The sequence below is a fragment of the Hyaena hyaena genome, unplaced genomic scaffold (genome assembly GCF_003009895.1).
Source record: "Hyaena hyaena isolate Hyena2069 unplaced genomic scaffold, ASM300989v1 scaffold_844, whole genome shotgun sequence".
NCBI lineage: Eukaryota > Metazoa > Chordata > Mammalia > Carnivora > Hyaenidae > Hyaena > Hyaena hyaena.
In genome coordinates this window covers 545,801-616,722 of record NW_024081476.1, presented here as the reverse complement: position 1 = coordinate 616,722, position 70,922 = coordinate 545,801, and the positions used below count along the sequence as shown (strand labels likewise).

The 70,922-nt window shown below is 46.8% G+C and overlaps 2 protein-coding genes across 4 annotated transcripts; one reads left to right on the top strand and one right to left on the bottom strand.

Moving 5' to 3' along the window:
• Nucleotides 1–10,347: 10,347 nt before the first annotated feature.
• NHSL2 (NHS like 2) lies at nt 10,348–57,432 on the top strand. 2 transcript variants are annotated; one of them, XM_039219854.1, is made up of 8 exons: nt 10,348–10,393; nt 44,917–45,072; nt 47,981–48,108; nt 48,414–48,609; nt 50,434–50,565; nt 51,699–54,023; nt 55,512–55,644; nt 56,506–57,432. In XM_039219854.1, the coding sequence occupies exons 1-8, from the start codon at nt 10,366–10,368 to the stop codon at nt 56,828–56,830; spliced, it is 3,423 nt and encodes a 1,140-aa protein (XP_039075785.1). In that variant the 5' UTR covers nt 10,348–10,365; the 3' UTR covers nt 56,831–57,432. The 2 variants fall into 2 exon arrangements, with proteins under 2 accessions (XP_039075785.1, XP_039075786.1); XM_039219855.1 differs by lacking the exon at nt 10,348–10,393 and having other exon boundaries at nt 45,010–45,072; nt 46,682–48,108.
• RTL5 (retrotransposon Gag like 5) lies at nt 40,381–44,753 on the bottom strand. Of its 2 annotated transcripts, none has more exons than XM_039219856.1 (2): nt 41,046–44,753; nt 40,381–40,607 (listed from the first exon to the last, which is right to left on the bottom strand). In XM_039219856.1, exon 1 carries the CDS (start codon nt 44,371–44,373, stop codon nt 42,694–42,696), a length of 1,680 nt encoding a protein of 559 aa, XP_039075787.1. In that variant the 5' UTR covers nt 44,374–44,753; the 3' UTR covers nt 40,381–40,607; nt 41,046–42,693. The 2 variants fall into 2 exon arrangements, with proteins under 2 accessions (XP_039075787.1, XP_039075788.1); XM_039219857.1 differs by having other exon boundaries at nt 40,381–40,558.
• Nucleotides 57,433–70,922: the final 13,490 nt, after the last annotated feature.

Sequence of the window (70,922 nt, the reverse complement as noted above, 5' to 3'; positions counted from 1 at the left end):
TCTAGTGACACCCAGGAATTACTCATGATCCACAAACCCACACAGTGCAGGTCCTCAACTGCCAAAGAGGTTCTTTGGTTTCTTGTCACCCTCTTCCAGCTTCACACAGAACCTCTTCTGGACTTCCTTATGTGCATCACCAGCCAGGACTGGGAAGCCTAGATGGTATTCTGCTGGAGACTGGGCCTCCAGCGAAATGTATTTTCACCCATTGTCCCCACATTCACACGCACACACCAAGAGGACTGAATGTAGAACTCAAGACCCAGGGTCAGAAATGCAAGCCCAGGACTTGTGATGAGCAACTCTTTTGTGGTCTGAGTTCCCAGAGACTGTAGGTTCCGTGGCCTCTTTCTGGCTGCAATACTAAGGAGGTGCTTAAGTTTCCTTGGGTAGCAGAGCATGAGTGTAAAGATTCATATGCAATTGAAAGAGAGGAAGTCATCTCTGGCAGCCACTACCCTTCACAACTGATGCCTCAAGAGTGCTGGACAAGACAAGCAAAGTGTCTGCCACTCTTTTTTTTTTTTTTAAGGTATATTTATTTTTGAGAGAGAGAGAGAGAGAGCTCATGAACTCATGGTAGCAGAGGAGAGGCAGAGAAAGGAAGACATAAGATCCACTGACAGTAGAGAGCCGGGTGTGGGGCTTGAACTCACAGGTTGTGAGATCATGACCTGAGCTAAAGTCAGACGCTTAACTGACTGAGCCACCCAGGCGCCCCATGTCTGCCACTTCTACCACTCAACTTCTCTCTGTCACAGCCTCTCCTGCTGCTCCCTATGGCCTTCCTTTGCCCATTCTCCATGGCTTCTGCCTACTGCTATCTCCCTACATATCTCCTGGTTTCTGGGCCACAGCACCACATGTGCTCCTCCATATGTAATATGTCACATCACGTTCCCCAGGAAAGGACCCTCATTGGGTCAATTGGTCACTCTGAAGTCTGGAACCATCCCTGTCAGTCTGGGCCCTCATAACAGAACATTCATAGGCCACTGGGCACTCTCAGACCCAGCTGAAGATGGCTACCATTGACTCAAGCACACGCCCCCTAGTCCATTCAGTTGAGATCAAAAGCACAGTGCCTGGCACAGAGTAGCCATTCACATAAAATTTACTGAATGAGTAAATAGTAATCCAGATTCAAGGAGTCCCTTGTGTTCACTTTGTTCATAAGGGGGCTGTGGGTGAGGCAGGCACACAGAGCACTGTAAGAGTCCTTTCTAACATATTGGGCTAAACACCAAGTTTAGCAAATTAATTATCTGGGTTTATGATATACTTCTGTCTCTAAATGTAAAGGGGCAACATGTTATATGGAGAAGACTGCAGGATTTGTCACCAGACAGACCTAAGTTCAAATGCGGACGGTCACTAACTATGCAGCTTTGGACAAGTTTCTTCCCCTCTCCATGTCCTTACCAGTGAAACAGGCCTTATAATATCTACCTAGTGATGTTGGGAAACAGAGTGTAGACAAAGACTGCAAAGTGCCCACTGCAGTGTCTAGTTCCATAAAGGTGTTCGAGAGGTAGTAACTACTGTGATTATTAAAGTCATTTTTTAAAACCTTTTGGCTTTATCCACTAAGCTCCCAGTAAACGAGAGTATGCTTGCATTTTTAGAGATGGATCTGAATTTCTCAAGTCAGATGCCACCAGTCACCTCAAACACTTCCTAATATTGATGTTCATTGCCAAAGGGAAAAAAGCCTTTTCTTGCTTTTCTTTCTATGGGTCATTTAGCTTTGAGACAAGGCAAGCTAGCTCATCAGTTTGCTGACACTTCTTTCAAATCCTTACAAATTCTGTTTCTCTCTGATAGCTCCCCAACCTGAGTTCTAATTTCTTCCCGGGACTATTTCCCTATTTTTATTGGAATAGATTGCTGGGAAAAGCACCCTCTCTGCAGATGTGGGACTCTGGCCAGGACCCCATGTGGCAATAGTGAGGGCATCTCCATGTAAAATACAAGCGGTTACAAGTCACTTCCCGGGGAAAGGCCTCCACTTAACACTGCTTCCTTCCAGAGCCTATGGTATTCTCTCGGGTGGGTGTTCCACAGGTTATTCAACTCTCCAGTGATAGGCGTTGAGATTTAGTTGTTAAAAGTTGTTCCTTCACTCAACAGATAAGTGTCCACTACCAGCCAGGCCTGGGGATAACGGAGGTGAGCAAAACAGACAAGGTTTCCAGCTTTACCCTATTATTAACAGTGTAGCAATGAGCATTCTTGTTTCATATGTCTGTGTGTATGTGTACAACTATTCCCCTAGTAAAGCTTTATGAAAGTGCAGTTACTGAGCAAATAGTGTATGAATAGTTACTTTGGATAAATACCAGAATATGGCCCTTGAAAAGGCTTAAAAATTTACACTTCCACTTTTGATCTCAACGATTATATTCCTAGGTACCTGTCTTAGAGAAACTCTCATACAGGTGAACAATGAATGTTCAGAGCACTAAAGGTGAGAAACAGCAGGAGAATAGATAAAATTATTGTACATCCGAACAATGGAATACTACGCAGCATGAAAATGCCTGAACCAGAGCTACCTGTATCTACGTGAATATTTCTCAGAAACTCAATGGTGAGCAAAGAAAGCACACCACAGAAGGATATGTACAGTTTTAAGGAATTTATACAAAGTTTAATAACATGCAAAATAGTTCTGTATATTGTATATTGCTTATGAGTATATACATAGTACATTTTAAAAATGCATGGGAGGGGCACCTGGGTGGCTCAGTCAGTTGAGCATCTGACTTTGGCTTGGGTCATGACCTTGCAGTTTGTGAATTCAAGCCCCACATTGGGCTCTGTGCTGACAGCTAGCTCAGAGCCTGGAGCCTGCTTCAGATTCTGTGTCTCCCTCTGTCTTTGCCCCTCTCTAGCTCGTGCTCTATCTCTCTGCCTCTCAAAAATAAATACACATTTAAAAATGTTTTTAAATAAAACATACATGGGAATCATAGATACCTGATTCAGGAGGATGGCTACCTCTGTAGGGGAGGAGAATATGACTGAGGAAGTACACGAGGGGCTTCAACTAAACCTGTAATATTTTATTTCTTTAAGAAAAACATTCTGGGACAAATGTAGGAAAATGTGTTCATGCCTAATACTTTTCTGTATGCTTGAAACAGTCCATCATTGAAAAAAAGAAGAAGAAAATCAGGGCAAAAGGTCCTGCTTCTCTTTTTTTGCAGATGAGGAAACTGAGGCTCAGACAGGGTTGCAGCCCAGCCCCTGTTGGAGCCCACCTTTTTGTCCAGGGGCACCCAGTACATCGGAGAGACATGTAACCTCTTTGGGAAGAGACCTTGCACCCTGATTTGCTGAGAATCAATCCCCTTCTTTCCCAGAGTCCAGTACAAATCCTTGAATTTATGATTCTTGGCTTCTGGGCCCAAGAAGACGATCACTTAATGTTTGCTGCCGTCACCCCAATGCTGGTGCTTGCCTGACTGTCTGGGGGTTCTGGGTATACTCAACCAAGTTTAATGCCTGTGTGGGGTACATTGTCAGCTCTAGTTCTGATTTGGCAACAGCCTTTATCATGAACCCACCATTGCAACACAAAGCAGCAGCATTGCAAAGCTTTTACTGGAACCACAGTGCCTCTGGCCATCAGCATTGCCCTGATTAGGTGACACAATGGGACCATCAGGCCCTATCAGCAGCTCTTGGTCTAAAACAGAAACTAGGAGGGGAGGGGTAGGAAGGGCTGTCCTCAGTGCTTGGCCCTGTTGCCATGGCCCCAGTTGCCATGGTCCCCAAGCACTTTTTTTTTTTTTTTTTAAAAAGAGAGAGCGTGAGCTGGGGAGGATCAGAGAGAGAGGGAGACACAGAATCCGAAGCAGGCTCCAGGCTCTGAGCTAACTGTCAACACAGAGCCTGACATGGGGCTCGAACCACAAACTGTGAGATCATGACCTGAGCCGAAGTCGGACGCTTTACCAACTGAGCCACCCAGGTGCCCCCCCAAGCACTTTTTGCTTATTATTATTTCTTTCGATCATTCATGTCAGCCATTAGCAAGCAGGATCCAGAAACTCTTTGAGGCAGGCCAGGAAGAAAGTGGTTAGCAGAAAAGATAAGCTAGACTAGGGAAGTCATTAAACAAACAAAAAGTATGGGTGGAAAGGATTTGGTGCACAGAAACAGGAGGCCCAGAAAATGGGTTTGTTTGTTTTTTAAAGAATCATGGGGCGCCTGGGTGGCTTAGTCGGTTAAGCGTCCGACTTTTGCTCAGGTCATGATCTCGCGGTTCGTGGGTTCGAGCCCCGCGTCGGGCTCTGTGCTGACTGCCAGCTCAGAGCCTGGAGCCTGTTTCAGTCTGTGACTCCCTCTCTCTCTGACCCTCCCCTGCTCACGCTGTCTCTCTCTCTCTCTCCCCTAGAAATAAATGAAAACATTTAAAAAAAATAAAAAAAATAAAGAATCTTAAGGTGTCATAGACTGAGGTGGCTGGGTCAGAATTAGCTAAGAAATACCCCTTATGTAGCTGCCATATGTTACAAGTACAGCAGCTCTGTGCACCAGATTTTTGAGAAAAGTCCTAGTTTCAAGTATTTGGTTGTGTCCGTCAGGCCAAGAGTCCTGTTCTTGTGTTAGTCAGACCAAGATTCATAAAATAAGGTCACTGTGGTTATAGTAGCTCTTGAAGTTATCCAGGAAAGGCTGCCTTAGAATTCACTCTGCCCTCACTAGTTGGCTGAGAATCCCCACAGGGCCTGCCCCTGGGTCACAAAGGCCTGAGCAAAGTGGCTCCTTAAACAGCCAAGAAACATCCAAGTGCCTCTTGGACTCTGTGCCCCCCCCCATGCCCCTATAGCTCTCCAGGGAGGGTGTATCAAAATATCCATAGGTTTTGGCCCTCACTGACCCGAGTTTCATCATGCTGTGCCTTAACTCTGTCAACTTGGGCAATGCTCTGGGCTTCAATTTCTTCATGTGTAAATTGAGAACAATAATACCCACGACACAGGGTTATTCCAAGCATCCAATGAGGGGTTTACCTTTAAAGCTCATACAAATATTAGTTGTTACAATTCGTTCCTTCCGAGCGCCTGGGTGGCTCAGTTGGCTGAGTATCCAACTCCTGATATCAGCTCAGGTTGTCGTCTCAAAGTCATGGGATTGAGCCCTGCCTTGGGCTCTGCACTGAGTGTGGAGTCTTCTTGGGATTCAATCTCTCCCTCTCTCTCAAAATAGATAAATATACTTTTTTTAAAAATTTTTTTAAAATGGGGCGCCTGAGTGGCTTAGTCGGTTAAGCATCTGACTTTCGCTTAGGTCATGATCTCGCGGTTCGTGGGTTCGAGCCCCACGTCGGGCTCTGTGCTGACTGCCGGCTCAGAGCCTGGAGCCTATTTCAGAGTCTGTGTCTCCCTCTCTCTCTGACCCTCCCCTGTTCACGCTGTCTCTCTCTCTCGCCTAGAAATAAAATAAAAAACATTAAAAAAATTTTTTAGAGACAGCGTGAACAGGGGAGGGTCAGAGAGAGAGGGAGACACAGACTCTGAAATAGGCTCCAGGCTCTGAGCCGGCAGTCAGCACAGAGCCCGACGCGGGGCTCGAACCCACGAACCGCGAGATCATGACCTAAGCGAAAGTCAGATGCTTAACCGACTAAGCCACTCAGGCGCCCCAGATAAATATACATTTTTAAATAAAGATAAAATACAATTCATCCCTTCATTCAAAAAATAGGTGTCCACTATATGCCAGGTGTGAGGTCAGGCTGGGGATACAGAAGTAAGCAAAACAGACAAGGTTCTTGCTAGCATATAGCTTTCAGCCCACGGGGCTCAGCAAACATTAGCCAAAGAATCACCAATCCAAGATCCATGCAGAGGAGGGAAGAGGTAGAGTTGCTCTTTTTATAAAATTGACTCTGGCTGCTGTGTAGAATGAGACACTGGCAGATGGAGGTGGACGCCCTTTAGGGGGCTTCTGCCAGAGATGGTAACCTGGCCTAGAGTGGTTGCAGTGTTGGTGAGAAATGGTCAGATTATGGACCTGTTTTGGAGGCAGAAGCAATGGAACATGATGACGGACCGATGTTTGGGAGCAAGGAGGAGGCAAGTATCTTAGCTGATTGTGTGCCCAGTGTTTAGGCCACTGGAGCCATAAAGACAGTTCCAAGGCTGCTGAAGGCTGCTGTGTGAAGGCTCTGCCCTTACTCAGCAATGCAACTGAGAATCACAAACATTGAGATTCTTCAATCTAGGTGATCTCCTCAGTATAAGTTCTTTAAGCTGTATTCGCTTCAAACCTCTGGCTCAGGATTTCTTGTTCTGAGAGGCTAGAAAAGAAAAGAGACGGAAAGGGGTGGGGAGTCAGGAAGGGCCAAAGACAAGGCTGGATTTTGTAACAATAGTTGACCACACTTTATAGTTTTCAAAGGAATTGCACACCAAGAATTTGTTGTCATATATTGCAAATTCAGGACCAGAGCCATGTCCTGACTCTCAGCCCAGTGTTTTGGCTACTTAGTGCATTGCCAGATCCTTCACATTTTTAGGGGGGTGGGGAGGAGCAGGAGTGAGTCTCTCAAAGGAAAAGAATTTCTAATAGACATTCCAGGCCATGCTTTATTGAAGCGATTTATTCCATTTGCATTGAGAACGATTGTTAAAAGAAAATTTGGTTCTTTTCCCACACTACTTGTCCCCTACACACATCAACAGGGCTTTCATTTCTCCATCCTAACAGGCCCACTCTTCAGCAGCTATTATCTGCTTGACAATCAAGTGAGACCTCTTGTCTTTTTCCTCTCTCAATTAAACTCTAAGGATTGAGGTTCCCATCTGCCTTGGAGCAAACCAATCTTTTGTTTGTTGTATTCGTTTCCCAGAAGCTGGAGAGCTTTTTTCCTCTCTCCAACCTCTATAGTTCTCTTTTCAAGCACTTGACCCTTTTAGTGATTTTTAACTGCATATGGCAAATTAAATTGGTTTCCCAAACTGGGATCAAACCTTCTCTCCAAAGCCCACTGCTTTGATCCTGCACCCATCCATCCCTGAACTAGGAAAGAAAAAAAATCACATGCACATTTTCCTAAGTGAGTACTTTGCTCTTTCTCAGCAGTCTTACCTTAACACGAATGCAGCAGACTTGCTAGGGAGAAACTGTAGAGTATATTTCTGCCTGGTCAGTTTTTCTCTCTGCAGTGGATAATGGTGTCTGTGGCTGGGTATCATCTAGCATAGCACCTTCTTCCTTTGTGGGAAGACAGAGGTAGCAGGAGATGCCAAAGCCTCAGATTAAAGCTGAACAAGGAGCCACCAGAAGTGGAATGGCTCTCCATTCACAGATTTTTGTGTCCTTTGCAGACGATAGAAAAGAGAAGGTAAGGATGGGAGAGGGCAGAAGAGAGGGGACTGAGAAAGAGGAAGGTGAGATGGGTGTTTGCAAGCAGAAATAAAAGAATGAGAAGAATAATATAAGCTCTGATATTTTATTGAAAACTATTCATTCTTTTAGAGGCGCCTGGGTGGCTTAAGCGTCTGACTTCAGCTCAGGTCATGATCTTACAGTTCCTGAGTTTGAGCCCCACATTGGGCCCTCTGCTGTTGGCATGGAACCTGCTTTGGATCCTCTGCCCCTTCTCTCTCCTCTGTCCTCCTCTTTCCCCCACTTCTTTCTGCCCCTTCTCTGCTCATTTTCTCTGTCTCAAAATAAATAAACTTAAAAAAAAAGAATAGAAAATGATTCATACTTTTATATTATTATATGAACCATTGTAATAAACTATATTCCAACATATAAAATATAAGTAAAACGGTGTCTGACTGGGTCAGTTGATGGAGCATGCGACTTTTGATCTCAGGGTTGTAGTTTCGAGCCCCACACTGGGCAGAGAGATTACTTAAAAGTAACATCTTTAGGGCCTCTCAGTCAGTTAAGCATCCAAGTTTTGGTTTTGTCTCAGGTCATGATCTCATGGTTTGTGGATTTGAGCCCCATGTGCTGTCAGCATGGACCCTGCCTGGGATTCTTTGTCTCTCTCTCTCTCTCTCTCTCTCTGCCCCTCCCCCACTCGTGCTGCCTATGTCTCTCTCAAAATAAATACATAAAGTTAAAAAAACATTAAAAATAAAATATTAAGATAAAATAAATTAATAAAGTTTTATTTTTGTAACAATAACACATTTGTGTTTTTTAATGTTTATTTTTGAGACAGAGAGACAGAACATGAGAGGGGGAGGGGCAGAGACAGAGGGAGACATAGAATCTGCAACAAACTCTGTTGCTGACAGCTCAGAGCCTGATGTGGGGCTTGAACCCACAGACTGTGAGATCATGACCAGAGCCGAAGTCAGACACTTAACTGACTGAGCCACCCTGAGACTCCAGTTGTTAAAACCTCAAATAGTACTGAAAGATTTAAAGTGAAAAGTACAGGCCAGAGTCTTTTCCTTTCCCTCTCAAAGCCCTCCTCATACCTCCAAGAGGCCATTGATGGTAATAGTTACCTGCATGTCTGTGCAGACTTGCTCTGTGCATATATAAAGACGTGTGCTTTCTTTTAAAATTTTATTGATTTTATTTTAAGTAGGCTCCACGCCCAACGTGAGACTTGATCTCACGACCTTGAGATCAATTGTTGCATGCTCTACTGACTGAGCCAGCCAGGCGCCCCATGTGTGATTTCTGTATGCACAAATGAGATCATACTATACACGCTGGTCATTCCTTGTCCCTTCTTTTTTTTTCTTAAACTTAACAATAACACTCTGAATTTTTCCCACTTCTTCTCATAGAGATCTACTTCATTCTTCTTAATGGCTCCACGGCAGCCCATTTGGTGCCCTGTGGTGTGTGAAACCAGTCCCCTGTTGATGGACATTTAAGTGAAATAGAAAGTCCAGCACAACATTATCCAATAGAAATAGAATGTGAACCACAAATGTGAGCCACCTATGAGGTTTTGAATTTTTTAGTAGTAGCCACATTTGCCCCTCCTGTTTTGAAATGCCACCTTTATTATACATTACACATGGATAAGACACCTACATTATACATTTAGAAATGCCCTTATAGAAGCAAAAATAATATAAAAACAGGGAGGGGACAAAAAACTTAAGAGACTCTTAAATACGGAGAACAAACAGAGGGTTGATGGAGGGGTTGTGAGAGGGGGGATGGGCTAAATGGGAAAGGGGCATTAAGGAATCTACTCTTGAAATCATTGTTGCACTATACGCTAACTAACTTAGAGGTAAATTTTTAAAAAATTAAGAACAATTAAAAAAAGAAATGCCCTTATATACATGAATTTGTTTGGGACAATTTTATTTCTTTCACCAATTTGCCAGTTTTGCCACCAGTATCCCCCTCTTCCAACAGTCACATGTAAAAAGTAAAAAGAAAGATGAAATTAATTTTAATAACATTGCATTTAATTCAATGTACCAAAAATTCTGTTTTGACATGAAATCAATATTAAAAATTATGAATGAGACATGTTACATTCTTTGTTTCATATTAAGTATTGAAAATCTGGTGTGCATTTTTTAAAATGTTTGTTTCCTGTTGAGAGAGAGAGAGAGAGAGAGAGGTGAGCATGGGAGATGCAGAGACAGAGGGAGACAGATGATCCAAAGCAGGCTCTGCACTGACAGCACAGAGCCTGATGCAGGGAGGGGCTCGAACTCATGAACCTTGAGCTGAAGTCAGACGATTAACCAACTGAACCACTCAGGTGCTGCTGGTATATGTTTTATAGTTAGAGCACATTTCAATTCAAAGTAGCCAATTTCCAGTGCTTAAGAGCCACATATGGCTGGTGGCTACTGTACTGGATAGTGGAGGTCTAGCAGGCAGAAGTCCAAAGTGTCACCATCTCTGTGAGGGGTGGGGATGGATTAGAAGGACAAAGCCTGAGGACAAAAACCTCAACTTCCCCACTCGGGACAACCACTGGGGCCTTTTGGGGCCTTGGTGCGTGGACCCCCATAAACTCACTTCACACGGGCCCAGTACATGGCAGAATAGCCGACACAGGTACAAAAGGCCCTACTGCTTTACCCGTCATAGGCTCCAGCTCTGCTGGCCGCAGAGATAAAGGGCCCTGAGTGCTGAGGAGGTGATTATCTGGAGCCTGTCGCAGGTCCCCCTTTCTCTGCCTCCAGTGGTGCCTCTATTCACAGCTTCTCAGTGTGCTAAAGACCCAATGCCCCATTTCCTTTTTTTCAAAAGCACAGTGGTGTGGCAATGACATTCTGAGGAAAGCCCTGGTGCTGGGGTTGGGGAGGGTGTGGTGGGAGGAACCCACATTGAGGCTTACTCAACTGTGAGATCTTAACCAGTGGCCCCAGAGCTGCTATGGTCTCCGGCGGCAGTAGTGGCAGCATGGCAGCGCAGCCTAGAGCATGGAATGGTAAGCATGGGCACGACTGCATACTGCGAGGGGGTTTGCATTGGGATTTGAGTGAGGTTGGGGGTTGGCGCCCGGATGGGTGCCGGCAGTGTGGGAGGAGGCAGGTGGCCTGAGAGCACTAGGGACATGGAAGCCATCTCTGGCCTGGCCTGAGCCAGGGCAGGGTTGGGAGGCATTTGGACTCCACAGCAGTCTTTAGGGCTCGCCCCTAGGTTGGCAGGAAGCTGAGAAACGTGATTATCCCCTGACGGGCAGCATGCTGTCCCTGGGCAAAGGCGGTGGCCCCATGCCCACCGCCTGACTGATTTCCTAACTAGCCCTACCCCAGCCTACCTTTCCCCCACCCGTGAACCCAAGAACCAAACCCATGGCAGTGGGCTGAACCAAGAGCTCAGAGTGGACTCAGGTGCAGAAGAAAGGAATTTCTTCCTATGGCAGCTTGGGAAGGAGCTTCTCTTTACCTGCCCACCCCCAGTTTCCCTTTGGTTGTGTAGGGGTGGAGTGGCTACATTTCCCTTTAATTCCTACCACTGCCTTCTCCAGCCCTGCAGCCTAGAAACCCTTAGCAGTATCAGACTCCTGAAACACCAGGCAAAACTCAGCTGCTTTCTGCCTGGTTGTGTAAGCTGGAGCCTCCCAGCAAGTGGAGCCTGGGCCAGAGGAAAAGAACTAGAAAGACAGAGAAGCTTTACAGCAAATCAACATCCCATATGCATATGGTGGCCTCACCCCAGCTTCCACTGCTCTACCCCTTTCCGCCAGCTGGCCAAAGGGTGGAAACCCTGCTGATTAGGAATGTTCCTTGAATGTTGGTAGCTCAGCACGTAGTGCAGAGCCTGGCACATATGTGGGATCTACCCAAAAGGGTTCTCTTGGATGGGTGGATGGATGGATGGGTGGCTGGCTGGCTGGCTGGATGGGCAGGTAGATGAGAGGATGGGTGGATGAATGGATCGACATGTTCTATCTATTGTCTTTGCTGTGCCATGTACTCCCAGTGCTCCAAAACTCCAATTTGTTATATCATCACTTCAGTGCCTTCTATTCCAGGCACCTAGACTCCCACTAATCTCCACTAACTAAGAAAAGGTGATGAGTGTAACCAGTTGGGGGATTCCTGAGCATAGGCTGGAAGAGTGGTCTCACAGCCTTGCCTCTCCTCACATTAAATCCATAGATCAAGAGCATGGGGGTTGGGTTCAAGTCTCAGAGTCCTACTATTTCCTATCTATGTCATTTCACCTATCCAAGATTTAGTAGTCTGTTCTGTAAAATGCAGCTAAAAATGTCATCTGAGATTGTGGTAAAGAATAAATGTAGAGCAAATGTATTAGGTTAAACACTATGAAATTGCCCTGAAACAACTGAATATCAGCAATTTTATATGGTTCAACCTAATACATAAAGTGCTTTATAAAGTATGAAGCACTGTAATAAGTAGCCCTATATAAGTACTCATTATTTTTAAGAGATATAATTTGCAAGTCAGAATATTATTTTAGCAATAAGTGACTAATCCCTTTCATCAGAATACAGGTCAAACTAATAGAAGCAGCCGGTTCTCCACCAGTCACAGCTGCAGATATTTTCTGGAGCAGTTTGGCCTGGGAAATGGGGACCAGGTATTTTTAAGAGACCAGACTTCGTGGAAAGCAAAGGAAGTGAGGAGCAGGGTGACTTGTGGCAGTTCCTAACTGGAAATGATTTACCCACAAGAAAAGAGCAGGAGTCAGCACCTTCTCCCAACCTGGATAGGGGTACCCACTCTCCGGCTCGAGTTCTAAGGCAGAGATGGCCTGGGACAAGTCTTCCTTCCCATGGACAGAGCCACCAGGCACTTAGTGGAAACTGAAAGCAGCTGCCTGTCAGCTGTCCTAATGGCAGCTGTTAAGCCCAACTCTTCTGAACCCAGCAAAGATCCAGATCTGACAAAGCTCCAATTTGGAACTGATAGCCACAGTAGCCCAGAGTGGGGGGGGGGGGGAACACCCCCTCTCACCATCCTATATATCTGCTACTCAATCCCAGCCCTAGTGCACAGGTCACCGAGATTGCAGGCCAGAGGGGGACGGGAGGGTTCAAGAGAAATGCCCATTGATGGGCCATGCCTCAGATGGTGTCACCCCAGGCCAACAAAGAACCCTGAAACACTAAGTAAACATTTATAGACTGCCTACTCAGTGTTTCCTACTGAGGGCATAATTGCCATTTTGTGCAGGACAATTCTTCTTTGTACCAGACCGTCCCACACATTGCAGGACGTTTAGCAGCAAGATAAGGGTAGGATGCATCCTGTAAGCTTGAGAGCTGAGTGAGTCCCAGCTGTTAAGGCTCCATAACTATGCGTTGGCTTGATAGCTGTGAGCTACCCCACGAGCCTGGTGCCTGGATAATCCTGGCTGGGTCAGCAGACTCATGTAGAGTTGCTTGGACAGGGTCTGGGACCCGAGAAAAGAAAAACCACAGAATGGCTTCTGCCCCTGGTGGGCAGTGAGTCACTCTGCTCAAGGCTGTAAGCCCTAGCCAGCCTGGGCCAGAGAGTCCACATGGAGAATGGGGCCAGCTCAGCCCAATGCTCAAATGTCAGTTTCCCAGTGTCAACCAGGATGCCTGAAATTTGTTCAGGGAAATGCAAATCTCCAAATTGAGTTACAGTGTAGTCTCCCCATAGCACAAAGGTGCTTGACCAGGAATCTGTGTGCTTGGATGGGGAAAAAATCACAACTGTGTCTTCCTTAATCTCACCTTTCTTTCCGTTATGAATGCAGGCAGCACACCACAGTAGTATTAGCAGTACCTGTGACTTTGTTCCCAATTGGAAACACAGAGGGTTTTGTATTTCATTACCATTGCTGCAGATATCTTAAGGTGTCATTACACTCATAACTACTTCAAAAGTATGGTAGTTACTGGACCCACCACTAGATCATGTTACTTAATGTGCTAATAATGAGACATATATTACAGTATTATCAGTTTTAAAACATACATTAATAACTGCCTTTAAATATAATTGACTTCCTACGTAACCCTATGCATCTGATTTTATGCTTACAAAAACTTTCCAAGGAGGGGTCCATAGGTCTCCTCAGACTCCCAAAGGAGTCCAAGCTATAAATATGTTAAGAACTCTTGGATTAGAGTTGGCATGAAATCTGTCTGATTGGGGTCAAGGGGGAAGGCTTGGAATGCAAAGAGAGGCAGCATGGACTTGTGCTCATAGGCACAAAGGGGATGCTAAAGGTCTCTAAGCAGGAGGCTCCCCAAGTGATGCTGACTGAGGTTTCCAGCCAGGGATTCTAGAGATGGCAGTGGCATTAAGAGAAATCAAGAAATTGGGAGGAAAGGCTGATTAGGTTAGTGGGAGAAGGTTCTGCTTTAAACATATGAAAATTAGGGGGCACCTGGGTGGCTCAGTTGGTTGAATGTCTGACTCTTCATTTCAGCTCAGGTCATGATCTCATGGTTTGTGGGTTTGAGCCCTGCATTGGACTCTGCCCTGGCAGCCTGTTTGGGATTCTCTCTCCCTCTCTGCTCCTCCCCCACTTGCACACTCCGTTTCTCTCTCAAAATAAACTTCAAAAAAATAAAAATAATAAACATTAAAATTAGGACTAAAAAAAGATGGACATCCCGCTGAGGTTGTCCACCGCCTCTGGGAAATGCAAGAGGGCAGACTGGGAGAGTGGCCATGGCAACAGGAAAAACGTGGGAATTATCCTTCAAAATGATCATGGAAGCATTTGGAGTGATTGCAGTCATCGAGGGAGAAAGGGCAGTGAGAGAAAAGAGGCCAAGGCAAGGGGCTGTCATAAGCTGACTTCTCTAGGACAGAATCTGAGACAGAGATTTGCATGCAGGTTTGTTGGGGATTGCCTTCTAGCACCTATGGGGGAGTAACAGAAACAGGGTTGGTCAAAGTCAGGAGTTGAACTGAAATACACTTGCACTGAAGACCTCAGCAGATGCCACGGGGAGCTCTGATTTGGGATGGTCCTTCAGATGGCCCCAGCTGAGTCTAGGCAGCTGGGCCTTTCTCCTCCCAACAGTCATCTCCCCCACCCCACCATCTATTGACTAGCCTTTGGTTGCAAGCTGCCTTCCAGGGAAAGGGTGTAACCTTAGAGGGGACCCAACTGTGAGCCATCAGGCAACACCTCTGGCCGCCGGGAATGAGTGCCTTGGTCCTGAATAAGGGTGTCAGGCAGCTCAAAGTCTGTTGTTCCAGCCCTGCAGAAAGTACATCTGGCTGCCCCCGCCCCATTGCAGGCCTCTGGGAAAGCCCACATCCTGTTATAGGAGTCCCAGGGACAGGGAGCCAGGGCCTAAAAGGAATTTGAGTTCTTGATGCCTGCAATTCAGAACCCTCAGTATCTCTTCCCCATTTTTCCATTTGAGGCTAAGCTGAATGGGATAGAGTGGGGGTGGGAGGTTGGAGGGAGCTGAGCCATTGCCATCCTCTGCAGTTTGTTTTTAAGAGGTTACCAAACTAAGCAAACCAAACACTACAGAAACAGGTTCTGTGGCCTCTCCATCCCTTCCTTCCTTCTGGGGCGACCCACATCTCAAGGAGGGGATGTCACCACAATTGAGTTTTGAGCACTGCTCACAGGGTCTGTGGGCTCCCCAGGAAATGATACTGCTAGAGCTGCCAAGTAAAAGGAGGTTTACATTACCAACAAGAAATGTAAAAATTGACTTTTGATTTTGACTTTCATGTCCTTATATCAAAAAAAGCAAACAAAATAAAGCTACTGAACTGGTCAGGCATAAACCTTTCCCAAACTGTGAAATTTAGTGAAGCTGTAGGAAACTTGAAGCTAGAAAAATTCTTTCCTTCCTTCCTTCATTCATGACACACACACACACACAAATAATAAAATAAATAACAAGCTATGGGTTTGCAAAAATGATAGCCCAAAAAGACCAAATGTGGCCTGAAGGCCAGTTGTTGTTATTATTCTAAACGTTCTTAAAAAATAATTTTAGTTCATTGCCAATTCACTTTTCAAAAAAAAATCTGAAGGTCTGACGACAATGGACATGGCAGCTAATACCGAGGAGTGCTGCCCCTTGTGGGTGGGCGTGGGGCTCCCCAGTTCACCTCAGGCCTCATTCAGCCTGCCTCTCTCTCTCCTTAGCCTGGGCCTTGTCATGTCAGAGTTCATGAGTACAAAACTCAGTGAAGCTGCATGCTGGGGCTGAGTTGGTGAACAATGTTATGGCTCTACTTACAGGGCTGTCTCCTCTGCCTTTCACTGCTCACCACCAAGTATGGGACTTGGACCTCCCCCGCCCCCCCCAAGCAAGACATCACAGACCCATGTGTACCAACAGACAAAAAAGAGAGCGTACTGTGATGCCTTGGGAGAAGGATCGACAAATATGGTCAAGAGAAGTTGGGAAAAGCACAGAGATTCTAGGAGGGCAGAGAGACTTCTGTTGGGTAGAAGAAGGCAGGGGTGGAGGAAGAGGCATGTCAGTGCAAAGGAATAGTAGGGGCCAAAGAATGGTGCTTCTAAAGGAAATGAGTGACATGTGTGAAGCAGAGAGGGGTGGAGGCCAGATTGAAGAGGACTTTTCAGCCAGGCCGAGGAAGTAGCGTTTTATCCTAGAGGTTTTGAGGCAGAGGCATGAGCTGATTTGACTTGTGGGACTACATGATGACTCTGGTGGCCCTGTAGAGAGCAAGATTTGAGGCAGGAAAGACAGGCAGGAGGTTCTGCCTCCTGTTTTTACTAAAACAGTAAAACTGTTTAGGTGAGAAATAATGGGGGTTTGATTTGGGGAGGTGCCAGTGAGTGGAGGAAGGGATGGATTCAAGAGGTATTTAGGAGGTCAGATAGACAGGTCCTGTGATTCTTCAAAATGGGTGGGAACAGCTGCACACCATGGCACACTGGTGAGCTCTGTGATCCTGACCACAGCAGTAGCTGCCCTTTGTTCAGGGTTCTGTGACATTTGCACTTGCCCATCCATTAGCACACTCTAATCTCCCAAAGACAGCCAACCTACTGTCTATCCACAAGGCAACTGGCTTCTTTTGGGGAGTGGGGGGAGCTCTCATAATTATTTTCCTTCTAAAATGTTATTTATTTATGTATTTGTTTTTAAAGTGTATTTATTTTGAAAGAGAGAGAGAGAGAGACAGATGCAGAAGAGAGAGGGAGAGAATCCCAAGCAGACTCTGTGCTGTCAGTGCTGAGCCCCATGTGGGGCTCAAACTCACAAACTGAAACTCATGAACTATGAAATTATGACCAGAGTCGAAATCAAGAGTCAGACACTTAGCCAACTGAGACACCCAAGAGCCCCATTCCAAGATTTTATTTAAATTCAAGTTAGTTAGCATATAGTGTAGTATCGGTTTCAGGAGTAGAATTTAGTGGTTCATCACTTACATACAATACCCAGTGCTCATCCCAACAATTGTACTCCTTAATACCCATCATCCATGTAACCCATCCCCCCACCCACCACCCCTCCAGCAACCTTCAGTTTGTTTTCTATAGTTAAGATTTTCTGATGGTTTGCCTCCTTCTCTGTTTTTATGTTATTTTACTTTTCCTTCCCTTCCCCTATGTTCGTCTGTTTTTCTTCTCAAATTCCATATATAAGTGAAATCATACGGTATTTGTTGTTCTCTGACTTACTTCACTTAGCATAATACCCTCTAGTTCCATCTACATAGTTGCAAAAGGCAAGATTCTTTGTGAGAGGTGAGTAATATTCCATTGTATGTATATACCACATCTTATTTCTCCAGTTGATAGACTGGATGAAATTTCTCCAAATTTCATCAGTTGATAGACATTTGAGCTTTTTCCATAATGTGACTATTGTTGATAATGCTGCTCTCAACATTGGGGTGCATGTGCCCCTTCAAATCAGTATTTTTATATCCTTTGGGTAAATACCTAGTAGTGCAATTGCTGGGTCATAGGGTAGTTCTATTTTTAACTTTTTGAGGAACCTCCATACTATTTTCCAGAGTGGCTGCTCCAACAGTACAAGAGGGTTCCCCTTTCTCTGCATCCTTGCCAACATCTGTTGTTTCCTGAGTTGTTATTTTTAGCTATTCTCGATAGATATGAGGTGGTATCTCATTGTGGTTTTGATTTGTATTTCCCTGATGATGAGTGATGTTGAGCATTTGTTCATGTGTATGGTTGGCCCTCTGTATGTCTTCTTTGGAGAAATGTCTGTTCATGTCTTCTGCCCATTTCTTCACTGGATTATTTATTTTGGGGTTGAGTTTGATAAGTTCTTTATAGATTTTGGATATTAGCCCTTTATCCAATATGTCATTTGCAAATTATTTTCTCCCATTCCATAGGTTAAAGCAACTGGCTTCTTGAAAAGCTCCCTAGCTTCCTTCCTGACACCCTGGCAGAGTACACCCATCCTACCTTTAGCTATAAGGACAGCAAGGCTTCAGATAGTACTCACTATGTGCCTGGTGGAAGGCTTTTCCCACAGAGCCACTCACTGGATTGTCAAACTGTCCTGAGAAATAGACACCACTCTTACACCTTTTTATAGATGAGGACACTGAGGCTCATCAAGGCAACATGACTCTCCCAGGGTCTCACAGCTAATAAGTGACAGAACAAGGATTTGGTGCCCTGCAGTCTGCTCCAGAGCCTCATTCTGCTGCTGGTGCAAGACAGAAGAGTGGAGGCCTAGCACACAGACCTAGTGCAGATTGGCATGAGCTGACCATGCCAGCCCCATAGCATGTGCCCTGGTGAAAACCCAGGTGTTAGCTAGGCCTTCGGATTCTGAGAACTTGGGGAGATGCAGGCCAGGTGGGGGAAGAGGTGAACACAGCCCAGGTTGGCCAGCATCGCAGGCAATGAAGGAGAGTAGTCAGGTCACATCACTTCCTGTCTCCACCCCAAACCATAAACCCTCCAATAGCTTTCTATTGTGCTGACAATCAAATCCAAATTCCTGACTGTGATCGTGAGACCCTGAAGTAATCTGGCTCCTGCCCACCTCTCTGACACCTTTCTTAGCACACTTCCCTATATTCCTTTCGGTCATTCTTTCCCACCTCAGGGTCTTAGCATTTGCCACTTCCTGGGCCAGGCATGCTCTCCCACTGCCCTTTGCATGGCTGATTCCTTCTCATCATTCCAGTCTCCTCTGTTTCAGGTGCAAAGTCCATGAAGGCAGGGACTGTGTCTGTTCTGGTCACCACCATATCCCTCAATGCGTATGCACCCAGTGCGCAGAAAGGACCCAATAAGTCTTCATTGAATGATGAACTAATTATTTTGACACCTACTGTGTGTCAGGTTCTTTGCTAATATCAATTCATTTACTTTTCAAAGGATCCAAGTGAGTTAGGTGTGATTATTAGCTCCATTTTGTAGATGAGGAAAATGAGGGACAGAGAGGTGAAGTGACTTGCCCAGGGCCACTGGGCTTAGGAAGGGACAGAGTTGGGATTTGACTTCTGATTTTTGCTGGCTCGCCTACAATACATTGCTCCAAAGGGTGCATTCAAACAGGATCTTATTGAGGTCTAGGGCTCTATCATTCCATGTACTCTTTCAGATGGCTGACTTGGGCTTCCCCAGAAAGGAGCTGAAGCCATTCGGATGGACTCTCAGCTGGGGTTAACTACCCAGCTCGCCCCACTTCTTCATTCGTATTTTTTTAAACCCCACAGAGGGCCACCTGGGTGGTTCTGTCGGTTAGGCGTCCGACTTGGGCTCAGGTCATGATCTCACAGCTTGTGAGTTCGGCCAGCCCCGCATCTGGCTCTGCGCGGCCAGCAGGGAGCCTGGAGCCTGCTTTGAAATCTGTGTCTCCCTTCTTCTCTGTCCCTTCCCCCCCTCTCAAAAATAAACATTAAAACTTTTTTTAATAAATAAAAACCCCACAGATTTAGAGAAGTACCTCAGAAAGCAAAGCGGAGTTTACTTTCCAGTGAGAAAGTCATGCCACCCCAGTGGTACATGCAGCTGAAACCCACAGGAGTGAACATGCCCTGGAGGATGCCAGGGAACGGAGAGGCAAAATGCGTCCCTCTGGCCCCAGTGTATTTTCTCTACCAACTCCTCAGCTATTGAGGGTGTGGCCTGAGAACCAGCAGTAACGGCAGCACCTGGAAGCTAGTTAGGAGTACAGAATCACAGCACACGTCGCTCTCCTCACCCACTGATTCAAACGTGCAGTTTAACAGGGGATTCATTGGCACAAAAAGTTTGAGAAGCGCTGGCTTTGAGGATAGCCTCTGAGACTGCCCTGGCTCCTCACCAGACTGGAACTCCCTGAGGGCACTCCCAGTGGGTACTCAGTAATGTCTGTTGAACAAGTAAATCTGTGAAGGAATCTAGTCACATCCAGCCGGCTTAGGCACAGATCGAATCATTTACGAGGCACACCGCACAGCTCTGCCACCTCCTGTCACCACTCGTGCAAGCTGCCCAACACAGAGGTCCAGCCCTGGGACTCCCTCCTGGCCTGTGGTCCCATGAAGGAGGCCCAGGAACAGGGACATTATATATGCCTTAGACTTTGGACAGGATGTGGAACAGTCCTATCCCTTCCTTAGGCCCTCAATCCTCTCACCCCTAAGGAGGAACTTCTGAGGTACTCATGCTCTGTTCGTTGTTCTCCTCACTGAGGGCACGGCCTCCTCAGCACACGTGGCCACCAAAATCCCTGTGCCACTTCTCAAATGGCCCCCTGGAAACCTAAGTCCCTTCCGAGGTGCAGAAGGGGCTGCCAGGTGCTGGCTACCAAGCCCTTACTGAGTGTGGAACCAAAATAAACCCGTGTTGATATGGAAACGGGTCGAATTATTTTAAGAAAAAATTGCTGCTTCATTAAGTCACGTTGTTATGGCAACCAGGATTAGGAAAGTAACTTGGCCGAGGAGGTTATGTGCAATGTTTGGGGACTGAGAGCTTTCAGAATAGTGGAAAACAATTTGTGAGCTTGCTCCCTGCCCTTGGGTCTGCCAAGGAGAAGGAGAGACGGGATGAGGGCCAGCTGAGGATCAGCTCATCCCACCTTGGTGGGCCTGTGCGGAGTGGCTGGGGACTGCCATCAGAGGAGCTGCCTGTGGCGATGCAGACCAAGGTCATGATTGGCTATGTGGGAAAGGAAGCTAACCGGGAAGAGGCTGTCCTGACCAGAGATCCAGCACTGAGTATGCAAGTGAGCCTCCCACTCAGCCGCAAGAGGAGTGCCCCAACTTCCCAGCAGTGGGGGAAGGTGGGAGAATTGAGGAAAAATAACAATAGCTGCTCTTGACTGGCATTGTATGCCAGGCACTGTGCCAAGTTCTTGACACACTCACATTCAATCCTCAAGGCAACCTTTCCGGCTGTTATTATCTGAATTTTACAAATAGGGAGACTGAGTCTTAGGTTAGCAGAGTGACCTGTCCAAGGTCACACAGTAAGTACGGACCTAGGATTGGAACCTCAGGCTCTACTTGCGGTCTCTACTGCAAAGTCAAGGGACCATTAAGCTGCATCACAAACCCAGGCTATTATCTTAGGCCCTCACTCATGCATTTATTTGTTCACTTAATTATAATTCCTTTACTGAGTTCCTACTCTGTGCCAGGCCCTGAGGAAAGAATGGCCATATTACACTTTTTTTGCTTTTTTTCCCCCTCTTTTTTTATGAGAGCAAGGGCCATGCCCTGTTTTATTCTGATTATCCGGTGATGATAGAAATCATTAATTTTTGAAACAGTTTTTCTAATTTTATTGAGGAGTGATTGACATACCTCACTATGTAAGTTGTTTGTTTGTTTCTGTGAGTTAGCATGAGTAGGGGAGAGGGGCAGAGGAAGAGAGAGAGACAGAGAGAGAGAGAGAATCCCAAGCAGGCTCCACTTAGCATGGAGCCCAATGGAGGGCTCAATCCCACAACCCTGGGATCATGACCTAAGCCAAATTCAGAGTCGGATGCTCAACCAACTGAGCCACCCCGACATTCCCTTCACTGTGTAAGTTTAAGGCATACAGCATGATGGTTTGAGTTACATATATTGTGAGATGGTTACCACAGTCTGTTGAGCTAACAACCATCTTCTCATATACACACAATAAAAAGAAAAAGAAAGAAGAAAGGGGGAAATATCTTCCTTGTGATGTGAACTCTTAGGATTTACTCTTAACAACCATCCTCTAGACCACACAGCAGCAGTAGCCATAGTCACCACGTGTACGTTCCATCCCTAGTACTGATTTATGTAAATAAGTTCCTGCCTTTTGAGCACCTTCCTCCAATTTCGACCCTCTATTCCCGCCTCTGGAAACAACTCTGATCTCTGTTTCTATGAGTTTATTTTTGTTTTTGTTTTTAGATTCCACATATAAGTGAGATCATATGGTATATGTCTCTCTGTCTCACATATTTCACTTAGCATAATACCCTTAAAATCCATCCATGTTGTCACAAATGATAGGATTTCATTGTTTTTTTTTTCCTACAGCTGAATAATATTCCATTATGTATGTATCTCACAACTTTCTTACCCATGCATCCACCGATGGACACTTAGGTTGTTTCCATGTCTCGGCTACTGTAAATAATGCTGCTATGAACGTGGGGGTGAAATTATCTCTTTGCTTAATGTTTTTGTTTCCCTTGGATATATTCCCAGAAGTGGAATTGCTGGATCATATGGTAATTCTATTTTTAATTTTTTGAGGATCCTCCATACTTGCTTTTTGCCTTCAAGGAGTCCAAGCAGGAGTGGGAGAGAAGCCTTGCAATAAGGTGCACACTGACCCAGGCAAGATGCCCAGCAGTGGAGGAGCCCAAGTGCCCCAGCTAGAATCAACAACAAATTCGCCTCTCCTCAAAGGGACTCTGCTCTCCTTTCCAGCTTCCCTCTTCCTTTCAGATATTCTGAAGGGCTACTCAAGCTCAGGAAATGCTGGCCCTTGGAGTAGGAACCAAAGAGGTTGAGGGGCTTAAAACAACAGAGGAAAGGGGCAAAAGCAGTGGATACTCCAAAAGTTAGGAAGGGAGAGCACTCAGATAAGCCAGCCTCAGCCAGGTTTTCTGCTTCCTATCCTACAAATCTGGGAAATGCATTGTGAACCTTGGAAGTTGCAGAGTTTAGAAGGCTGCTGTGAGGTGTCTTGGGCCTACTGGATAAAGCAGGCTATGTCCCGCGATGCCGGGCCGTTGTGCACCAAGTTCTTGCCTTTTCTTTTCTCTTCTTTTCATAATATTTATTTATTTATTTATTTATTTATTTATTGGGAGAGCACGAGTGGGGAGGGGCAGAGAGAAGGAGACAGGATCTGAAGTGGGCTCTGTGCTGACAGGCTAACAGCAGTGAGCCTGAATTGGGGCTCGAACTCACGAACTGCCAGGTCATGACCCGAGCCGAAGTTGGACATTCAACCAGCTGAGCCACCCAGGGACCCCTAAACTTTTCTTAGTACATCGCAAAATCTGTTGCTTATTTTGAAATTGCTAGTCAGTATTAAATAAATAGTGCTGAAGCCCTTTGCCCTCTTTCTAATCTAGACTCAAATAGGCTACTGTTGTGAGATTATTGCCACCCTGTTGTACCCCAGTTTGCTTTGTGTTAGGCAGCTGTCAGCATGGCCGAGGCCTAGCTAAATAACAAGGGCTAATAAACAGCCTTCACCCACCTGAAAGATCATCAACCCGGGACCCAGCAGGGTGCACCCTCACCCCAGCACACTCACCCAGGAACACAAATGGGATCCAGTCCATCTGCACTCAGGAGATCCGGTGAGGACTCTCCACGCTTCATACACATAGCAGGTCTTGTGCAGTTTTGAGTAAGGGAGTAAAATTTGCTGTCATTTAAACATCTCCATTCCCATTTAATCAACGATGTAAGGTAGATGCTATTTTTTTCCACTTTCTGAGAGATTAAAAAACAAACAAACAAACAGAGGAGTAGTGACATGCCCATCCATGGCCATATAACTGGGATGTGGTAGAGCTGAGATTAAGAACCACGGAGTTCTGTCACTTAATCGTCTAACTCTGATTTCGGGTCAGATCATGATCTCACAGTTCGTGAACTTGAGCCCTACATCTGCCAGTGCAGAGCCTGCTTAGGATTCTCTCTGCTCTCTCTCTGCCCCTACCCCACTCATTCACTCTCTCTCTCTCTCTCAAAATAATAAATAAATTTAAAAAAGAAAAGAAAAGAAAGGAACCACAGACTTTCTCAACCCTCACTGCTTCCTGGGCCAGAAGAAGCACCCAGAAAACAGCTGTATGAGTCTGTTGACTGCCTTGGCAGTCCAAGCACTATTTATATTCAGCCCAGTGTTAGCAATCCCACAGCCCACTGGAATCATTGAGGATATGTGATTAAAAAATCATATCTGTTTCTGCAGGCTGGGCTGAGAAATTAACTGCCAGAGAGAACAGAATTTAAGAGTAAGGCTATTGTTTACTAACTGTGTGGCCTGGACAGTTTCCAGAGCCTCTCAGTGTCATTTTTAAGATGAACGTTCGTTGTAGGAATTAGAGATGATGTGTGTACAGGGCTTACCTTATGTGTGACATAGTGGGAATTCAGTAGAGGATTTTTAGGAGAGGACCAGAGGCTACATCGTGGTAAGGACTTTGCATTTCAGTGTAGTGTGATGAGAAGCGATGGGGAATATGCTGGGGAACAATGGGACATGATATGCTCTCATCTTTAACAGCAGCTTTATTGAGATATAATTGCTGTACAATTCACTCATTTAAAGCATACAGTTCAATGGTTCTTAGTACTTCCCCAGATATGTGCAACCATCACCACTATCTAATTCCAGAACATTTGCATTATCCCTCCCAACCCACAGCCACTGGTAACCACTAATCTACTCTCTGTCTCTATGGATTTGCCTATTCTAGACATGTCATAGTGATGGAATCATATAATGTGTGATACTACATATTTGGTGTCTGGGTTCTTTTCACTGAGTATAATGTTTTCAAGGGTCTTCCACGTTGCAATATGCAGCAGAGCTTCATTCTCTTTTACTGCCAAATGATGTTCCATTGTGTGCATATACCATATTTTGTTTATCCATTCATCCATTGATGGACACTTAGGTGTTTCCATATCTTGGCTAGTATTGCCTAATACTGCTGTAAGTATTCATGTACAGAGTTTTTGTGTGACAAAGGTTTTCGGTTTTCTTGGGTATATAACCACAAGTGGAATTGCTGAGTCATGTAGTAAGTCTGTGTTTCATTAGTGGAGGAACTGCAGCCTATTTTTCACACTGGCTACATCATTTGACATTTGTTCCAGCAGAGTATGAGGGTTGCAGTTACTCCACATCCTCACCAACACTTGTTATTATCTGATTCTAGCCTTCCTAGTTGGGAGCAATGTGGGATCTCATTGTGGTTTTGGTTTGCATTTCCCTGATGACTAAAGATGGTAAGCATTTGGGGCACCTGGGTGGCTCAGTTGGTTAAGCATCCAACTCTTGATTTCGGTGCAGGTGGAGGTCTCATGGGTTCATGAAGTCGAGCCCCTCATCACCTCAGGCTCTATGCTAACAGTGAGGAGCCCGCTCGGGATTCTCTTTCTCTCTCTCTCTCTCTCTCTCTCTCTCTGCCCCTTCTCCCCCACTCTCTCTCTTTCAAAATAAATAAACATTTTGAAAAAGATGTCAAGCATCTTTTCATGTGTTCATTGGTGATTTGCATATGTTCTTTGAAGAAATGTCTATTTAGATCTTTCACCCATTTTTTAAAAATTGGGTTGTCTTTTTATTATTGAGCCATAAGACTTCTTTACATATTCTAGATACAAGTTCCATACAAGGTGTATGATGGGCAAATATTTTCTCCAGTTCCATGGGTTGTCTTTTCACTTTGTTGATGGTGTCTTTTGAAGCACAAAAGTTTTTAATTTAGGGGCGCTGGGGTGGCTCAGTCAGTTAAGCAACCAGCTCTTGGTTTCGGCTCAGGTCATGATCTTACTGTTCATGAGTTTGAGCCCTGCATCAGGCTCTACTGGCAGTATAGAGCCTGCTTAGGATTCTCTGTCCTTCTCTCTCTGCTCCTCCCCCACTTGAGTGCTCTCTCTCTCTCTCTCTCAAAATAAATAAATAAAATTAACAAAAAAAGTTTTTAATTAAATGAAGCCCAGTTTATCTATTTCTTCTGTTGTTTGTGCCTCTGAGAATCATATCTGAGAATCTGTTGCCTCATCCCTGACTTTTGAGAATGATTCCTCTGGCCAATGTTCTGGGAACGAATGGGAGGCAGGGCTGCAGAATACTGAGCCAGAGAAAGCAATGACAGTGGCAGCAAAGGGGTGCTCTGTGCACAGCTTGCTGAGTCCACCAAGAACCAAATGCAGAACCTCAGCCTCCTGATTGAGGGCTGGCCTCTGAACCTGCAAAGTAGCCCAGACACAGGCACAAATACTGACATGCTGTCGTTGTTTTCTTGCATTTCTTTTATGAAAATCCCACTTCCTGCTTTTCTCCTGGCTTGAACCTGGTGAGGCAACTCAGATACCTGGAAAGACAGGCTCAGAGCCAGGTCAGGAGGTGATCTGGATGGCCTTGGGTGACTGGGGAGGGGCCAGTGAGTGATAGACACTCACTCAGTGTGGGACCTAAGAAAAAGCTCTTTTTCTTTCTGGGCCTCGGTTTCCACATCTCTATTATCCGAGGGGCCTGGGTTAGGGTCCTTGGTTGCCTACAGGTTTCTGAGTGTTCACTTCCTCATTCTCAGAGAGTAACTTAACGTACCTGGCAGAAAATATTTGTTGTGGGACTGAGAGACAGTTTAAGCAAACCACAAAGCAATATTACAGTATGATCCCACATTTGTCTGGCATCAGAGAGTTTTCTGGAAAGATATATCCAAGGTAGCAGCACTGCTTGTCTCTGATGTGTAAGATTGTGTGTTATTTTCTTCTTTCAGTTTGTCTGTATGTTCTGGTTTTTCACTGTGATGCACATATTTTGGTTTTGTAATAAGAAAAAGAAAGCATAAGAGAAAGAAATTAAAGTTGGCTTTTTAAAGTTTACTTATTTATTTTGAGAGAGACAGAAACAGCACAAGTAGAGGAGGGGAAGATGGAGAAGGAGAGAGAGAGAATCCCAAGCAGGCTACACGCTGTCAGTGCAGAGCCCGATGCAGGGCTCGAACCCAGTGCACCGCGAGATCATGACCTGAGCTGAAACCAAGAGCTGGACACTTAACTGATGTAGTCACTCAGGCATCCCAAGTTGATTTTTTTTTTTTTTAAAGAGAGAGGTTGCCTGGAAGCCATCAGCAAGAAAAAGGAGCGAGAAGGGTAGCAGCCCACCACATCTGTGCTAGAGATGATGGGAATGTGAAGCAATCCACCTTCTAAACTGTAGAGCACCACCCCTGCCAAGGGAGGTTGGGTGTCCCAAAAAGTGGACTCTGAGATGGACATTAGTATGCAGGAAGGTTATTAGGGAGGCTCTTGGGATCAACAACTGTGGAAAGTGGGTAAGGAAGCAAAATGGTACAGAGGGGATACTGTAAGTTGTACCACAGTCCTGACCAAGGCTTCAGTCAGTCTAAGCGGGAGACTCTGGTGATGAGACAGTCCCTCAGAGTTGCCCTAAATTGGGATGAAGGAGCCACCCCAGGAAGGAGGTGTGATACTGGACAAGGCAATCACCAAAGAGGGCTAACAGCACAACGCTGCCTTAAGGCAGCTACGCCAACACTCAGGAGAGTAAGTTGTCCCTGAGGTATGATCTGGGTGGCCCCTCACAGCATCCACTATAAAGGAACTGCCTGGAACAGGTGACCTCCATGAAGGACAAGGTTATAGGCAGATATTAGGGGGATTTTCCAAGAAGAAAACCTCATTTCTGAACTCACAGGCCTGGCTCCCTCCATCATTGTAAGCTCTGATCTCCATTCCTGAGTTGTCTCCTTAGGCAGTGATCTTTGTGGGCCATAGATGGGCCAGCTTTTAGTTGAGATGTTTCCTAGGATCTAAAACATTGCTCCAGGCTTTGTCTCCTAGGATCTTTTTATTGCTCTGGAATGCAGAGAGGGTGGAAATATTATCTGTCCCATTTTATCAATAAGGAAACCCTGGGGGGGTGGGGGCGCCCAGGTGGCTCAGTCAGTTAAGCATCTGACTCCTGATTTCAGCTCAGGTCACGGGCTCAGGGTTAGTGAGACTGAGCCCTGCATCAGGCTCTGGATCAGAGTCTGCTTGGGATTTTCTCTCTCTTTCTCTCTGCCTCTCCCCCACTCATTCTCTCTCTCCTCGCCCCTCAAAATAAATAAACATTTTAAAAGATTTTAGTAAAGAAACCTAGGTTCAGAGAAGAGATATAGCTCAGTCGAGATGAGGCAGAGTCTCATAGCAAGCTCTGTCCAACTCCAGGTCCCCTTGCCCTCGTGCCACAGCTGCCCAAACTTTCAAGTGGTTTGTTTCATGATCAAGTGAACACATCCTTTCCTCTTCATTAGTGCTAGACCAGTTTGTTCCCCACACTCACCAATTTTCAAATGAACCAGTCTCAGTCCTACAAATCACAAAGCGAAATTTGATTCAGTTGATACCAGACTAAATGGCCCTGACTCTCCTGGAAAGCTTCTCTCTTTGTAGGGGAGCAGAACTTTCTTGCACCAAGGGAAGGCCTGAGTGTCCCCAGTTTTGGGGACCCATGAGGCTGTAGGCCATCTTTTCGAGTTACTCTTATCAACCTGTGAGATCAATTGGCTGCAGGCACCAGGCAAGTGACAGCACAGGCGTTAATTCAGCAGTGGCCGAGGCATCCTGACAGCTAGGTACTGATTTATCAGTCTTTTTAATGAATGGGATCGCATTTAGCTAATTGAGTCTGAGACTGACATGAATGAGACCTTTCTCAGGCACCCTTCCTGTGATGTGCTGCCTCTCAGTGGCTGCCCTGCCAGTGCAGAGGGAAGAGTGAGGGAAGGAGAAGAGGAGGCAGATGGCAAGGAATGCCCCCTTCCTGGCCACATTAAGGACTGGTTTGGGGATCCAGGTATTTCCAACCTGTCCGCCGCTGTCGGGAGGCAGTGCGGTATAGGGGCAGCAGTTCCCAGATGTGGTCCTCACACCAGCAGCAGTGGCGGCATCGCTTGGGAATTTGTGAGAAATGCGGAGTCTTGGGCTCTATCCCACATCTACTCGATTAGAAAGAAACTCTGGGAGCAGGGCCCAGCAATCTGTGTCATAACAAGCCCTCTGGGGAATTCTGATGCTCACTAAAGTTTGAGCCTCCCTGGAGAAGTTATGAGTGCAAACTCCGGTACCAGGCCACCTGGGTTACTAGCTGTATGACTTCGGACAAGCCACCTAACCTCTCAGTGTGTCAGTTTTTTGCATGTTAGATGAGGGAAATAATAGGACCTGCGTTTTAGGGTTGCTGTGAGGATTAAATCTGCCAAGTGCTTAGAGCAATCTCCAGGACATGGTAAGGGCCATATATATAAGTGTTAACAACTGTTATTATTGGAGCCTATAATAGAGCCTAGGACTTCTGTCTTCTCCCTTAGCATGGCAGTGGTTCTAAGTAACATGCTGGATCATAAAGTTCCTATGATGTTATAAATTAAAAAAAAAAAAACATGGTGCAAAATTGTATCTTTCCAGTGATTGTTCATATATAAAAATATGTCTGTAAATGGACAAGATAAAATTATGGATGATTTCTTTCTCTAATCACAAACTTGTGAAATGTGGCTAAATAGGATACATCCTGGGAATCAAAATGTTAAATACATTTAATTGGACAAAATAAATGTACTGATGGCAATGAGAAAGAATGAAATCTGGCCATTTGTAGCAACATGGATGGAACTTGAGGGTGTCATGCTGAGCAAAATAAGTCAGGCAGAGAAGGACAGATACCATATGTTTGCACATATAGGTGGACTAGGAGGAAGTTAACGGAGGATGATGCGGGAGAAGGGGAAAAATACTTGGGGAGAGGGAGGGAGGCAAACCATGAGAGCCTCTTGAATACTGAGAACGCACTGAGGGCTGATGGGGGTGGGGGAGAGGGGAAGGGGGGTGATGAGCATAGGGGAGGGCACTTGTTGGGATGACCACTGGGTGTTATATGGAAACCAACTTGACAATAAACTATTTAAGGAAAAGAAAAAAATAAAATAAAATAAAATCAGAGTTAAACGATTAAAAAAAAAAAAAAGAAATGTACTGAATCAGAGATAACCATGGGCAGAATTGAAGTAAACACTACTCCAGAGTACTCAAGATACAGGATTGCCATACCGGGTCTCCATCTCCACTCAGGAACAGGAGGGCTGTCCTTCTGAGCTCATCAGGTTACATCAGAGCAAAACATAAGGTCCTTCAGGGTTAGAAGGGATGAAATGCGAGCCAGAGTCTGGTCCAACTGAGGAACCTCAATAACTAATACCAAGGATGGTTGGCCCCAGGAAGGACACTGGGAGTTGGGCACGAAAGCTGAGCAATGGACTCATCCTCAGGAAAGGAGAAAGAATCCAGCTGAAAACCAGCAGGGTCTTGGAAGCTGGGAAATCTTGCTGACTGGTGTGGACAAGTCTCCAAATATGGTGAGAGCTGTAAAAGAGTGAAGTACAGCTAGCCAGCAGGGTCTGTATCTCCATCTTGCCACCTACATATCTCCTGGTACCAGAAGACTTCTGAATGGGCTATAAAATCCTGGCATAGGTCCAGGATAGCTGACTTCAAAATCAAGATCCAGGTCAGATTATTGGGGTGGGCGTGTGGTAAGCTTGCAGCTCCATCCATTTGTGCTGCTCTCAGCCCCAATTTCCTCTTTTAAACTATGGTACCTAGAACGAAAACACTCCAGTAAGAGTTTGCTAAGATCCAGTACGGTGCTTGTTTCTACAGAGTGTTTCTATGCACCCCAGGAAATAGTTTACTTTTCAATGGTTGCATCCCTATTGATACATGGTCACTACAGAATATTCTGAGATGCACTAGAATTTCTGCAGTGTATCACAAAGCTACCCTGATCTCATATCGTGGACTTCGTTTTGAGGTTTGAGTATGATATTGTGTTATGTTTCTCAGTTACCAAGCTTCTTTTCTGTAATGAGCTTTATTGAGACATAATGCGTGCACATACCATACAATCCACCCACTTAAAATGTACAATTCCATGGGTTTTCGTATATGTAAGGAGTTGTGCGGCCATTACCAAAATTTTAGAACACTTTCAAAACCCCAGAAAGAAACCCTGTACCCCATTTCCCCCCAGCCCCTTTCCCAGCCCTAGGCAACCACTAATCTATGGTCTAGGGGTTTGCTTCTCTTAGACATGTCACATAAATGGAACCATTCACTATGTGGCTTAATGTGACTGGATTCTTTCACATGACATGTTTCCAAGGTTCATCCTCGTAGCACGCATCAATGCTTCATTCATTTTTAAGGCTGGATAACATTCCATTGTATAGCCATACCACATTTTGTCTATTTCTCCAATTCACCAGTTGATGCACATTTAAGTTGCTTCCACTTTTTGGCTTTTATAAATAATGAGGCCATGAACATTCACATACACGTTTTTGTGTGGACATGTGTTTTCATTTTCCTTGGATATATGCCTAGGAATGGAAACGCTGGATCTTATGATAATTCCATACTCAGCATATTGAGGAACTGACCATTTTCCAAAGCAGCTGCACCGTGTTACATTCCCACCAGCAATGTGTGAGAGTACCAGTTTCTCCACATCCTCATCAACATTGGTCTGACTTTATTATAGTCATCATGTGAAGTGTGAAGTGGGTGCGAAGTGGGATCTTGTGGTTCTTATTTGCATTTCCCTAATGACAAACGATATTGGGCATCTTTTTATATGCTCGTTGGCCATTTGTGTATCTTCTTTGGAGATATGTCTATTCAGATCTTTTGACCATTTTCGAATTGTTTTTTTTTTTTTTTGTCTTTTTATTATTGCTTTGTAAGCCATGTTTATGTATTCTGGATATAAATCTCTTAGACATGTGATTTGCAAATATTTTCTGTTATTCTGTAGGCTGTCCTTTCATGTTCTTCATGGTAGTACAAAAGTTTTAAATTTTGATGTGTTCCAATTTATCTATTTTTTTTCTTTTGTTGCTTGAGCTATTAGTGTCAAGCAAGAAATCATTGCCTACTTTGGGGTCTCAGAGATTTACACCTATATTTCTTTCTAAGTTTTATAGTTTTAGCTATCACATATAAGTCTTTGATCCACTTTGAGTTTAATTCTGTATGAGTGTGAGAATAAATTTCAACTTCATTCTTTTGCACGTGGAAATCCAGTTGTCCCAGCACCACTTTTTGAAAAGACTGTTCTTTCTTCATTGAATGAACTTGAAGACCTTGTCAAAAGCCAATTGGCCACAGATGTATGAGTTTATTTCTGAACTCTCAATTGTGTTTCACTGATCTATATGTCTATCCTTATGCTAGCAGCACACTATTTTGATTACTGTACCTTTGTATAAAGTTTTGAAATCAGGAAGTGTGAGGGTCCTTCAACTTTGTTCTTTTTCAAGATTGTTTTGGCCATTCTGGGCCCCTTGAATTTCCATATAAATTTTAGGATCAGCTTGTCCATTTCTACAAAGAATCTGGCTGGGCTTTTGATAGGGATCGCATTGAATCTATACATCATTGGGGGGAGTATTCCCATATGAACAGTATTAAGTATTTCAATCTATGAACATAGGATGCCTTTCCATTTGTTTCAATTTCATTTAGCATGTTTTGTAAGTTTTCAGTGTACAAGTCTTGTACCACTTTTGTTTAACTTATTCTAAGTATTTCATTCTTTTGATATTATAAATTAAATTGTTTTCTTAATTTACTTCCGACTGTTCATTGCAAGTGTATAGCAACAAAAATTTTTATATTGACTTCATATCTTGAAAACTTGTTGAACTTAGTTATTAATTCTAATAGCCTTCCAGCAGATTCTTTAGGATTTCTATATACAAGATCACGTCATCTTCACATATAGTTTACTTCTTCCTTTCTAATCTTCCTAATGCCTTTTAATTTCTCTTATCAAATTGCTCTACCTATAACCTCCAGTATAATGTTGAGTAGAAGTGGTGAGGGTGGATACTCTTGTCTTGTTCCTGATCTTAGAGGGGAAAAGCTTCCAGTGTTTCACCATTGTGATGTTACTGTGAGTTTTTCATAGATGCCCTTTGTCGGTTTGAGGAAGTTCCTTTCTATTACTAGTCTGTTGAGTGTTTGGGGGTTTTTGTTGTTGTTGTTTGTTTGTTTTTTATCATGAAGAGGTGTTCCATTTTTGTCAAATCCCTTTTCTCTGTCTATCGAGGTAATTATGTTTCTGTTTTTTATTATATTGATATGTGTGTTTCATCAACTAATTTTTAGATGTTACAAATTTGCATTCCTAGGATAAATCTTACTTGGCCATGATGTATGATCCTCTTTATTACTGGATTTGGCTTGCTAGTATTTTGTTGAAGAATTTCGTGTCCACATTTATAAGAGATATTGGTTTGTAGTTTTCATTTCCTGTGTTTTTGTCTAGTTTTGGTATCAGGGATTATAATACTGGCCTCATAGAATGAGCTGAGAAGTGTTGTACTGTGAAGTAGTTTGTGAAGAATTGACATTAATTCTTAGATTAAAGAATTAATTCATTTAAAATTGATTACTTTTTAAATAATTATTTAAAAAATTTTAAGTTTTTAAATAATTATTTAAAATTTTTAAAAGACTAAATGTTTGGTAGAATTCACCAAAAAAAGCCATATATGTCTGAGCTTTTCTTTGTGGGTAGTTTTAATTACTAATTGGGTCTCTTTACTTATTACAGGTTTATTTTGAGTTTCTTTTTCACTCATTTTCAATAGTTGGTGTCTTTCTAGAAATTTATACATTTCATCTAAGATGTATAATTCATTTGTACAATTGTTCATAGTTATTCTTTATAATCTTTTTTTCCCCCAGTTTGATTATAATGTCCCCTCTCTTGTTTCTGATTTTAGTAACTGGGATCTTCTCTCCTTTGTTCTTGGTCAGTCTAGCTAACCAAAGTTCTTTTGTATTTTCATTTGGTCCTCAGTCTCCTTCTGCCTATTCTGGGAGACTTGACCAATCTAAGAACATACATATATTTCTTTTATAGTAAATAAAATTAAGTCTTCTTCACATTCCAGCATATGGAGCTCTCACCCTGCTTCCTGCACCAAAAGCATACTGTTCTGTTCCCTTGACTAAATGAGGTAGATCCATTCTGAACCAGCTTCTGTACTAGCCAATGGCTATAGTTCATAAAGCTATCGCAATTGTACCCTCTGACTTTGGAAAATGAGCTGCAGCCTTTTTAGCACATGGACATCAGCCAAGTGCTGCTCATTTCTGGGTAAATATTAGGGCCCAGGGAAGAGCAGAAGGCAAGAGATCCTGGCCAGCTGGGACCTCCAAGCAAGGCATTGTGAGTAGGCTTGGGGACTGGTTTTTATGAACAGTGCTCTCTTTGAGTCTTGAATGGGAATAGAGGCAAGTTAGAAAAGCAGAGGCCTACTGCTGTTTTGACCATTTGTCTCCTTGGCCATAGTGCCCAAGACTGTGCTGCCCTGGTTGGCAGGGAATCCGCTGACAGGTGGCAAAGTCAGGAAGTCAGGAAAAAAGCATTTGGTATTTCGGGAAAGCGTCAGTTCTGACTATTGTTCTGGGATTCATGGCACAGTTAGTAATCTTTCCCCTTCCCTCTGTGAGCCCCAAAGCCTGGCTGGGATGCTAAGGTAGAAGAATCCATTAGCTCAGAAAATATCTTAGAGCCAATAAAATGTCCACTTAAATATAATTTCCAGACTAATGAGAAATTTGTGTATGCGAGCAGGTCCAAATTTTAAAATGGAGTAAAACCCATCAAGATTTCACTGGGAAGGAAGTGGCAAGAAATCAACTCTTAGGGATGGGTGTGTGGTGAGTTTAAAACTCAAACCAAGTGTGACAGCCTCGGCCCCACCCTGGGCTGCTGACTCAGGACCAAGAGGAAGAGGGAGCTGCCAGACTTCATGATTTCTGTAAACAGTTCTGAAAGAGAAACCACACACTTGTCTTTCTGCCAGCCCCCAGCTTCTCCTCACAGCTGACAGTGCAGCCATTGTCTTTTCTCTTGACACCCAAGGGCAGGGCTCCTTACCTTGAGCTCCATGAACCTCAAAGGGGTATGTAGAGAGAATTTAAGGGATCTATGAACTTGAATGGGGAAATTATTTGATCTTTTGTCCACTGATCTCTAACAGAAATTTAGCATTTCCTCGAGTTAAGAATGTAGGCAACAAGCCAAAATAGTATTAGCAGTATCTGTTACTTTATCCCTAATAGAAATCATAAATATTTTCATATCACATTACAGTTATATTTCAAAAAAGTTACTTATGCTCATCATCACTTCAAAACTTTTACCTACAGAGATTTACCACTAAATCTTGTGATTTAATGCATTATTAAAGTAGTAATATAAGTAGATCACAATTTCTTTAAAATATTTTAGAACTATTGCAATATGATTGTTTTCCTCTGTAATTTTATGGATTTTATTTTATGCACCTGGAAACATAATTCTGAGAGGGGGTCCAGTGGCTTCACCAAACTGCTAGTGGGATCTTTGACCTAAAAGAGATTAAGATCCCTGCCCTGGATCTTGGTGCTCTCCTGCTCCGCTGGCCTCATTTCTGATCCACAGACCTGTCCTTATATTACTTGGAAGGCTCAAGAGCACTTACATGCTAGTGCTATGACACTGAGCAAGTTAAACTTTCCATGCCATTTTCTAGCCTGCAAAATGGGGACTAATAACACTACCTACTTCATATGGTTGTAATCATTCAATGAGTTAGTGTCCAACAAACAGTAAGTGCTAATAAGTAGTAGCTATTTTTATTGTTGTTAGTTCATATCAATTGTTTTGCTAATATACACTATTATTATCTCCAATTTTAGAAGGAAATGGGGCTTAGAGAGGTGAAGTAACCAACCCAAAGGTATCCAACAAGGAAGTGGCAGAGCCAGGGTTCAAAGCCAGGTCTGTATGATTCTCAAGCCCACTGGGCGTTACTCTGTGCCACACAACTGAGAGTGAGCAGTGCCCCCCCCCCCCAAAGGGATGGAGGCCATTGACAGGGTGCTCAGTTGGGAATGAACGACCAGTTCTGCAAACTCTTGCTTTCTCTTGGTCAACTTCTTCCTACTGTCCACACCCCCAATTTGACTGGGGAGTGTGGAGACACAGTGCTTGCATCAGTCGGCCCTCAGCCAGATCTTTGGAGTATTCTTCTAGTATTCTTCCCAAAGACCACTGCCAGTGCAGCCCCCACTTGCAAAGGGAACAAGTGCATGTTCTCACACTGAACAGCAAGCAGCCTCGCAGCAACAAACTCGTTTGTAGTCATGAACTAGCCTCTGCTCCAGGTGGAACTGGAGCTTCACAGAGTAGTGGGATTGGAAGTGGGGAAGCAAGCGAGGGCTCAGAAGGGCAAGAGTTTGTCTGTGGGGTGAAGGCGGCTTCATGAAGGAAGTGATCTTTGAGCTGAGAAGATTGCCAGTTGGGCCGGAAGTGCTTATGAACTCTTAAGGCAGAGGGCAGAGGGTACACAAAGGCCCAGAGGCATGAAAGGGCCTGGTAGGTAAGGAAAGAAGGGAGTAACTCAGGATGTCTGGGAGTTGGACTGAATGGAAGAAGGAAGAATGCTGGCATGGGTGGATGAGACGGCACAGGTAGTTTATGACCAGATAGTGAAGAATGCCAGAATCAGATCTGCAAGTCTTCCAATACAGGAAGGAGAGCCCTTGAAAGGCTTTAGAATAGAGGCAATGGGACCAGATTTGTGTGTTCAGAGGACCACACCCAGCCACCCGCAAGCTCTCAGGAAGGTGGATTTATTAGAAGGGGTAGAGACAAGCAGCTGGTTAGGTCAGCAGCGAGGCCACTTTAGTAGTCCAGGTGAGAGAGGAGAGGCTGGACTGTGGGGGAAGAAGTCTGGGACTTCCGGAATTCTCTCTGGTTCTTGTCTCCATGTAAGGGGTGGGGAAGAGATAGGACCAAAATTGCTAGGGGCACTTGCCCTCCTCGGGTTTGGTTGTACATGGGTCTCATGAAGCAGGGCTTCCTCAGGCCAGACAATAATTGCCATGAATGCATATTCTAACACTTTCCATTTATTAACAGCCCACAGCAAAAGCAAATTCAAAAGCCAGGGCCCTACTGTCTGGCACCCCTCCCCTAGGGGAGTTGCCTCAGCTATACCCCTTTGTGTGGCAGGCAGGAAGGGGAGAGGGGACGTAAGGAGCAAGCCAGAGCCTGCCCTCTGTCAAAGGAAATATCCATCCTCCTAAGCATTTCAAGAGACTGTTTTCTTCCAAGTAGGTCCCATTGTTACCATGGCAACCAAGAACCCTGGGCTTTGTGTTTCTGTGTCTGTTGAGTCTCTGGGGAGAAGGGGCCTTCAGAGCTTTCCCTAGGCTGGTCAGGATGCAGGAAGTGCTAGCCAGAGGTGGATTCTCCCAACCCCATTTAGGGGGCAATCTCTTGCCTTGTTAATGCCTGTCCTTACCCACCAGGGAGAAGCCAAGACTCCTCATGAGTCAGTTCTGGTGGTCAGGGTTAAAGGCTTAGGCTCCAATGAACCTGGTTTCTCAGGGCCAGACTTCTGCATCCATCCTATGGCACATCTCTTTCAAGAGGGTGCAATCTGAGCAGGTGTCCAGGAGGAGCGAGCTCATACCCGACCCTGCCACATGCTGAGGGATTGTTGCACAAATATTTCTTGATCACTTACTATGTGCTACTACAGGATCTCTAGGCTTGTTTTTGCTCCAGGGGAGCTCTATGGGAAGGCTCAAAACCAAACTGGCCATCAAATGTCAAGGGGATAGTTAGTCCCCAAGGCTCTTTTCTGCATTAGGCTAGGCATTAGAATTGCCTAGGGAGCTTTTCAAAAATAGAAATTCCTGGAGATTCTGATTCCACCAGTGTGGGTGAATGGAGGGTGGAGGTTAAGAGGTCTGGATGGCCAACTGCTGGATTTCATAGTTGAACTCAAGCAAGTGACCTTGAGCTGCTAGGTCCTTACAGAATGAATAATGGGAACTGTGGGGCCCACTTCACAGGCAGCAAGATGTTCTCTGCTTTCCTCCACAAATTGGGGTCAGGGTTTTTATGACTCTTACCATCTTTGCTGCCCTTCTATTGCCCCCATCTTTTGCTTCCTTCTTCCTTTCTTTTATGCCAATATTTCCTTGCTCTGGGCATGGAAAGGGTGAGGTGCAACCCAGCTACCTTCCATTGGGCAGCCAGGACCCCAGGAGGGGATTTGCCTATCTCCTGGGTCCCATACTCTGTTGCAGCAGCCCAGGAAGGCATTCACATTTCTGGCATCCTCGGCAACCTGCTGAGCCATCCTGAGCCCCTATCAACTCAAGTTCTCTGATTTTTTTTCCCACAAGTTTCTCCTAAGCCACATCTTTCCCACTCAGGCTTCTGCAGTTGGTTTTCTGAACTTCACTACAAGATCTCACATGTACACCTTGTAAAGGCCATTTCAGCACACCCTTCCAGGTTAGGGAGATTGGGGAAGGGGCTCATGATTCCATTATGGAGGGGATCCTCTAGTCCTCCAAACTTCATGTCATCTACAGATGCCCTTGGCAGGCTGCCTTGAGGTTTCCATCCAGCAGCCCACTTATTCCACTCATTTCTTCATTCATGTACCAAACTAGGTTTGAGATCCTACTGTGTACCCAGCCTTGTGCTGGGCACCAGGGACCCAACAGTGACTAGGCAGATGTGGAAGCTGTGGCCTGAATAGGAATACGACTCAGGCCCAGTCCCAAATCGAGTCAGTGTCAGGGCTTGACTGGAATCCAGGGCTCTTTCCCCTATACTCACAGGGCCTTCGGCTGCAGGGTTGGGGCAAGGCTCACCCTCCTCTTCTTATCTTCTTCCACCTGCTCTGATGGACCATGACACAACCTGGGCTTACCTATCCCTACTTGTGATGTCATGAGAAACTCTAGGGATGCTAGAGGCCTCGTCTGACCCCCTGAAGCAGAATGGGAAGACCCAGTGCTCACTGATGCAGCCCACAGCGCAGCAGCTCTGTCCCCAGAAGGGGCAGTCAGCCACACATGCATACTCATCACCTTAAACTCAGCACCTTACTCTGCAGGCCCTTCGCTGCAGGGCAGAGCTGCCACCTGGCTGGTTCTCCCAGAGCCTCCAGTGACAGTGCACCTCATGCACATATCTGCTTGCTTTGGCAAAGACCCAGAATCCAGTCAGGTTGAGACATGAGCTCATTGAGAGGCTTTCTTGGGATCAGTGTAGGGTATTAGAGTTGAGAGAGTATGGGTTTGGGAGTCACAAAGACCTGAGTCCCCCATGGAACCTAACATCTCTGAGATTTTCGGGTCTTTCAGCTCTAAAAGACACATTACCTGCTGTGCTGAGTTGTTGTGGGAATGAAATGAAGTGTTGTTGGTGAAAGTTGGTCAGAAATCCACTCGTTTCCTCTCTCCCTCCCTTCCCTCCCCCCTTATCTTCCTCCCTTCTTCCTCCCTTCTTCCTGCCTGCCTGCCTGCCTGCCTGCCTTCCGCTTTGCCCCCAGCCTCTTAAAGGGGCAAGACAAATGTGCCTCTGAAACCAGGCTCTGTTTCTCATTGTGCTCCTATAAGCTGGGGGCAGGGTGGGCAGGACAGGGTGGGTGCACAGACCTAGGAAACAGTAGGGCCAGTGAGTGGAGGCAGAAAGGGGCAAAGTGTCCCAGGAGCTAACTCCTAGGCAGCCATGGAACTGTGGACAAGCTACTTGCCAGCTGTAAACCCTGGGCCAGTGACTTCTCCTCTCTAAGTCTTTGTTCCCTCATCTGTAAGATGCGGATAAGATGAAATGAGATAAAGATGTGAAGTGCGGGGGGGGGGGGGGGGGGGGGGGGGGGGGGGGAGGGAAGCACTTGTACCTAGCAGGGGGCTCAGTAAACAGTCCCACCCACTGTCCCAGGGGGAAAAATTCCAATTCATAGCTGAAAAATGTTACCAAATCCAAGAATGGGATTCAGCTTCTTTTGACCCTACAGTCTGTAAAGTGCAGAGGAATCTTGCTGAGAGGGTTTCTGTGTGAGCTGCTCTGGGCATGTGTCTTTAAAAATCTTCAGCCACCAGCTCAGCGGTGTTCCATAGCACCACCTAGTGCCACAAAGTGGATGGGTCCTCCGACCTCACCGCCCTGGCCTCCCATCCTCCCTTAAGTCGTGTGTGTGTGTGTGTGTGTGTGTGTGTGTGTGTGTGTGTGTGTGTGTGTGTTGGGGCCTGGGAGGGATGCTGTTATAGGATGACAGGACTGGGCCACTCATACCTTTATATCCCAGTAAGTGGAGAACTATTGCTATTTTTCAAGATGACTAATTCTTTTACCTCCCTCCCAACAACTGCAATCCACAAATGCGTAGGACTCTAGGTAGGTCTCTTGAGCCTCGCTGAGCCTTAGTTGCCTCATCTAAGGGTCGCAGGGCTTCAGGCTAGGGTTGATACAGGCAAGGCACCTGGGAAATATCTGATGACTACTGAGTAGTCATCAATGTTTGCTCAATAATGCAGAGAGACACAGTCTTTACACACCCTTTATATTTTTATTGAGGAGAAAGCTTTAGCATACAGAACGATTTCTTATCTTCACAACACAGTAATGCAACAATAACACAGTAACAATAACACATTTGTTTCAAACGGGTTCCTCCCGAGTCTCTGGGAATCCTTGGGCTGCCTTCATACCCACCCACCCCCCCCCGCATGCATTTCCCCACCCCCCACCCCTCTTTCAACCCAAGAAAGCACCCAAAGCCCATAGTTCCTCTTACAGCTCTTGTGGCTGTTACATCACAACAAATATTGAAGATCTGGGAAAAGGGGGGCAGGAAAGAGGGTCAAAGGGAAGCCCAAGCCCCCCTGCCACCAGAGGGCCAGAAACCAGCTCACTGTTCATCCGCTGTTTTCCTGGCTGAGGCCACAAGGGCTCAGGGTGAGAAGCACCATGGGAACAGGCAGGGCCTGTGCTGAGGGGTCCCTGGAGGTTGGGGTGCAAGGCGCCTGTCCTTTGCACTTCTCACGCAGGGACATGGACAGCAGGGCCAGCGTGTCGACCATCAGCAAACAGGGTCCACAGCCTAGAAGAATAGCAGTTCCCCTTCTGAAGCTCTCTCCTGAGGAAAATAGCTGAAAAACAGACAACATTTTCTTTACAAGGTTGTGGACTCCCGTACTGGTGGGAATGGAGAAAAACAGGCAACTGAAAGGTCCAACAAATCGGGAGAATGCTTAAATAAATTATTCAGTATGCATGACTGCATCGGTGGCAGCCATTTTAAATCTTGCTGATCAAGAGCTTACAGGATGATCTCAGCTTTGAAGAGACAGAGTCAGAACATGCTAGAAAGAAAGGCAACAAAGTGTTAATAGTATTTGCATCCATATAGTCAGGTCCTGAATGTTTGCGGGTGTTTGTCCTCAAAGCTTTCTTTATTTTCCACAATGATTATCTATTATTTTTCTCCTCGGAGAAGGCGGGAACCTTTCTAAGAGGTAGCAACAGGTTCCGGGAACCCGGCTCTGATCCCCAAGGCTAAGTGTGTTATAAACAAAAGGGCTGCTTACCTCCCAGTGATGAATAGAGACCTCACCAGAAACCAGCCGGAGGACTGGGTTTCTTTGTGACTCCTCTTCCTCCAGCTCCTTGCTCTTGCCTCCAGACTCAAAATCCTAAGGCTGGACTGAGGTTATCTGTCAGACTGCGGTGAGGAACAGAGGCAGAGTTCACTATGTTTTCTTCCCTCTGGCCGCCGACACTGTGGCTGCCTGTGCCCAGCTGCCAGGCACTGGGCAGGAGGCTCAGTGTCAAGGGCAGTCAGGCCAGCAGTGGGTCTGGCTGGCATTCTGTGGCCAGAGTGACATAGTATGTATTTTTTCACTGCAGAAGCAGTATCTTTTGGACCCAAGACAAGCAGCAGGACCCTTTATGAGGGCATCTAGGTTGGTACCCAGAAGTCCCAGGGGTTACTAGGAGGCAGTCACCCGCTGAAGCCTCATTGGCAGCCCAGCACGAGGCCACGGCTGGCCCCCAGGTGAGAAACATGAGGATGTTCCAGCTTAAGGCTGCAGTGGATGCAGTCTCTGTAGACAGAACCTTCCTCTAAGGAATCCTTTAGGTCGAAGTTAAAGAGCAGGCCTTGGGCCCTCTTTCTCTTTGGCAGTCCAGGAAAAAAAAAAAAAAAAAAAAGGCCAATTAGGCCTCCTCTGAAACCTCAAGGAAGGCAAGTCTCCTGCAAAGACCTTCGGCTGGGGATGCAGTCCAAGGCCTGGCCGGGGAAGGAGACCGCCGTCCCTGAGGAAAGAGTCACTCCTTACAACATCAAACTGACTTGTTGCTGCTGCTTCCTCCTCCTCCTCCTCCTCCCCCTCCTTCACCTCTCAGGCAATGCCGAGAAAAGGGATAGAGCCTAGAACATCGGGGTCTGTCGGCTGGGGATGCCCAGGAAGGCAGTGTGGTAAGAGGAGAGGGTCCCAGACTTGGCAAGCTGGTCCAAGGGCCCGGATACAGTAGTCTGTGTGGAGGAGGAACAAGCTTGCTCAGTCAGTCAAGAACAAATCTCAGCCAAGTTGTCCATCTGAGGTGTGGCTTTGAGCGTGCACACTGGGCTAGATGTAGGCTTCTCTTCAGGGCCCTTCCGTTGGAGGTGTGGCTTGAAGCAAGTGTCGGTTTCTAGGTACATCTCCCGATACCATCCTGCTCTCTGTTGATTAGATCTAGTAAGCGGCCACAGTGCCTTTAGGAGTTCAGGGCAGCCTGTCCTTTTGCTCATCGGTGCAGGGGCAGATCTGTGAGGCATTGGGTGAAGTCCTGGTGATCCAGTCAGAGGATAAAACCGTAGAACGCAGGGTGAAGGAACACAGGAGAGGGGAGAGTTAGGAACAACTAGAGGGTAAAATACAAGAGGGTGACCAGTTAGTTCTTTTATGGGAACAGGCCCAGAAACCTGCTCTCTAGCTTGTGGCAAGCCCGAGCAGAGCGCAAGCCAAGGGGACAGCGACTGCTGACCCCTTCTTTCCCAGGCGGCCTCGGTTGGATGCGTGGCACTCACTGGTCAGGGCTGCAAGGCGATCTGGCGTTCTAGTCTTCTTCGGGCTCTGCAGGTCTGGAACTCCCTAAAGCACTGGTCAGCACATGGGGCAGGTGTGGCAGCGATAGCAGGGGCAGGGGACGCAGTAGAAGGGTGTGTTCCGCGTGGCGAGGTCGCCCCAGCGCTCACACTCGAATTCGGCCACGTGCAGCCCGGTGGCCCCCCTGTCGCGGAGTGAGGCGGAACAGCACCGGGGGACGTCTTCGGATCTGGCGTTGCCCCAAACGACCTGCGCGGCGAATCAGCGGCGGCGAGCTGTAGAACGGGGAATTAGTGCCCGGCAGGCCCTCCAGAAGCGGGACTCGGTTCTGGTTCCTCCGCCTGCTAGGCTGTATGATGGGGGGCGATGCATCCAGGAAATTTTCATGATAGTAGCCAGTAGTCTGGGATGAAGCGTGGGCAACGGTTGGCTCCATCTCCATCAGCTCGTCGAGGTCGTCATCTTGGGTCTCATCCTCTGACTCTTGCTCTTGTTCTGGCTCCTGCTCTGCCTCCTGCTCTGCCTCCTGGCTGCCATGCGCACCTGCCTCGCCACCCTTGTCTTCATCCCCGCTCGTCTTGAAGATGTTCACCTCCACACCCACGTCCACCTCCTCGTCCTCATCGTCCTCCTCCTCCACTTCCTGTTTCTGCTTCATCTCCTCCAGCTGCTTCTTCCTCATCTCTTCCTCCTTCTTCCTCCTCTCCTCCTCCGTCTCCTGAGGAATACCTCTCATGCGCCTTCGCTGGTCCCTGTCGTAGAGCCTGCGCCTGCGTGCTTCTTCATCCTCGTCACTGTAGCACTCTTCATCACTGTCGTCGATGTTAGGGTCCTTGGCAAAAGGGAAGAAGATGTTGCGAACCCCGGGGAGAGGGATCGGCTTGGGGACACGCACTTTTCTTTCTATCTCCACGCATTCGAGAATCAGCTCATCCAGGTCGGCCATTTCGGTTGACCACAAGAGCTCCTTGCGGAAGAATTCTGACAGGCCCTTAAGGAATTGGTTTTGAAGGCGGCAGTCGTCCCAAGACAAGAATTGGGCCAGGAACTGAAAAGCATCCGCATAGCTGCCTAGGGTACAATTCCCCTGCTTGAGCTTGCGGATGGCCTTTTTAGCCACACTTGGGGGGATGGGCCCACAGAATTCCTTACGGATCTCATCCAGGAAGCGTGGGAAGTTGGCACGCAGGGGGCTTCCTTCCCGGGTGACTGAGATGGCCCAGTCCTTGGCTTCACCAGTGAAAAAGGAGATCAGAAAGGCCACCCGCTCAGCGCCCCCCGGGAAATGATCCTCGTGGTCAGCTATGAAGGTCTCTAGCCGCATCAGGAATTCAGCCAGGTAGACCGGGTCGCCGGAGAAGGGCTCTAACTCAGGCCGCTCCAGCGGCGGCAGAGGCGGCTGCGCCGGCTGCTCCTTCGATGGGGGCGGGGGCAGCGCCGGCGGGGGCGGGATGGGCAGCGGGGGAGGGTCGACGGGCGCGTCGGAGGTACCGCAATCCTGGATCACGCTAATCAGCAGTTCGTCCGAGGCGTACTCGGGCTCCGCTCGAGGGGGAGGCCAGCACAAGAAAGGCAGCTCTCCCTCGGGAACTGCGTCGATCTCGCTCAGCGGGAACTCAAAGTTCTCCTCGGCAAGGACCGGCACCACCGGCACTGGCCAGCGGATGTAGCTCGACACGTTGCCCCGCAAGGAATTGACCTCGGCTAGGGCTCTTCCGAGCTGAAGGCCCAAATTGGCGTTCTCCCCGCGAAGGGCATTTAATTCTTCTCGCAGGGCCACGTTCGCCATGCGCAGGCTGTTTAGATTTCCTGCGGCCTCGGACATTAGGATTAGCTCCGGGGCCCTGAGTCTGAGGGCGGGGGCGAGGGTAGGGGTAGGGAGCTGGAGGCCGCGAGAGGAGGCTGAAATGCGGCGGCGGGGCGCGGGGGGAGGGGACCGAAGTGCCGCGGCGGGGCGCGGGAGAGGGCGAGCCACACCCACTGGGGCGAGCACGGAGGGCGGGCGCTCCAGGCGGAGAGCCCAGCGGCTCGGCCCGGGGCGCTTTACCTCGTCCTGGGGATCGGAGAGGGCAGGTGGCGGCGGGAGCCGGGAGGCGCCAGGCGGAGGACGCGGGCGGCAGGCGGCGGCGGGGCGGGCAGAGGCCGGCCGGGCAGGAGGGAGTGGACTGCGGCAGGATCTGTCGAGGAAAAATCTTGCGGCTGGCGAGTCCCGGCCTTTTAAGCACAGCCTCGCTCCGCCCCCCCCCCCACCCCCGACAAGGGCGGGTCTTGGGGAACCGCGAGCGCCCACTGGCCACCGCGCGCCGCCACCCCCACCCCCCACCCCCACCCCCCGGCTGCGCCTCTCACTGACTCTCTCCTTCCCTAGCTGCAGCTAACTCGGGTCGGGAAAATGCGACAGCGACTGCCCACTCGAGGTCGTCATGGCGACAGCCAGTGAACGTGTTCCTCTCCTCGGGCAGGCCCCCGAGTGTAGAGGAGCTGCTTCGAGAGGCGCAGCTCAATCTCCAGAGCCTGTTGCAAGGTACTGAGAGGGAGGGGGGCTGCGGCCGGAGCCCACAGGCGAGATGCGCAACGGCTGGAGGGAGGCGAAGAAGAAAGAGGACAGGGACCAGCGAGAGAAAAAGAGAGAACAGTTTAAACCCACCGAAAAACGAAACGCACATTTCCCATATCTTTACCTTCCAAACTAACGATTCTAGAGGGCTCGATTTCTACGGCTGTTTACTCGCACCCACCCACCCCCGCACCTCACCCTAGCCCTTTTATTTTGCAGTTCAGAAGTCCATGGGGGGTGGGGGGCGAGACAGAGGCAGAAGCAGGGCAATGGTCAAGCCATTTGCCAGGAGAGCTGGGTGAGAGACTCCCCCTGCGTGGGCTCACAAACCTTCTAGACCATCTCTTGCCACATCACCCATGCCTTTGGAATCCTTGCACCCGAAGACAATGGAGGCATCTGCAGGGTCTCCCCCTCAGGGCTTCACTCGTTCTGCTCTTGTCTTAACCTTGCTCGTGTGGCTCCTAGGTAGCTAGCTACTGCCTCATCAAAGGAAGCCCAATACACAGCACCCAGAGCTCTCCTCGTCCCCTAAATCCCAGCCCGGCATCTTGGAGTATACAGATGAGCACCCTCTCCACCAAGCTGGGTCCACACGACCCGGAAAAAGAGCCCAGTTGCAGTGCCAGAGCAGTCAGATTGCATGCACCAGGCAGAGTGAGAAAACCCAGACTTCGGAATCAGACAGACCTAGAATCTCACTTAAATCCCACGCCTAACCAGCTGTGGGACACTGTGCAGATTACCCAACCTCCCTGAGCTTCAGATCAATCTTTCAAATCAGATTCGAGCTCCCCACATAGCAAAGTTTTGTGAGAAGTAAAAATGGTATGTAACCTGCTTGGCAAGAGTATCTTGCAGCTGAGGAGACCCGGATAAGATGCACTGTCACCTCCCAGTAGTGTCCTGTGGAACGCAGGGCGAGGCTGGGCACGATAGTAAAGTTACCATAAAAGAAAAGATGGTTCGGTCCCTGATAAAACCTTGCAATGTGAAAACCATACTCGTTGATCGGAAGGATTTAGCCAACGTGAGTGGCAAAAAGATTAAGCCTCAGTGCTGTGCAAGAGGCTACTGGGGTGTTACAGTCTCTGGGTGGAGGTTACAAGGGACATAGGTATGTCAAAATTCAGCCAGCTGTGCATTTAGGATTTGCATACCTTACTGTAGGGAAGTTCTGTCTCCATGAAATAATACAAATAAAACCTCAGCAGTAGTCGCAAGCTCTGTACCTATGCCAGGCACTCGCTGTCCCACTTGGGCCTTTTTCAAAGCTTAGAAGCCCTTCCTCGCTCTCCCAACCCCCAATCCTCATACTTTCTTCAAAGTTGCCTCACCTAAAAACTCCTTTAACACTAGCTCTGCACTTTGCATCCGTCCCCGCATGAGCACTCGTGTCAGCCACCTTATGCCATCCAGCTCAGGAGGACTTAGATAGTTCTGAGCTGCTTTTTCTCTCATTTGTCCCTTCATTTATTCATTCACCTACTGGTCCTGGGTGTAGACTTTGTCCACCTGACCAGACTGAGCGTCTCCACATAAAGAATGACATCTCTTCGTACCCTTGCCTTTCCAGAAGCACCTGGCACAGCCGGATCCCCGGGAGGGGCTCAGTAGACATTTGTTGAGTGAACGTTAAGTGTGAAAAGAAGCCTTACCGGCTCTCACTTATCCACGCCGACAAGGGTTAACTTGTAGGGGGACTAGAAAACAACAGCTGGGCCACTCAACTGGACTACAGCCCAAACCCTCGCCTCCCTGACAGGGCAGCGGCGACCTTAGAGAAGCAAGATTCCAGGGGACACCGTGAGCCCTGTGTTCAGATAAGAGAGGAGCTATCATGCAGAAAAAGAGTCCATGTGCTTTATGTTGCCACCATGGGCAGAATTAGGACAGGTGGGCAGAAATGTAGCGGGAGGCAGATTCCACCTCAAGATAGGAAGAGCTTTCCTGACACGCCTGAAAGCCCCGATCGTTCGTGGATGGAATGAGCTGCCTTGGGAGGGAGGCTGCCCTTCCTTCTCTGCAGGACCATGTGGAGGCTGAAGAAGCAGCTAGAAGGGCTGCTGAGGAAGAACTCTGAGCCCACAATGGGGTGTTGGACCAGCGAACTTTTGAAGCCCCTCCTGAGTCCGAGCTTCCAGGAGTCTTGAAGTCTGTTCAAATGTGCATAGAGCCCCACCTGTTGGTTCTTTGCTCTCACGTTCCTCCTTTACTCATCGAATTCATCACTTAAATGGAGCCATCCAAGTCTGTGTGTCCTTTGTACTCGCTGACAATGCCCCTCCACTCCTCCTGCCTTCTATGCTACTACCTCTGCCTTCCCTCTGCTTCAACTGAGTCCCCCTCGGCCTTGCACCGCCCACAGTGGGACCAGGATGCAGGGAACTAGGCCCTCAGAGGCTCAAATAAGAGTTCTTGACATCCAAGGGAGCACTCCGCATTGGACTTGCCAATGCACATGTCTTCGTGCTTCACACAGGTCCTTTCCCTGGTAGGGCTGCAGAAAACCTGAAGAAGTGCAGGGTTTCAGGGAGGGGACCCCGCAGCATAAACTAGCAAGAGGTGTCTGCCTCCTGGACCTCTCCTCCAGGTTGAGCACCGAAGGTGGGAGCCATCAAGACACAGGCTTGGTCTCAGAACTGGCACAACTCGAATTCATCGACTCTCTTTTCTCCTCTGCGTTCGTAGTCCTGGGACGTAGGCTTTCTTTCCAATTCTGAATCCAGAGGCTCAGAAGCCGGGAAATATCCTAGAGAAACCATGCAAGTCAAGCCCGGCAGCTAGAGCAGGAGACCCAGCTCTTATGGTCCCTTCCCAGCCCAGGGCTTGACTGTGGCCCCCTCGAGTGTGTATCCACTGTGCTATTTTTCAGAAGAATATGAGGAACAGTACTTGGAGGCCAGACTCCTGGGGCAGACCTTCCGCTCTGCTGATGAGGCCCCTGAGCCCACCCCTAGCCCAAGGCCCCAGGCTGGCAGGCGTCTGCAGTTTGTATTGATGGTGAGTTGCCTCTTCCCCCACCTGTGAGAGCCAGCATGCAGAGCTCTCTCTGCACTTATTGACAGGAGTCTTCCAGCTGCTTACGTTACCCACCGGAAGCTGCTGCTCACCTCTGCCTACCAGCAGAGCTACCCTGAGGCCTTGCCCAGATGGGCCGTACACAAGCAGGTGTCTGGCCTGACAGCCTGTCCACACTTTCCTGCCTCCCAGACAAAGCCTCCGACCACCCTGCCTAGACAGCCATCCCATGGGCATGGCTCATCTCATCGGGAGCACACCCTTCCCATCACCTTCTTTCCCAACAGCCTACAAAACGGCAGCTGAGCGAGGATGAGACTACCACCCAGGGCGTGAGGGCCCCTGAGGCCTCCCTGAGCCTGTCTACCACAGCCGACAAGCAAGCTACCTGGAATAGCCCCTTCCCTCTGCCCTTCCTAGAGGAGAAACGGTGGCTTCAACCTTGCTCCACGCACTCTGACATTGTGCCCATCAACATCTCTGGTAGAGTTGCTTAGCACCACCTCCGTTTGCTTCTCTCCATGCCAACTACAGACCATCCTCTCCAAATGCACTGGGTGCCGGGGGAGGGAGCGAGACTTTCTCTGCTACTGGCTCACCCTGCACTGTCAAGGTCATGGCCCTCACTGGGGAACAGAGGCATGCAGAAGAGGGGGCTCTGGCTGCTCTTTCCTCACTCTCTGCTGGCACTGCCACACTAACTGAGCCCATCTGGTAGCAAACAAATCTCTCTTAACAGAATACCTTAAAACCTTGTGAACTTGTGTGTTCTTTGGTACATCTATGGAAATTGCAAGTTTGTGAGTTCTGTTCGGTTTGGGGAAAGAAAATTTCTTGTGCCAGAAGCCAGGTTGGTAGTGCACAGATAGGAGCCGGGGTGGAAGTGCAAGGTCTGTAGTGCTGGTGCTAGAAGGGAGGATCATACCCGGGACACAGAGCAAGGGCCTTGTGGCGCTTTCAGTAGGCATCCGGACTTCTAGTGAGGTGGGCCTCTTCAACCGGTATGGCAAGTGTTTGAGAAGGTGAGTAATAGAAAGAGACCGAGCCAAATGAGGCTTGGCTGGCTGTGACTTTGGGGACATGTGGCACCTTCTTCTATGCCCATCATTAATTCATGCTCCACACTCCACCAGCTGTAAGTGGAAGAGGAGGAGGGTCAGTCATTTCAGAAGGAGGTAGGCCAGCGACCAGATGAAATGAAGACTCCCTGACTTAAAGGGACCAGAGGCACCCTGTGAGCCAGCACTGGCCAGTGGTATGCTGGGAAAAGCTGATGAAGACAGTGAGGACAGGTCTGGCCACATGTGGCAACATTCCCTGGATGTGGGGCCATTCAGCACCCCTGGCATCCTCTCAGGAAATCAGAGGCAGGAAACAGAGCTCAGAGCCGAGGGAGACATACCAAGAGGAGTGAGGGCTGAGAAGAGACACTCACAGAGTGAAGGTGGGCACTTTGTTTTTAAGCTTCCACCTTACTTTCAGTGAGGCCAACCCTGATTTTTCCCGCAGAGCCACTTGCTCAGGGCAGGGTGGGAAGTGGGGACACATGCAGCCATGGGGCTGAGAGGGGAAGGTGTGGCTAGCCTACTGATGAAGAGAGGCAGTGGGGGGGGTGGGGGTTCAGCATGCCTCACCCCACCCCTGCCCCAGAAATTCCCCTGGAGCAAAGACTGTCCCAGTGTTTTAAGAGAAACAGATTTCAATCACTACCCAAGGATGAATGTTGATAAAATGTGATCAGGTGACTAGAGGACAGGCTATCAGGCTGCTTCCTGGATGCTGGCGGGCAGTGGGGCAGCCTCTTGGAGGCACTGTCCTTACTGGCCCATACAAAGGCTTTCTTTGAGAAAAGATTACAATCAAGCAACATCTAGTCTCAACCTGTCTCTCTACACCAATGGTTCTCACCCCGGGCTGTACCTCTGAACAATCAATCACCTGGGGAATGCAAGAAAATGCTTCTACTTGGGCCCTACAGCCAGAGATTTAAGTGTTCTTGATGGGGTTCAGGTATTAGAGTTTCAAAAGCTGCTCAGTTGGTTTTCCCACGTAGCCGCAGTTGAAAACCATGGCCCTCGGCCACCTAAGACTCACCGGTGACCCTGGGTATGACCTTACAAAAGCCAACATGTGCGCCCTGGGGCTGTGGGTATTCAGGGCCAGATTGGGAGGGAGGAGGATGAAGGGCCACCTGCCTGGACTCTATTCATGCTCATTGCTCCTACCATCATCCATTCTCTCCACCTCAGACCGTTGTACTGTAAACAGAAACCAGGATGCACCCAAGTGTCTTTATTTTGGCTACAGGGCAGCAGTTTGATAAACACGCAAGTTTGCGACACTCGTTGTTTAACACAGAGACAGCCGTGAACCCCAAATCCACCCTGAGGCGGAGGCGGACCATTATTGGATTCTCTAACTTTTCACAGCGAGACCAAGGTGACCCCACCACAGCTGATGCCCCAGACCCTTCCCCTTGTTCATTTCCACCAGTCCTGCCACCCAGGAATAATTCATAGTGCGGGATGGTGGGGGCGGGGAGGGAGGGCGGTTGGATGACCTAAAAGAAGCCAATGTGGTAATTAAGGACAACCAAGGGCCTTTTGTCAAGGGCATCAACAGAATATGGAGCACAGGTCTCTCAGGCTAATAGGTTCATTATGCTATTGTTTCCCATTCTAAATGGAATATAGCCATTTAGAATATCAGAGAGATATGGATGCAAGTCCTGGCCTCTCCACTTATTAACCATGAGGCCTTGGCCAACTTACATAACCCCTCTGAGCCTCAGTGCCTTCATCTGTAAGTTGGGGATAATAATACCAACCTGGCGGACTTGTCATGCATATTAGAGTTATTACATATATTTGTCTACCATGTGCCTGGTACATAGTAGGTGTTCAGCAAATGGTGGCTGCTGTTATAAATTATTATAGTAGTAGTAGTAGCAATGATGTAACAGTAATAATTTTTGTATATGAAAAAGTCTTTGGGGATTTTGAACATCCAAATGGTTTCCTCACATGTGTAGGTCATCCTAAGTCTCTCATGTTGCAAAGCTTAAAAGGGACAGGTGCCAAAAATGCCACCAGACCCTGAACCTTTCAGCTGTGGCATACTCCAGATTCATTGCTGGGGCTGAAAGTCACACAGTGCTATCCTTTATCAGTTCAAACTCCTCTGCTCTCATCTCAGGAGAGGTGAGCACTGAAGTCTGTGATGGTGCATAAACCTGGGGTGAAAGCTGGGGAAAAACCCAAGGTAGTCCCACCTGCCGCTTCAGCTCTAAAAGGAATAATCAAAGCCGACAAGTCTTTGGCTTGGCAGCCTCCCGGACAATTCAAGGGCAGGCATCCTGTGACTCACTGTGTGGTGATGGGCAGGGACCCAACTTCCCCCAGCATCCTCATCTATGGAAAGGAAGAACCAAGGCATCCCGACCAAGCTGTTGGCAAATGCTTCTTGGCAAAAAAAAAAAAAAAAAAAAAAAAAACCCTTGGTGCTCCTGTCTCAAGACAGCTGCCGCGGGATCCCTGGCTGCACCGCTAACTTTCTGTGTTTACCTTCTCCAGGTCACAGCGACAGCCCAGCAGGCAGCGTGGCCCACTCTGCCACCTCAGACATCAGGCTCAGTCATTCAGTCCCAGAGGGCGTCCATGGAAGAGTTGCAGTTGGTCAGGAAGCTCGTTTCCCAAATCTCACCTCACCGGTACTGAGGAGTCCTTCGAGTGATCCAGAAGAAGCTCTCCAGGCACGTGGTGGTGCACACCCTCCTGGCATGGAGAGCATAGGAATGGTGTATAGCGTCCCCAGTTCTTGCAATGGACCGACCGAGTCGACGTTCTCTGCTTCCTGGAAGGGAAATAGTTTTACCTACATGACTCCAAGTGCCACCAGTCAGAGCACTCAAGTCAGGGAAAATGGAAAAAATCCTTCCTCTGGGAATGCTTGGGTCTCTCTGCACACACTGCCACCTCTAGTTCCTAAGGAGGCTGCTACCCTCTTTGTTACTCGTGATAACCCAGCAGGCTGCAGTGGGTCAGCTGGCTACTCTGAGTACCCTACTCAACAAAGGCAGGCAGTGGAACGACCCTCCAAGATTGGCCTTCTCACTAGTGGTACCTCAAGGCTGGAGACAGGCCCAGGTGGGGCCAGCAGGTTCCGGGAGAGGTCACTGTCTGTGCCCACAGACTCAGGCACTGCAGAGGTAGGCTATGATGAAGAACAGAAGGCCAATGAAGCCAGTGCCCTTCCTTATGCCAGTACAAGTTCTCAGGGCAGTAACAGTGCTGACAACATTGCCTCCCTTAGTGCCCAACAGGAGGCCCAGCACAGAAGGCAGAGATCCAAGAGTATCTCACTCAGGAAGGCCAAAAAGAAGCCTTCCCCACCAATGCGCAGTGTCTCACTGGTCAAAGATGAGCCAGTCCTCTTGCAAGAAGGTGGGTCAGCCATACCCAAGGACCAGAGGCCCAGGAGCCTTTGTCTCTCCTTGGAACACCAAGGACGTCACTCATCCCACCAGGATGCTCAGGGTCACCCAGCTGTGCCAACCTTCAAAGATCCAGAAGGCACACAATTCTCCCACCACTGGTATCTTACTGACTGGAAGTCTGGTGACACCTACCAATCCTTGTCCAGCTCCAGCACTGCCACGGGCACCACAGTCATTGAGTGCACGCAAGTTCGGGGCAGCTCAGAGTCTCTCGCCTCCCCTTCCACGTCCAGAGCCACGACACCTTCCCAGCTGTCCATCGAGGTCGAGGCCAGGGAAGTACCCTCCCCAGGAAGGCCTACTGGGCTGATGTCACCCTCCAGTGGATACTCCAGCCAGTCAGAGACACCAACACCCACTGTCTCCATGTCCTTGACCCTAGGCCACTTGCCCCCTCCAAGTGGCAGTGTCCGGGTGCGTCCAGTGGTACCTGAGAGGAAGTCATCACTACCCCCGACATCACCAATGGAGAAAATGTCCAAGTCACGGCTCTCGTTTGACCTACCATTGACCTCATCAACCAACCTGGATCTGTCTGGGATGAGTATCTCCATCAGAAGCAAAACCAAGGTGAGCCGGCATCACTCAGATACAAATTTTGGGGCCAAGCTGGCCCAGAAAACGAGCCCCAACCATCCAGTTATGCCCATGGTTACTCAGTCTGATCTACGTTCTGTTCGCCTGAGGTCAGTCAGCAAGTCCGAGCCCGAAGATGACATAGAGAGCCCTGACTATGCTGAGGAAGCAGGAGCAGAAGTCTTCACCTTGCCAGAGAGAAAGATGAAACCTCCCATAGCTGAGAAGCCCCCCGTGGCCCGAAGGCCTTCAAGCTTGGTCCACAAGCCACCATCAGTCCCTGAGGAGTACCCGCTAACTTCCCCTACCTTGGCTATGACCCCCAAGAGCTCCATTCAACACATGAGGCCACTCCCTCCAGACATCTACACGGTGGTGCGGAAACCAAAGTCCTCCAGCCCTGAGGGCAGAAGCCCAGGGGAGTCAACAGCACCCTCATCTCTTGTTTTCACACCTTTTGCTAGTTCCTCTGGTGCTTTCTTCTCAGGAACACAGCAACCTCCCCAGGGAAGTATGGAGGATGGAGGCCCCAAGGTGAAAGCCCTGCCTGAAAGAATTAGCCTCCAGAGCCAGGAAGAAGCAGAGAAAAAGAAAGGCAAGATCCCACCTCCTGTTCCAAAAAAGCCCAGCGTGCTGTACCTGCCTCTCACATCACCCACAGCTCAAATGGAGGTGTACGGGACAGAACCAAGGCTGTCACTCAGCCCCATCATCACCCTGCAGGAAGAAGCCAGGTGTCCCCCCACCAGTGACCACCTGCAGTCACCTGGTACAAGGACAACTTCAACACCGGAGGCTGAAGGTGAAAGGAAGGCAAGTCCTCTAGGTTAGTAAAACTCTCTGCTGGCTTTTCCTTTGAATCCCAGGAAAGATGAGGGTGAGGGTGGCGTGCCAGAGACAGAAGCAAATGACCACAAGTAATGGTCCTGAGTCCTGAGGATAACCAGGTCAGTTGGAGGTATCTCTTGAGGGTTTGGGTTATTCTGAGCAGGTCTCACTGCCCTTGGGATTAGGAGTGACCCAGGGGTGGATCTCAAGATCCAGTTTGGGTCAATCTCCCCTGGAACCCCCAGTACTGAGATACTGAACTCAAACTAGTTCTTAGCACCCTAGGATCTTAGAAGCCGATCTACCTGCTCAGGCACACATCCCCTGCCCTAGGAACTCTCTCTCCACCTCCCGGTACAGGACTCTTCGCTAGCCACGTGGATTTTAGTCTTATGCATGGGACTCAGTACCCTCCCAGGCTGAGTTCAAGTGCTATGGAAGGCTTGTAAGCTTCTGAAACAAGGGAACATGTTTCTAGCAGCAGCCTTTCTTAGCGCTTTCTGGAGGAAAGGGAGCTCACTTCTTGGATGCTTTGAGGCTAGCTCTTCCTGGAACAATACGACTAAACTACATGATGTTCCTCATCCTTTTTTGCAAGTCTCTTCTTTTGTTTGTTTGTTTTGTTTTAATTGTGGCAAAATTACACATAACATAAAATTTATCATCCTAACCATTTTTAAGTGCACAGTTCAGTGGTACATTCACAGGGTAGTATAATCATGACCACCCACCATCCACCTCCAGAGCTCTCTTCATCTTGCAAAACTGAAGTCTGTACCCATTGAACAAGAACTCACCATTGTCCCCTCCCCCCATACCCTGGCAACCACTATTCCACTTTCTGTCCCTACGAATTTGACTCCTCCAGGGACCTCATGTAAGTGGAATCATACAGCATTGGTCTTTTGGTAACTATCTTATTTCACTTAACTTATTGTCCTCCAGATCCATCCACATTTCTCATCCTTTTTTAACCTTTAACACCAAACATCAAAATCTTATGGCCTTCCTTAGGCCAATTTGGACTTCCAACATAAGTTAAATCATAGTGGCTAAAACAAGCAAACAAATCACAGCCACAAGTAATTTTTAGAAGATGCATCATCAAACTCCATAGGCTCCCTCCGAGATTCAGATAGGTCCCGCTCCCACCTACTGGTTGAGTCATTGCTTTAGATATCTCTCCGCTTTTTGATTTTTAAAAATGCTGCATTCAAAACAAGAGAATGCTCAGGCAACCTGTTGTGCAGTGGAAAAGGCGTGAGAACATAGGGACCCATGCTGATCTTTGCCACTCACTGCACCTTGGCTAAAACACTAACCTTCTGAACATCGTGTTCCTCTGCAAAATGGAGACATTAAGAGTCTCTGCCCTGCAGCCCTTCCAGAGTTGCTTTGAACATCAAATGAAATACCAGAGGAGTATGTGCTTTGTCCTAACTGTTAGTGGTCAAAGTATTTAATTCCTTCTGGTTCTTATGCCTAGGGAGTTCTACGGAAGCAAGCACTGAAGAAAAAAGTGTAATTAGTGATAAAACAGCCGAATGGATTGCCGAAGAGGACGATGACGTGTTTGTGGCTTCACGCACAACTGAAGATTTGTTTACTGTGATACACAGGTCTAGACCAATTTTCTTAATTCCTATTGTAATTGTCTACCCTTCTTATATCAAAAGAAAAGCTGCTACCTCTAAGTAGCCATTAGAATTGCAACTGGAGCCTAAGTTCAGATACCCACATATGTGAATGCAGCCCACAGCCTCACATATGCAATTCACTGACATCTTTGGGTGAAGTGGAGGAGGGGCAGGGAGGGGAGGACCAGGTGCCGAGTGAGAGGCCCCTCGTCTCCTAGCAACCGCTCGGCCTATTGTGGCTCCATCTGCTCTCTGGAAGCTCGGTCTACAGACGGAGACATTTAACCCTTTACAGAATTCTTTGTACCAAAAACATCTTATCAAAAAGTGAAATGGGGCAGCGAGCCAAGCATCAAAGCAGGAACTTGGGCAAAGGGGGACCAGACCGGGCCCCGGTTATTGGACAGGGGCACAAAGCAGGGGCTTGGCGATGAGGGGAAAAAAAAAAAAAAAAACACAAAAACTAGAAAGAGCCCAGTCATTAGAGCTGGAGCACCAGTTCAGAACAGGATCAGCTCTCAGGCTATCCTGATTCAGAGTCACTGGGCTGCTGGCCTAGACTCCTTAAATGCTTCCTTGGTCCCAGAACCTGAGCAGAACTGAGCCTGCAGGCACAGGCTAAGCGACTCCAGCTGTGGGCATTGAAAGGGGTGTAGAGACAGAGGGCCAGAAAAGGGACTCTGAGGACTTAGCAGTGAGAGAGAAAGCTGGTAGGTACAACTGCCCGCAAGGCTGCTCTATGGAAGCTCCCAGATCATGTCACTGGCATTCATGAAGTTATACAAAGCATTTAGGAAATGTCTGCTGCGTAAATTCACTCAAAGTAAACTTTCTCTTATTTAGGTCCAAGAGAAAGCTGCTTGGTTGGAGAGAGCCTGGTGAGGTCTTTGCTGGTAGCAGCAGACCAAGCTCCCATTCACCAATAAAGAACACAGCTGATTCTCCAATCAGTGAGTCAGCTGCTTCTGCAGGGTCAAGTGGCAGTGCTAACCTAGATGCTGGCAGAAACGATGATTTCAAGGCCTTGCTACAGAAGAAGGGAAGCAAGGCAACTCCAAGGTCCCGCCCTTCAGCAGCCGAACTGCTGAAGACCACTAACCCACTGGCTCGGAGAATTATTGCACAGTTTTCAAAGGACTATGAAACCACCGATGACCCCAGTACCTAAGTCCCAGGTTCAGCAAACAGGGTTTAGTTACCAAACTTGAGTAGATGAAGCGGAAGAGAAAGGGTTTTAAAAAGGAATCATGGAGATAACAGAAGAGCCTACATTTCTTTTATGTTAACTCACACTCTGGACAGCAGGAGAGAGGCCACTTTATCTAGAACTAAATCATCAGGCACTTTAATCATCTTCAGACATTTTACATTTTCATACTTACAATCTTGCCATTACCCAACTACCAGTTTTCTCCTTATCTTCCCCCAGTGTTGTGCCCTGAGAAGAAATTCTCAGATGCCAGGGCACATGTGCCACCTTTTCAATCAATGACCAGGCTGCTCCATCCCTGACTCCTGTCACTGAGGGGTACAGTGTGAGAGCGGACTGGGGGCTGCCAAAACTGGAGGTCATAGGGTGCCATTGCTGATTATTCACTTTCCTGGTAAGGCCTAGATGGCCCTGCCTAGAGAAAAGACTCTGGTGCCTCTCCATCCACACTTAAACTCCCCCCACCAGAGAGGTTTGTGGGTGTGCCCTTATTTCAGCACGGGGTTGACTGGATGGCTTTTGTCATGCAAACTATGAATGTGACTCTGTCTTGAAATTCATGCCTTTTTCAGTTTGATTGTCTACACGCACGCGCGCGCGCGGAGATCAGGGTGATGAGTTTCAGTATACATGTAGACCCTCCCCACCCCACCCCCCCCAGCTATGAAAAGTCAGGACTGGCTTGCTTTGGATGAACCAAGTTCAGCCAACAAAGGAGGCAGCCGTTTGTTCACTCAGATCTGTCCAAGGTAACTTGCACGTGTGCCTTGAGATTCTTCAAGTGTCTGTCAACAATGATAGCTAGGATTGGTGCCCAGCTCATGCTGCATTCTAAGAACTCTTGTTTCATTTGCATATAACCTTCATTACAGGAAGTAATTAGCTGAAGGAAGAGCATCATCAAAGGCTCAAGAAGGAGAGAAAGTAAGTGTAACTTGTCCACCTCCATTCAGTTTAGATTGTGGTTTGTGGTCGCTTTTGTTTTTGTTTAAAGGAAGTCTTATCCTATTCCCAAGCCAAGAATGTATGGACTAAAAAGGATATATCCAAAACCTAAAAGGCACCCTTGCAAGTGGCTATGGCCCATAACACACACACACACACACACACACACACACACACACACACACAAAGGGCTACTTTTTGCCATTTAGGTTCCACTGTGTGACCAACTTTCCATTAACTATGCTGGGGGAGAGTGTAGGCACTGGGGGAGATGGGATGCTGACAGAGCCCCAGAGCAATCATTGTGACCCCTTCCTTCCCCACACGCACAAGCTTATAGGCACTAACTATTCTTGTCAGTTCAATTTTCTAAGCAGAGCAAGAGTAGTGATTCATTTGATTTTCATGTCTGATTTTGCGGAGGTTGGGGGGAAAAACTAGACAACGCATTGAACAAAAACTGGCTGACCAATAACAGACCAAAACGTTAATGGTCCACGTTTCTGAGAAGGGAAAAGTCAAATGAAATTGAAGCCTGCTTCCTGGACCCCTTCCTACTTCGCCGCCACCCCCCCCAACCCAACAGATTCATTGGCCAACCTCCCGAAGGAATCAGAAACTGCCCCAGAAACAAGCAGATCTTTATTTTGATAGGTCGCATAAATCACCAATGAGAAGCAAGCCCTTAGCTCCACTGCCCGCACTCCTGCAGACAGAGCAGCTGAAAAACTACACTGAGAGCTGAGAAGACTTGGGCCTCTCTCATTTAGAGGTCTTAGGCCTAGGCACTTGGCTGGTACAGGTCTGAATTCTAGACTTCTGAGAGCAGGCCAAGCCCACCAACTTCTTTGCAATCAGCATGCCCCCCTGATTTAGACACAGGCCACTTATATTGTAAACAGCGAGACCCCAGTTGCTTTCAAAAGCATTCAAATTATTTAGTTTGAAGGTCCTGATCGAATTTCAGGGGTTTTGCCTGAAATAAAATAGATTCATTCCTGGCCTGAATTTATATCTGAATGCCACACTTGTCTGCCCCAGACTCAGAATTCCAAAAGACAGAAACATTTTTCCTCCATAGGGAAATGAAGGGGTGCTTGTGCTTTAGCCTAACAAAAGTGAATGGGTGCCAGAGCCTTCTCCTTGGGAACCACTTTGAACAGCTGAGCTTTGAAGCCAAATACAAGACTCACATAGTACAGGATGTGTTACTTCTGCTGGTTTTTCTGGAGGCTTCTTGTTTGCTACTTCTAGTGGGTTTCACCTTTCCCCTTGCCTTGCTACCCCTGGTGGTTTTTGTAAAATATTCTAGAGCTGTATGCCCAGACACCATTATGTTTTGCCATCACCTTGAGTCTGCTTTTCCTCTTCAATAGTCTGTGTACCTGGAATTTTTATAACATTTGCATCATTACTGTGGCCCTCAAATGGCCAGTGGTGTTTCCATTAGCATAAGAGGATTTAGGGCAGAGATATTATGGTCAGAGGTAACATTGAGGGCTAGAAATATTCCTTTAATATTTTGCAACAGGTGGACACAATCCCAAGCAAACAGGCAAACTGTAAAATTTGTTAGTCACTGATGACTAGAACACCAAACATCTTTCCTACTCCTAACCCTCAACCACTCTCGTCCCTGTGATCATTACACCAACTCTCCCACTGAGGCATAGAGCACAATGTTTGCTGCCCTCTGTATCGACCTGTTAAGACCAGAGAAGAGAGGCTGACAGCCCCTCCATGCAGGCTTTCAGAGAACCTAGTACTGTCACGATTACGTGTGAAAATAATAGTGATCCCAATTTTTGAAGGTGGAATACAGAAGGGGTTCAAGTAAAATGAAGTTGTCCCCAGGAGGTGAGCTACCAATTCAAGTTGTTTCTATCTTTTTGTTGGCTCTGATTCCAACCGATAGCCACAGGTGGCTCTGCTGGACTAACCTCAGTGTAGTCATGAATAGAGGGAGTCATCCCCAGGAGAGGTCAATGGGTAGCAAAGAGTGCTTTGCTCTTAGTGGGCATTCGTTACGTATTCATGGTTCAAATGTTGAGAGTAGAGAGCAAGCCATTCTTGGTACAGCAGGAAGCCTCGCTGGTGTCTCCTCTCCTTTGCCTGCCTCATCTCTCACCTAAGCCTCCCACCTGGCCCCAACTTGTCCCTCAGCCCCGACTCCTGTGAACTGCATCCCTCACCTACAACTTACCCTTTAAAGAGGCACGACCACAAGCAGCGAAAGAGTTCATGTTAGCCTAATGACCTAAAATCGACCAGTTGGTCTGAAGGCATCACTCTGAATGTGCAAAGAGTAGAGGAGATTCTACAAAGGCTTACAACAAGCATTTCACCAGACATCTATTTTAAGTCTCTAGACAACACGAATCAGATTGTGATCCCACGGTACCTACCTGTCTGAGCAGATGTGTCCGTGCACCTGCCCTCTTCCTCATAAACAAACTATTCCTTAAAACATTGAGTTTGTGGCCAGTGCTCTGTTCCTCACCAGCACAGCCTTCCATCTTTACCAAGTCTGTAACACAATAGTAAGCTTTCACTTTAATCTGATTTGCCAGGGCCAGGACTAGAGTGAGGTGAATGAAGCGCCCATTCTCAGGGCTGCACAAGTGCCTTACCCTCGTCCCAGCCCTGCGCTTTGCACTCTATAAATATCAGTTTATCTTCTTCCTGTGAACAAGTGTGGTTCCTCTAATAACTCCCTGTTGTTGCACCAAATGTTTTATTGCCATCTCTTTTCTCCATTGCTATAAGCCTTTGTATGCCTACACGTCAAAGAATCGACAATATTATCAGAAAACATGGTTGATTTCTAAGCAACCTGCTCTGAGTAGCAGGTTAGCACCCGTTTTCAGTAGGGCTGCAGACAGAGATAGCCCTTCAGCAGAATAGTGAATGAGCTGGAAGTCTGCGGTTGGGATGGATCCTCAGTCTCCTCTTTCTGCTCTATTTTCCCCAGACCTTGCTTCCCTGCCCCAACTCTCCTGAGTGCCTCCTAGTTTGTTCTCCTCATTAAGAAAACCATGCTCTCAGGAAAGGGATAAAGTCCTTTGCTTTGACATTGTAAGGCTTAATGCTACCTTTTTTGAGGGTCGCTTGCATTATAATAGGGGAAAAGCCCTAAGCCAAAGGAATTGGAATTCTGCATGTAGAATTCTAGGCCTCGATTAGCCACGAAGTGTATTTTTCACCACAAAAGGCCAAATTCCCTGAAAGCTAACTCCAGAATATAGAAAATACCTTAATCTCCTGGAATTATTGTATTAAACTGTTGGTGTTTGATTAAATAGTCCTGATACCCCGTGCTGTTCTATTGGACATAGGACTAAGGGACCACATCTACCAAGAGACTCTCAGAAATGGCTACTGAAAGCCACTGAGAAGGCCAAGATCATTCATATTGTACATTAACATTTTTACACAAATGGAATTAATACTAGTCATTTTAGTAGAAGAACATAAGGACTTAGAGTTTGTGAAAATGTGTCCTGTTCGTGCAAGGTGAAACTGTCTGATGAATGTCTGATCCATGTCGGTCTCCCGGTGTTGATGGTAATTATTAAACTTACTGGAGGTACAACTTTACTGAACACAAGCCTCTGCTTCCCCTGCCCTTATTTATGTTTTGTGCTATCACTTCAGCTTGGTGTGAGAGAGACCAGATCTATACCAGAGCACCCAGTCCCTCCAAAGCCTTTGCTTGTATTTTAGCTATAAGTCACCAAGGTATTAGGGATTTAAAAGGACAAGAGAGTGGGAAAGAGGTACAAAGAGCTGCCTTAGTCAAAGGGCAGCAAAAGTGACAATTTAAACAATGACATGTAATAAAGTTTTAGAATATTCTGACACAGATTTATATAGGAATATGGCAGTAAATGGTTACAGCCAAATATTTGAGGCGCTTTTCCTATGTTTAGCAAAAATAAATTTGCATAAGTAATGGGTTGTGTGAAATAGGAATATATGTTTGTTCAGTAAAAGTTCAAAATCAAGGCCAGTGGTTCTCAAAGTATGATCCCAGAAGCAGCAGCAGCAGCCCTGGAGTGAGTGAGTGAGTGAGTGAGTGAGTGAGTGTGTATTCCAGTGATCTTATGTCTTCAAGCCCCTGAATCACTCTAGCCACGACTGTCCAAATAATTCCAACGTTTCCCACCATTTCTGCTGTCATTACAGCAATTAGTCTCTGGCCAAGTGATATATATTGCCTTGTTGGTCAGGTATCCATTTGTTTGGTGTTAAGAAACTACCCAATTGAATCAACTACTCCCTTAACCTGCAAAACCCTTGATTTGATTTAGCCAGCATGTCTGGCCCGTTTTGGATTTAATTATCTTGAATTCACAAATAGGAAAAAGGAAAAAAAAACATTACTTCGGTTTGGTATTGCCAGCCCTTAAATACCTATCTTCACCATGGTGACTGTTCCCTAGAAGGGCTCTGATTTTAAGATTTTGCCTACATAGTAGAATTTGATATCAACAGATCCATCAACAAAATCTGAACTGGAACAACCAGTTAACCCCTTTCAGCTTCTCTTCAATGCCAAGCTTTATAGAAACTTATTCCTTATGTAGTGTTCTGCTTTTTTTAATGCCCAAATTTACAAATGTTATGCATGCAAATGCAGCATTGTGCTCATTGTATAAGTCACCCCAAATTCATTTCCCCCTCCGTATGTGTGGTGGTAAAGAAATATCAATATGTATGTTCTTACCTCTCCTGATCAAATCTGTAAATTACAAATCTTTTCATTAATTTTTAAATGAGATATATTTACTCCGGCTAGTAGTTACAATTTTATTCTTTTTATGATATTTCATTGCCACTCTTTTATACTGACTCCAAGGCTTACTTTGGGGAATATTTCTTGTTTCTAGGTTGTTGTATTTATCTTATTTCTATATTTATCTGTAGCCATGGAATGTTAGAACTGAAAGGGACCAATCTCTCATCTTATACATGAGGCCCAGAAAGGTCAAATAACTTACACAAGGTCACGCACGCAGTAGCAGGGCCTGGTCTCAGTCCCAGGTCTCCTGCCTCTGGGGCCAGTGTGTTTTCATTTAAAGCATTGCATTTATAGATGACCCACAGCTGGCTTCTACATTTATGACACATGGGTTTCCTGGGTATTTCAATGAACTAATATAGATGCTTTAAGGGAAAGTGCTCAAGATTTCTTTAGTTGAATCCAAAGACAAATTTGATTTTCAATTTAGAAACATTCATTTCCCCTCCAAATTCATTATGTTCTCTACTTTGTATATATTTTCCCCAAAAGAAGTTTGAAAAATGAATTTTTATAGATCAAATTCCACTTTTTTGTAGAGAAGCTTCTTATGCAAGAGGATCTTCTGGTGACTTCTTTTGAAAAACAAAGAATCCTCTTCACAACAGCCCCCAACGTCTCTACTTTATTTTTAGCGTGAACTTTTGTAATTGGTGTTTACTTAAAGTAGGAAAAACCAATATAGGCTTTCCTAGAATCTACTTTATCCTTCCCTTCTTAACTTTATGAGATATCAGACTGTTACATGCTCATGAGATATTTAGTTGTGTTCTAGAAGCTTCACATAGCTTGATGTTATGTCAATCCCTGGGCTCAAACTCTATTTCTATCTCATCAAAAACTAACAAAACTCCATAGTCAGTACTGTGCTCTGCATGCATTCTCTTTTCTGGAACATTCTTTGCCTAGTGTGACTCTCTCTTTAGCTATTCTTGGGCTTCCTTCCATGGTCCATGCATACCTTACTATTCTGTGGAATTGCAGGCAGTGTCCCTTTAGGTCTGTGCTAGTCACATGGAGTGGTATTTCCAGTTATTTCCATTGTTCCCTTGTTTCCACTGGACCTCCTCTGGTTTCTGTGTTCAGGAATGCTCAGAGATTGATGGGATCTAGACCAGGGGTTGACAAACTTTTTTTGTAAAGGGCCAGATATTTTAGGTTTGGGGGGCCACATGCGGCCTCTGAGGCATCTTCTTCTTTGTTGTTGTTTGTTTGTTTTACAACACTTTAAAAATGTAGGTACCATTCTTAGCTCTTGGGCCATGTAAAGCTCCAGGCTGGATTTGACCTGCTTGTCATAGTGTACTGACCCCTGGTCCAGACAATGTTCTGTAACAGGCATTTCTGTGACTGGGGCTCACCGCCCTCCTGTCTACTGAACTGTCAGACCAGTCTGCACAGAAGTGGGTGGAGAGGGGCTGCATACACCAACCCATTATTCTTTGATAGGGTGTTGTTCATCATTATCTCTCTCTCTCTCTCTCTCTCTCTCTGTCTCTCTCTCTCACTGACTACCTTGGTGTAGAAACCCTCATTCTTTACTCCAGACCTCCTGTCCTGGATATCCAATGTGCCTCTTCTTCCTTGGCTTTGAGGTAAACTGACCAGGAAGAATGGATTTCTGAGTTTTCTTATTTCTTTTGGCCCATCATTGGTCTCCCAAACTGTGGCTGGGGGGGACCCCGGCCCTGGGCCATCCAGCCTGACCTGCCCCATATTGCCATCACAAGTTTAGGGCCGTCTCTGGAAAGTGTGGTGACCCAGACCATGAGATGCCAATTGAGCCTGCAATTTCCTAGGGAAATCACCAGCTCTCTTGGTTCCCATAGTTGGTTTTGAAACCCAGAATGTCCATGTGTCCATTTTCTATAATGTAATTTGGATCCGTCCTAGACTTATCCCCAGCAAGAAATCCAATGAGGTATAGAAGGTGTTCTGTGCTCACAGTGTTTTCCTGCTTAAACCTCCTGCCTCCTTGGCCCCAGGATGGACATGGACTCTCTGCGATGCCCTGTGCAGCACCACAACCAGCAAGCATTCAGCACACTACCACCTTCTATTTTCTGAGCCTTTAAAAGGATTCAGTAGGGGCACCTGGCTGGCTCAGTCAGTAGAGCATACGACTCTTGATCTCAAGGTTGTGAGTTCAAGTGCCGTGTTGGGCCCAGACCTTGCTTTAAAAAAAAGAATTCTTTAAATCTCCCTCACAACTCTACATCTTGCTGGATCTCTATCTCTCATGCTACCTGGAAGTCTAAAGCTCAGATTCACATTTTCAAATTTTTCTCATGTAAACACTGAGAGGTATGAGTGAAGAAGGTGTGTGCCTGTGTGTGTGAGCCTGGTTTCTCCAATGGGACTGTGAAGCCCCATTGACTACTGTATCTGTCTCTCTTTTCTCTCTCTCTCCCTCTCTCCTTCTACCCCGACCCCCGCACGCACACATGCATGCATGCGTGTGCGTGCACACACACACACACACACACACACACACTCCATCTAGTGTTCTCATCAGTTCTCTGGTCCAGATCTAGGTCTGATGGGGCTGGTCAAAGAGAAGGGGATGAGGCATCGTCCTGAGGCATTTCCCTTTTCTTGTCTTTTGAAACTTTCTTTCTACTGGTTTGTGCTGGCTTCTCTCAGGGAGCCATTTGAAGAAACTCCTCTGCAACAATTGTGGACAGGCTGACATATAGGGAGCAAGGGCTTTAATCTGATATGAACTCAGTCACTCAGACATACCTCTCGGGCTGCAGTTTTTCCTATCTAAGCAAATTGCTTCTTAGGATCCTGAAACTTCCTCTCTGTCACTTGAGCCCAGGGATCTACCCACGTACTAAAAACTAAATCTTAAAAAGTCAGAGGCACGAGTAACTTTCAGGATTTCCCTATTTGAAAGCATCTATGAAACAGTTTCTTTTTGTCTCTGCTTTAAGATTTCCAGACTTAGGAAGGGAACCAGGCTTATGCCTTGGACTCAAAGGCAACATAAGACCTACACTTGCCAAAAGCAAAATGGGGAAGGAGGACTGGCTAGTCCTACTATGCATAGTCAGAAGACAGACCTTTGATTCATTAGCACTTACCAGTCAGTGCTTACCGAGTGTCAACAGTGCACTTAAGAAAAAATAAAGGAGACAGGAATTTACAGACCAATATTCTAAACTGGAAGGCAGAGCAAAGGCAATTCCCCCAGTAATAAGAAAATGTCCCTGGAGGGGTGCCTGGATGGCTCAGTTGGTTAGGCATTCAACTTCGGCTCAGGTCACGATCTCACGGTTCGTGGGTTCAAGCCCCACATCAGGCTCTGTGCTGACAGCTCAGAGCCTGGAGCCTGCTTCAGATTCTGTGTCTCCCTCTCTGTCTCTCTCTCTCTCTCTGCCCCTCCCCAGCTCGCACTTTGTCTCTCTCTCTCAAAAATAAATAAGCATTCAAAATTTTTTTCTAAAAAAGAAAGAAAAGAAAATTTCCCTGTATAAAAATTTCAAGAAGCAGCAGAAACTAGGAAAGATCATAATCCCAGGCTTTTTAGACACAAAATGGAAGGAAGCCCTCTATGGGGTGATATTATAAAGGGTTTTTCTTATCTTTCTTTCCTTTCTTTCTTTCTTTTTTTTTTTTTTTTTAAGCATTCCATACTGGCTTGCTACCAGCAATTGAACTGTATTCTCTATATAGCTAGAGCTGTTTGTGTCTTCTCGAAATAAACTGTTTCTGTTAAAATCATTTTCTGTTTCACCCTCTGGTTTTCATTGTAGCAGTGATGTCTTTATTCAGACACTAAGCTCAGTTCGTGAGCATGTGTTACCGGCCACGCAAGTGTGGGGCCCACACACGGGGCTTGATTCTCACAAATCCCTGAGGGCCAAAAGCCGATATGCAGGACACAGTGTCTTGCAGAAACCTGGCCCACTGAGCGGTGAACCTAAGCTACATGGGCAGATAATTCGTGTTCAAGGACTTTGTCTCAGGGATTCGAGTATGATCACTTATGGAAGCAACAAGGGGCTGCAGAGGAGGCGGGGCTCTGGTGAAGTGGGCAGCAGTTGCCACGCTCCTGAGAGGAGGAGGTTGCCGTAGCAACTGTGCTCAGGGCATGCACTCCCTCTTTGTTCTCTGGCTCAATGAAGGCACCCAGCAGGGCAGACCAGAGCGAGTCTGGGCCGAGTCTGGGCCGGGGGCAAAAAAACACAGACCAGATGTGGCCCACATCACTTCCATCCCCCAAAAAGAGTACGATCCCACCATGCAGGTAGTGACATCTATATTTAAGGGTGAACTCTCATCCAAAAGGAGCTTTGTTCTCTTTTCCCAACTGGCCCAAGCGTGTAAGGCTGAGGCCCTTGCAGCCAGCATCCTTGTCTCCCCAGGCCCTACATTAGCTCATGTCCCCTGACAAAACCAGGTTGTTCTTCCAAAAAGACACAACAGGGATGGAAACAACCTAGAAAGCTCACAAGGTAAAGAAGAGGGGCCAAGGCAACTCTCAGACAATAGCAGGTGTTAAGGTTTAAGATAAAGGTCAGAGAAAGGCTCGCTGGAGGTGGGACTCATGGCAAGCAGTTCCTCAGTGGGACTTTGTGGTGCAGAGTTTAATGGTCACCCTGGCAGGGTCACAACCACCTTGTGCTACCATACCATGAGCTGGGGAAGCTTTTAGGGACTGACCCACACTGATGAAATCCACAAAAGACATGTCAAAGGCAGGGTCTGGTATATTAATTAACCAAAGAGAGGGTACACCTTTAAAGAACAGGTCATAGGGGCACCTAGCTGGCTCAGTCATTGGAGCACGAGAGTCTTGATCTCGAGATTGTTGAGTTCAAGCCCCAGGTTGAGTGTAGAGATTACTTAAAAAATAAAATACAATCTTGAAAAAATACCAAAAAAACCCACCACCACCAACAAAGCACAGGTCATAAACAGGAGACCTGCAGGCTGAATTGAGCTCATACACGCTGTGTGGAGTACAAACACTGCCTGGAGATGTTTTTCTTTTTCTTTTTCTTTTTTTTATTTATTTCTAGGAGAGAGAGAGAGAGAGAGAGAGACAGAGTGAGCAGGGGAGGGTCAGAGAGAGAGGGAGTCACAGACTGAAACAGGCTCCAGGCTCTGAGCTGGCAGTCAGCACAGAGCCCGACGCGGGGCTCGAACCCACGAACCGCGAGATCATGACCTAAGTGAAAGTCGACGCTTAACGGACTAAGCCACCCAGGCGCCCCTGGAGATGTTTTTCAATTTTTAAAAATTTAGGTGGGCGCAATCTTTACAGTTAACTAGTTCCTAATCACTCCCTGTTATGTTAAACCCAAAGAGCTTCATTCACGTATATTACCTGCTATGGCCCTGAAGGCATTTGAGCCTGTGAATCCCACATCAAGGTGTAGTTGTGGGTTGAGTTCCCTCAGGAAGCACTCCGGGGTGGAATTTGGTGAGCAGGATGTTTCTTAGGGAATGCCCTAGGGAGCGACATCCGAGAAAAGAGAAGGAAATCCGCTTCTCTTTTATCACTTTATTCCTTGTTTGACTTGTTGCCTTAGGGGCTCAATAAATGTTCAGAAGCCTATCATCCTATTCCACTGACTTCACGTAAAAAAGGAGCCTCATACCATACTAAAAAATCAGTTCCAGTTAGATAAAAACCTAAATATGAACAGCAAAAATATGAAGCTTCGGAAGATTATAAATATAGGAGAATATCCTCATGAGCTCGCAGTACAGAAGGATTTCTTTCTTAATGTTTATTTATTTATTTTTGAGAGAGAGAGAGAGAGAGAGAGAGAGCGCAAATGGAGGAGGGACGGAGAGAGAAAATCCCAAGCAGGTTCTGAACTGTCAGTGCAGATCCTAATGCAGGGCTCGATCCCATGAACTGTGAGATCATGACCTGAGCAGATACCAAGAGTCAGATGCTTAACCAACTGAACCACCCAGGCTCCCCAAAAAAGATTTCTTAAACAAAACACAAAACCACTAACCATAAAGGACAAGTGACAAAATTCAACTGCTTTAAAACTAGGAAACCATGGAGAGGGAGGGAGGCAAACCATAATAGACTCTTAAATACTGAGTCAAACCAAAGGTTGATGGGGGATGGGGGAGAGGGGAAAATGGGTGACGGGCATGGAGGAGAGCACTTGTTGGGATGAGCCCTGGGTGTTATATGGAAACTAGCTTGACTATAAACTATAATTTAAAAAAAAATGCAATTTTAAATCAAGACTATCAAAATTAAATGCTAACAATGTAGGAACCAAAAATAAATAAATAAAAAATAAAAGTAGGAAACCATTTAGACAGTGAAAAGGCAAGCCACAGAAAAGGAAAAGATGCTTGCAATACCTATAACCAACAGAAGAACCAGTATTCATAATACACAAAGAACTCCTACAATTTAGTAATAAAAAGCAGAATTCAATAAAAAAAATGGGCAAAATACTTATATGGACTCATGATAATAGAAGAAATCCAAATATACAAGAAGCATGGGAAAGTGCTTAGTCTCATGTCTCAGCAGAGAAATGAGAAATGAGGGAGGATGAATTACAGTGGAGTAGGGAGAAACTTGTGGGCATGATGGTCATGTTCATTATATCAATGGTTTTGGTTTCACAGATGTTAACTCATCAAATTGTCACTCTAAGTATGAGGGGCCAATTATACCTCAACAGAGCTGTAACACACACACACACACACACACACACACACACACACACAGTGACATACCACTTCACATCCACCAGACTTGCAAAATATTTTTAAGTCTGGCAGCAACTAGTGTTGAGGAAGACATGAAGAAACAGAAACTCTGACACACTGCTGGTGGGCATCACTTTGGTTGGTTGGTTCAACCACTTTGGAAAACAGTTGGTCTTTCTCTATTAAAGTTGAAGATACACATCTCCCAAACCCAGCAATTCCACTCCTAGCTATATAACCTAGAGAAATGTGTACATCTTTCCCAAAAGAGATATAGAAGATTCATAGTACAGTGCACATAGGAGCCCAAACTGGAAACAACAGAATGGTCCATCAAGAGGAGAACAAGCAGACTGCAGGATTCTATATAGCAAAGGCAATTAAACTACAGCACATGCAACAACATTATGGAGCATAGAAATATGAAGTTGAGCAAAAGAAGCAAGATGCATAGGAACACATACAGGATGGTTCCATTTATATAAAGTGCAAAAATAAGCAAAACTAAATTCTTACCTAGGGATACATAGGTGGATGATAAAATTATAAAGAAAAGCAAGGAAATTGTTATCCTAAATGTTAAGACAGTGGATTCTATTTTTATTAATTTTTCAAAAAATTTCCACTTACTTTTGAGAGAAAGAGAGACAGACAGAGTGTGAGTCGAAGAGGGGCAGAGAGAGAGGGAGACACAGAATCCAGACAGGCTCCAGGCTCTGAGCTGTCAGCACAGAGCCTGACGTGGGGCTTGAACTGGGGAACTGCAAGATCATGACCTGAGCCGAGGTCAGATGCTCATCCAACTGAGCCACCCAGGCGCCTCAAGAGAGTGGTTTCTTAGAAGCAAATGGGTCAGGGGGCACCCGGGTGGCTCAGTTGGTTAAGCGTCCAACTTCAGCTCAGGTCATTATCTCATGGTCCGTGGGTTTGAGCCCCGCGTCAGGCTCTGTGCTGACAGCTAGCTCAGAGCCTGGAGCCTGTTTCAGATTCTGTACCTCCCTCTCTCTCTGACTCTCCCCTGCTCACACTGTCTCTCTCTCAGAAATAAATAAAAAATATTTAAAAAAAAAAAAAAAGAAGAAGAAGAAGAAGAAGTAAATGGGTCAGGGACACCTGGGTGGCTCAGTCAGTTGAGCATCTGACTCTAGATTTCAGCTCAGGTCATGATCCCAGAGTCGTGGGATGGAGCCCCACATCCACCTGGCTCCGTGCTGAGCGTGGAGCCCTGCTTAAAATTCTCTCTCTCTTGGGGCGCCTGGGTAGCTGAGTCCATTAAGTGGCCGACTTCGGCTCAGGTCATGATCTCGCGGCTCGTGAGTTCGAGCCCCACATCGGGCTCTGCACTGACAGCTAGCTCAGAGCCTGGAGCCTGCTTCGGATTCTGTGTTCCATCTCTCTCTGGCCCTTCCCTACTCACGTCTGTTTCTCTCTCTCTCTCTCTCTCTCTCTCTCTCTCTCTCTCTCAGAAATAAACACTTAAAAATTAAAAAAAAATTCTCTCTCTCTCCCTCTGCCCATCCCCTGCTCATCCCTCCCCCTCCCCCATCCCTGCTCTGCAGAACACATCAGAGTGGGGCTCAGAAACACCAGCCTGTGTCCTCGCAG

Excerpts from the sequence above, each read along its gene's own strand:
- RTL5 (XM_039219856.1), bottom strand. The coding sequence starts at position 44,373 with ATGTCCGAGGCCGCAGGAAATCTAAACAGCCTGCGCATGGCGAACGTG.
- NHSL2 (XM_039219854.1), top strand. The coding sequence starts at position 10,366 with ATGGCAGCGCAGCCTAGAGCATGGAATG. Across the intron at positions 50,566-51,698 it reads CTTTTCACAGCGAGACCAAG|GTCACAGCGACAGCCCAGCA; the intron begins GTGACCCCACCA and ends TACCTTCTCCAG. Across the intron at positions 55,645-56,505 it reads TTGTTTACTGTGATACACAG|GTCCAAGAGAAAGCTGCTTG; the intron begins GTCTAGACCAAT and ends TCTCTTATTTAG.